Source organism: Hemiscyllium ocellatum, chromosome X (assembly GCF_020745735.1).
Source record: "Hemiscyllium ocellatum isolate sHemOce1 chromosome X, sHemOce1.pat.X.cur, whole genome shotgun sequence".
Classification (NCBI taxonomy): Eukaryota; Metazoa; Chordata; class Chondrichthyes; order Orectolobiformes; family Hemiscylliidae; genus Hemiscyllium; species Hemiscyllium ocellatum.
Genome location: NC_083453.1, coordinates 17,079,932 through 17,152,020, shown reverse-complemented (window position 1 = coordinate 17,152,020; position 72,089 = coordinate 17,079,932). Strand labels below are relative to the sequence as shown.

At 49.7% G+C, this 72,089-nt stretch overlaps 1 protein-coding gene across 1 annotated transcript; it reads right to left on the bottom strand.

The window, feature by feature from the left end:
• Positions 1-29,023: 29,023 nt before the first annotated feature.
• LOC132805821 (peripherin-like) lies at positions 29,024-60,364 on the bottom strand. The gene is made up of 9 exons (XM_060821111.1): positions 59,871-60,364; positions 43,021-43,081; positions 40,811-40,906; positions 39,891-40,052; positions 38,433-38,558; positions 35,393-35,613; positions 31,835-31,878; positions 31,650-31,723; positions 29,024-30,754 (listed from the first exon to the last, which is right to left on the bottom strand). Exons 1-9 carry the CDS (start codon positions 60,356-60,358, stop codon positions 30,707-30,709), a joined length of 1,320 nt encoding a protein of 439 aa, XP_060677094.1. The 5' UTR covers positions 60,359-60,364; the 3' UTR covers positions 29,024-30,706.
• Between the last annotated feature and the right edge of the window lie 11,725 nt (positions 60,365-72,089).

Below are 72,089 nucleotides of genomic sequence, written 5' to 3'. Positions count from 1 at the left end.
GATTCTCCTGCTCCTCGGATGCTGCCTGACCTGCTGTGCTTTTCCAGCACCACACTCTCGACTCTGACTTTATGGGCGGCACGGTGGCACAGTGGTTAGCACTGCTGCCTCACAGCGCCTGTAGACCCGGGTTCAATTCCCGCCTCAGGCGACTGACTGTGTGGAGTTTGCACGTTCTCCCCGTGTCTGCGTGGGTTTCCTCCGGGTGCTCCGGTTTCCTCCCACAGTCACAAAGATGTGCGGGTCAGGTGAATTGGCCAAGCTAAATTGCCCGTAGTGTTAGGTAAGGGATAAATGTAGGGGTATGGGTGGGTTGCGCTTCGGCGGGTCGGTGTGGACTTGTTGGGCCGAAGGGCCTGTTTCCACACTGTAAGTCTAATCTAATCTGATCTCCAGCATCTGCAGCCCTCACTTTCTCCTGAGAAACCTATCAGCGATGATTGAATGGCGGAGCAGACACGATGGGCTGAATGGCCTAATTTCTGCTCTGATGTCTTATGGCCTTATTAAAAAAAAGCCCTTTTAAAAGAAAATGATGGGGAGATTTGCGTTGTGAGTCTGCATGGCAATGTTGAGAAACAAGGGATAAAGTCGTGTCAACAGGGGGCGAGAGTGAGACTGCCTTCTGCTTGTCCATCACTCGGGTTGGCTGCGTGGCTGTTCCCGAGCACAGGATAGCCCTTAACTGGATAAATGGGGAGCCAGCCTGCCATTGGTTCAGACAGTAAATGGACGTAGGCGCTATATCCAGGCAGTGCAGTCCAAACAAAAGCTCATTGTGTAACGTCAGTTTGGGATTTCCCCGTGAAATCTTCCATTTGCTACCACTCACTGAGCAGGCAACTGAATGGCACAAGGTGCGGAGCTGGATTTGGACACACTATTAGGAACACAAGGGAACGATCAACTGACCAAGAGTTAACCCAACTCCATTTCCACAGGTGGACTGAGTGGCGACATCTGCACAGAGTTACAGCTCTCTCTCCAGGTCACTGACAAAACACAAGCAGCCAGAGGGACATGGGCAGCCAAGCGTCTTGTAGGAGACTCTGGGTGAGGGGAGAGTCCCCCAGTCACCAGTGACATGGTGAATCCAGTGAAATGCAAGGAATATCCATCAAAGGATGTTGGTTAGGCTACTTCGAGAATACTGCGTTCAGTTCTGGTCTCCCTGCTATAGGAAGAATGTTGATAAACACGAAAGGGTCCAACACGTCCATGCTGACCAGATATCCCAACCTAATCTAGTCCCATTTGCTAGCACTTAGTCCATATCCCTCCAAACCCTCCCTATTCATATACCCATCCAGATGCCTTTTAAATGCTGTAATTGTACCAGCCTCCACCACTTCCTCTGGCAGCTCATTCCATACACGCACCACCCTCTGCGTGAAAACGTTGTCACTTAGGTCCCTTTGATATCTTTCCCCTCTCACCCTAAACCTGTGCCCTCTAGTTCTGGTCTCCCCGACTCCAGGGAAAAGACTTTGGCTATTCACCCTATTCCACGCCCCTCATAATTTTGTAAACCTCTATAAGGACACCCCTCAGCCTCCGACACTCCAGGGAAAACAGCCCCAGCCTGTTCAGCCTCTCCCTGTAGCTCAGATCCTCCAACCCTGGCAACATCCTTGTAAATCTTTTCGGAACCCTTTCAAGTTTCACAACATCTTTCCCAGTGCTCCATCAGACTGGGGGCTGCTGGTTATGTCTGAGTGACCGGGCCCAGTGCTCCATCAGACTGGGGGCTGCTGGTTATGTCTGAGTGACCGGGCCCAGTGCTCCATCAGACTGGGGGCTGCTGGTTATGTCTGAGTGACCGGGCCCAGTGCTCCATCAGACTGGGGGCTGCTGGTTATGTCTGAGTGACCGGGCCCAGTGCTCCATCAGACTGGGGGCTGCTGGTTATGTCTGAGTGACCGGGCTCAGTGCTCCATCAGACTGGGGGCTGCTGGTTATGTCTGAGTAACCGGGCCCAGAAACTATGTCGAGATTGGAAAGGTCTTTCTCCAGGAAATTGATTCCGTCTGAACGAATGGAGTCACTCACGACTCAAGCAAAGACTAGCTAACGAATCTGTGTTTGGGGAGTCCTTTTTCACTTAAAAATGTGTTTGATGATGTGATGTGCTGCTGCTCTGAAGGATATATTTTCAAACTTTACCTTCAGTACCTGGGAGGGCACAGAGGGGGCAGCACGAACAGATGGACATGGACCTCCAGCAGCAGGTGGTGATGGTGAGGGAGGTCAATGAGCAGGACTGAGTGAGCAGATGTATGGGGGCCTCCAGCAGTAGATGGTGATGGTTAGGGAGGGCAATGAGCAGGACTGAGTGAGAACATGTGTGGGCACCTCCAGCAGCAGATGGTGATGGTGAGGGAGGGCAGCAAGCAGGGCAGTGTAAGCAAATGCGCGAGCAGTTGGACAGGGACCTCTGGCAGCGGTTGGCGCTGGTGAGGGAGGGCAGCGAGCAGGGCAGTGCGAGCAGTTGTGCAGGGACCTCCAGCAGCAGGTGGCAATGGTGAGGGAGGGGCAGCGGTTGGCGCTGGTGAGGGAGGGCTGCGAGCTGGAACAGTTGAATAGACCCTCTCTGGTGGATAGCCATGGGGAGAAGAATCAGAGAAACAATTTCCTGAACCAGATGTAAACCAAAGACCTAATTCCAGGTAAATACTGTGTCTTCCTAGTTTTACTTTAATTCCCCCTCACTTTTGCATAACCCCCTGCAGCTGGAATAAAGAATCCCTCCTCCATGATCTTTGGACCATCCGTGTGTTCAGATCTCACCTGGCCCAACATCCTCAGTGTTAACATTGGGTTTGACGATCACTCCTTTGATTGTTTCATGCTGTCAAAGGTACTGTATCAATGCAAGCTGTTGTTTTGTTGACAGCTTGCTGGAGGTGGGTGGCACAGTTGGTCACCCTCTAGTGTCTCATTTCAACAGCCGTTATTCGCGGGTATGCTCAGCATGGACTGTACCAGGCCGTGCAGCTGATTCCGTCTATGACTGGCGTTTGTGCCCACAGCGGGCATCTCCCAAACGGTGATCAATAAGGTCCCCTGGCTCTGAAGCCCATCCTGCCACCCCAGCTGCCCTCAGCCAGGATTGGCAGCCAGGGAATCAGGTTGGCACTGGGGACTGAAGTGCCTTTGGCCAATGGATTCACAGCCCTGCTTGAGATGGTTGTCATTAACACACAAAAAAAATGCAAAATAGAGATGAAAATGTTGGGGGGAATGTTACGCAGGTTTGCAGATGACAGCAAGATTGATAGAGTGGTTAATGTTGAAGGAGATGGTGGTAGGTTACAGGAAAATTTGAATGGGTTGGTCAGATGGTATTGAACCCTGATAAGAGCGAGGTGATGCACTTTGGAAGAAGAAACAAGATGAGAGAGTATTTAATGAACACTGGGTAGCTTAGAGGAAAAGAGGGATCTTGGGGTAATTATTCCCAGGTCCTTGAAGTCGGCAGAGCACATGAATAGGATAGTTAAGGCATATGGGACTCTTGCTTTCATCAGTCACAGCATGGAGTATAGCGGCAAGGAGGTCATGTTGGAGTTGTACAGGTCAGGCCCCAGCTGGAGTACTGTGTGCAGTTCTGGTCACCTCACTCCAGGAAGGATGTGATAACATGGGAGGGGGTCCAGAGGAGGTTCGCCAGGATGTTGCCTGGGATGGAGAAATTGAGCGATAAGGAGAGACTAGATAGGCTTGGATTGTTTTCTTTAGTGCAGAGGAGACTGAGGTGGGGACATGATTGAGGTGTACAAGATTATGAGGGGTACAGACAGGGTGAATAGAGAGCAGCTGTTCCCCTTGGTTGAGAGGTCAATCATTGGAGGGCATAATTTTTGGGTAAGGGGCAGGAGATTCTGAGGGGATCTGGGGGAAAAGAAACCTTTTCACTCAGTGGGTGGTGGGAATCTGGAATGCACTGCCTGGGGAGGTAGTGGAGGCTGGAAACCTTACAACCTGGAAAAAAAATTTGGGTGAGCACTTCAAAAATAACATGCAAGCATATGGGACAAGTGCAGGAAACTGGGATTAGTGCACTTTTAGTGGGAGCTATCTTGGTGCAAGACTCAATGGGCCTTTCCTATGCTGTATGCCTACCGTAGATTCTGAAATCCGAAACAAACACTGCGAATGCTGGAGAAACTCAGCCGATCTGACAGCATCTGTAAAGAGAGAGAGAAAAAAACACAGTTAATGTTTCAAGGCTGGCAGACTCTTCTTTGGGACTGAAAGCTGTTCCGAAAAAAGATTTTGTTTAAGAATAGAAGATCACAGAATCCCTACAGTGTGGAAACAGGCCATTTGGCCCAACCAGCTCTTTGAAGAGTAACCCATCCAGTCCCATAATACATTTACCCCTTACCTACACATCCCTGAACACTATGGGCAATTTATCATGGCCAATTCACCTAACCTAACCTAACCTTTGGACTGTGGGAGGAAACCGGAGCACCCAGAGGAAACCCACGCAGACACGGGGAGAATGTGCAAACTCCATGATTTGGAGATGCCGGTGTTGCACTGGGGTGTACAAAGTTAAAAATCACACAACACCAGATTATAGCCCAACAGGTTTAATTGGAAGCACTAGCTTTCAGAGTGTCACTCCTTCACCTGATGAAGAGAACCACCTGATGAAGGAGCGTCGCTCCGAAAGCTAATGCTTCCAATTAAACCTGCTGGACTATAAACCTGGTGTTATGGGATTTTTAACTGTGCAAACTCCACACAGACAGTCGCCCGAGGCTGGAATGAAACCTGGGTCCCTGGCACCGTGAGACTGCACCGCTAACCACTGAGCCACTGTGACACCCCTACTTTTTGAGAGAGGCAGGGGCTCTGTACAAAAGACAATTGATAAGAGATGGCAAAAAGGGTGTAAACTGTGGTGTGAGAGGGAGAGAATTGGTTCTTTCTACTTAAGTGAAAAAGATGACATAAACAGACCAGGCAGTGGGCTGTCGGGGAGGCGGTGGGAGGGAATGTAAGAAACATGGGCAACAGATACAATGACATTTCTGGAATTCAATACTAATGCCCCGTCACTGACTGGCTGACCAGGTGAGAAGGCTGTTGAAGGCTGAAGGGAAAGATAAAGTCATCGCACATGTTTTTATGAACGTTAAGTTCGACTCTGGCAACTTCAGCAGCCGAGAACAGGCACTGGAAACAGTTAGGGAACAATCCTTGGAGTGATTCGGATCGGGAGCACATGATCAGTCCGCAAATCCTGCAGGGCAGAGTGCAACGTGAAGAGATTAATGTGAATAATCATTGGCTTTAATCATCCTAACGACGGACGTAAAAGCCTTTTGGCCAGTAATAGGCAGGTTCAGGATAAAGAAAAGGATCACCATCATTCACGGTTCTTTTTTTTCATGGTTTCAGCCCTTATGTGATTAGCACTGCTGCCTCACAGCGCCAGGGACCCGGGTTCGATTCCCGCCTCTGGTGACTGGCTGTGTGGAGTTTGCACATTCTCCCCATGTCTGCGTGGGTTTCCTCCGGGTGCTCCGGTTTCCTCCCACAGTCCAAAGATGTGCAGGCCAGGTGAATTAGCCATGCTAAATTGTGCATAGTGTTAGGTGCATTAGTCAGGGGTAAATATAGGGGAATGGGTCTGGGTGGGTCACTCTTCGGAGGGTCGGTGTGGACTGGTTGGGCTGAAGGGCCTGTTTCCATACTGTAGGGAATCTAATCCAATCATGAAACTGGAGACACCAGGACTGTCCTAGGGGGAGAGGTTGGGTCTGGGATTCACTCGAGTTTAGTACGAGGAGAGAGGATCTGATTGAAATGTGTAAAATTCGAACAGTCTGGACACACTACACGCAGGGAGGATGTTACCACTGGTTCAGGAGAACCTGACCACCTGCAAGTTCCACTCACCATTCCGAATTGGAAACCTATCGCCATTTCTTCGGTGTCGCTGGGTCAGAATCCTGGAATTCCCTCCCTCAGGGCATTGTGGGCCAGGTGGACTGCGGTGGTTCAAGATGGCAGCACACCCCCACCACCTTCTTAAGCGGCAACTAAGGACGGGGGCAATAAATACTGGGCCCAGCCAGCGACATCCATGTCCCACGAGTGAATACAAAAAACCTCAGTGGTCACTGTCTCAGGATGTGGGAGTGAGATGAGGAAACATTTCTTCACTCAGTCACTCAGTGGAGTTCTCTCCCACGGGTGGCTGTGGAGACCAGGTCACTGAATGTATTCAAGAAAGAAACAGATACATTTTTAGATGTTAAAAGCAATAAAGGGAGATGGGTAGAAACTGAGACTGTGGTATTGAGAGGGGGAATTAACTGTGATCATACTGAATGACAGAAAAGACTAACCTTCCTTGTTACTTGACCTCACTTATCCGTTTACCCTTATCAAACCACTGTTTTCCCCCACACCCACATCAATTTTCGATCTTTCTAAACAAAACCAGTTCAGGCAGGTTATGACACAACTCTGCAGTAGGTGGGCCTTGTTCCTGCAGCCTCCTGGTTTAGAGGTAGGGACACTAGCACTACAACATGAGAGACCGCTACTCTTCATTTTGTGTATTTTTAATATGTAGATCTAGGTGGCACGGTGGCTCAGTGGTTAGCGCTGCTGCCTCACGGTGCCAAGCACCTGGATTTGATTAGATTAGATTACTTACAGTGTGGAAACAGGCCCTTCGGCCCAAAAAGTCCACACTGACCCGCCGAAGCGCAACCCACCCATACCCCTACATTTACCCCTTATCTAACACTACGGGCAATTTAGCATGGCCAATTCACCTGACTCGCACATCTTTGTGACTGTGGGAGGAAACCGGAGCACCCGGAGGAAACCCACGCAGACACGGGGAGAACGTGCAAACTCCATACAGAGAGTCGCCTGAGGCGGGAATTGAACCCGGGTCTCAGGCGCTGTGAGGCAGCAGTGCTAACCACTGTGCCATCATGCCGCAAACACCCTCGGTGGAGTTTGCACATTGTCCCCTGTGTCTGCATGGGTTTCCTCCCACAGTCCAAAGCTCCGCAGGTTAGGGTGGATTGGCTGTGCTAAATTGCCCCATAGTGCCCAGGGATGTGCAGGTTAGGGTGGAGTGGCCATGCTGAATTGTCCCATAGTGCCCAGGGATGTGCAGGTTAGGGTGGATTGGCCATGCTAAATTGTCCCATAGTGCCCAGGGATGTGCAGGTTAGGGTGGATCGGCCATGCTAAATTACCCATAGTGCCCAGGGATGTGCAGGTTAGGGTGGATTGGCCGTGCTAAATTACCCATAGTGCCCAGGGATGTGCAGGTTAGGGTGGATTGGCCATGCTAAATTGCCCATAGTGTTCAGGGATGTGCAGGCTGTGTGGGTTAGCCATGGGAAATGCAGGGTTCCAGGGATAGCGCGGGGGTGGGTCTGGGTGGGATGCTCTTCGGAGGGTTGGTGTGGACTCGATGGGCCAGTTCCTGCACTGTCGGGTTTCTAAGACATCCAGAAGTGCTCTTCCATGCGGCTCCCTGCCAGTTTCTCATTTTCTCCGTGTTCGGGTGCAGACTTGTCTCAAAGTCAGAGAGCGTAACAACAGAGGATTGTATTTACCTCGGGCCTTTTGTCACCATTGGTGCACCTGTGAGGGAAGCAACGTGGCAGTTGATGTGTGCTTTTGCAAACAGCAGTGTGAAAAGGCCTGGATAATCTGATGCTGATCATGGTGTCACTTACCAGGACATCGAAGGAGAACAAAATAGCTCTTGTTCAAAATGGCAGGAAGAGTGTCTCACTGAGGAAGGGAGACACAGCTTTGCTTGGAAGTGCAGCGGTGAAATCGCAGCCTCCAGTTGCTGTTGTGGAAATCCTGCAGCAGACCCTGAATCCAGGCCTGCCGAACTCCAGCCATTCCTGTTTGCTGTCCAGTTACGTTCGGCGTTGCATTTGGAAGGTGCCTGTCACATCCTCAGGCTGTCCTTCTCGTGCGCACAGATGCAAAAGGCTGTGGATCCTGACACGAATGCAGAAGAGCTGGAGAAACTCAGCAGGTCTGGCAGCATCTGCACAGAGAGAGAAACTGAGTCGACACTTTTGAAAAGGGGTGCTTCAGGGGGGACGTGACAATGCAAGGATGGGAGGGAAGCCGACCAAGGGCAGGCAGAATTTGTTTAATTTGTCATTCTGTTCAGCACAATGTGATGGGCCAAAGGGTCTGCTCTTGTCATGTATTGATCTCGAAGTCTGATCCATAGCCACTGTTCTCTGAGCCAGGAGGTGGGTGCTCAAGTCCCACCGAGTCCAGAGGGTGTGTCAGAACACTCCCGAGCAGGCTGATCAAAACATTTTCAAATTTAAACCTTGCACTTTCAACAGACTGAGTGATGAGGAAAGTGCCTTGCCAATGTGGTGTATTGACAAGGATGGTGCCAGGGTTGGAGAGTTTGAGCAGTAGGGAGAGGCTGAACAGGCTGTGGCTGTTTTCCTTGGAGTGTTGGAGGCTGAGGGGTGACGTTATAGAGGTTTATAAAATCATGAGGGGAATATAAGCACTTAGCGTGTTTTGAGAAGATTTGTAGCTCAGGTTGAGGTTCTGGACGTAGGTTTGCTCGCTGAGCTGGAAGGTTCATTTCCAGACGTTTCGTTACCCTACTAGGTAACATCTTCAGTGGGCCTCAGGCGAAGCAATGCTGAAAATTCCTGCTTTCTATTTGTATGTTTGGGTTTCTTTGGGTTGGTGATGTCACTTTCTGTGGTGATGTTATTTCCTGTGGTGAAGTCATGTCCTGTTCCTTTTCTCAGGGGCTGGTAGATGGGGGTCTAACTCAATGTCTTTGTTGATCAAGTTCCGGTTGGAATGCCATGTTTCTAGGAATTCTCGTGCGAGTCTCTGTTTGGCTTGTCCTAGGATGGATGTGGAGAAAGTGAGGACTGCAGATGCTGGAGATCAGAGCTGAAAAATGTGTTGCTGTCCCAGTCGAAGTGGTGTCCTTCCTCATCTGTATGTAAGGATACTAGTGAGAAAGAGTCATGTCTTTCTGTGGCTAGTTGATGTTCATGTATCCTGGTGGCTAGTTTTCTGCCTGTTTGTCCAATGTAGTGTTTGTTACAGTCCTTGTATGGTATTTTGTAAATGACATTAGTTTTGCTTGTTGTCTGTATAGGGTCTTTCAAGTTCATTAGCTGCTGTTTTGGTGGGTTTGTGGGCTACCATGATGCCAAGGGGTCTGAGTAGTCTGGCAGTCATTTCCGAGATGTCTTTGATATAGGGGAGAGTGGCTAGGGTTTCTGGACGTGTTTTGTCTGCTTGTTTGGGTTTGTTGTTGAGAAATCGGCAGACTGTGTTCATTGGGTACCTGTTCTTTTTGAATACACGGTATAGGTGATTTTCCTCTGCTCTGTGTAGTTCCTCGGTGCTGCAGTGTGTGTGTTGGCTCATTGAAATAATGTTCTGATGCAGCTTAATTTGTGGGTATTGGGATGATTGCTTCTGTAGTTCAGTATTTGGTCTGGATGTGTTGTTTTCCTGTAGACGCTCGTTTGAAGTTCCCCATTGGCTGTTCGCTCTACTGTGACATCTCGGAATGGCAGTTTGTTGTTGTTTTCCTCCTCTTTAGTGAAGTTTATGCCAGTAAGGGTATTATTGGTGGTCTTGAAGGTTTCCTTTAACTTGTTTTGTTTAGTGATGACAAAGGTATCATCCACATAGTGGACCCAGAGTTTGGGTTGGATGGTTGGCAGAGCTGTTTGTTCGAGTCTCTGCATTACTGCCTCTGCTAACAACCCTGATGTTTGAGATCCCATGGACCTTCCTTTGGTCTGTGTGTAGGCTTTGTTGTTGAAGGTGAAGTGGGTGGTAAGGCATAGGTCCACTAGCTTGACGATACTGTCCTTGCTGATGAAGTTGGTGTGTTTGGTGTGTGTCTATGGGTCTTCTAATAATGTAGTCAGTGTTTCCTTGGCCAGGTTAATGCTGATTGATGTAAACAGGGCTGTTACATCAAAGGAGACCATTATTTCATCCTCTTCTATCTTAGTGTCTTTGGTCTTCAGGAATTCTTGGGTGAAGTGGATGGAGTCTTCTACTAAGTGTTTTAGTCTTTGGTATAGCAGCTTGGCCAATCTGTAAGTTGGTAGCGAGACTATGGGTCTGAGTGGGGGGGCTCCTGGCTTGTGAATTTTGGGGAATCCGTAGAAACGTGGTGTGTTGGATCCGTCTGGTTTCATTTTTTGGAAGTCAGTCTTATTTCTGAAGCTTTTTTGAGTAGGGCTATGATTCGGTTATATAAAGAAATGGGGCATAGTTTTACATGGAAGTCTTTCATAGTTTAAGCAAAGATGCCACAGGAAAACAAAGGATCAGCATTTTATCCCGAAGCATTGCCAGACTGGGAGCAGGCACGAGGTGATGGCTGAACAGAACTTGTCACGGTGGCTGCCTCAAAGCACCAGGGACCCAGGTTTGATTCCAGCCGTGGGTGATTGTCTGTGGGGAGTTTGCACAGCCCTTGCCTTGGGATTCCTCCGATGCTCCGGTTTCCTCCCACACTCCGAAGCTATGCAGGTTAAGAGGATTGGCCGTGGGAAATGTAGGGGTTACAGGGATTGAGGGTCAGGGTGGACCCAATACACTGAATGGCCTGCTTCCACACTGTCAGGATTCTCTGAATATGAACAGTGAAGCTGGAGCCAAACAGAGACACACACGAGAATTCCTAGAAGCATGGCACTCCAACCGGAACTCTATCAACAAACACATCGACTTGGACCCCATTACCACCCTCTGAGAAAAAGAACAGGAAATGATGTCACCACAGGAAATGACATTACCAACTCAAACATATAAATAGAAAGCGGGCTACACCACCAGCGCTTCACCCAGAGGCTCACTGATTATGTTACCTAGTAGGGTGATCAAACATCTGAAAACAAACCTTCCAGCTCAGCGAGCAAACCTACATCCAGAACCTCAACCTGAGCTACAACTCTTCTCAAAACTCACTATGAACAGTGGAAGTTTGGAGGTGCCAGGGTGTGCCAACAGGTAAATGTGCCAGAGTCTGGTGCCAGGGTGTACCAACAGGTAAACGTGTCAGAGTCCAGTGCCAGGGTTACTGTCCAAGGCTGAGTGACTGTTCCATATGGAGGAGGTGTCGCTGCTGGTTGTTCCTATTACAGGAGAGGCTTCAGAGACTAGCCCCCATCCCACCATTCACCCCCCCCCCCATTCTCTCCACGTCCACCTCCCAGCAGAGGGCACTTTGCGGAGACCAGGTCTCCAGCTTTCACCCCAGTGAGTCCTGATGTTTTCTCACCAACGGTGCCATCCTCAGCTCAGTGTAGATTGAACGTGTGCACAGATGGATTTCCGGGACACCCTGCCAAATTCAAGGTCGCTTTGAGAGAGTGAGCCTTCATTGTTTGAACCCTTGCACGCTTCCCCTCCATCTTCACTTCTCCAAGAAAGAAGGGAAAGGCTTGCATTATGATAGCGCCATTCCCCATCCTCATGGCATCTTTATAGCAAATGAGGCATTTTCTGAAGTGTTGGAATGGAGAAACCAGCTTCCACCCGTAGCGATGTGATCGTTTGCTTTTCCTGGTCAAGGGATAAATGTCATCCGGTGCCCTTCTTCGGAATAGTGCCCAGGAGCCTTTAACGTCCGTGATAAGGACTCAATTTCCCACCGTGTCTGAGAGACCAGCCTTCCAACGCTCATCCAGAGAGCTCCATGTTGATGGTTGGGTTCAAGCCCCAGAGTGGGAGTTGAACCCTGGACCTTGGGAGCTCGCAGTGGCTGGCATGGTACCAGCCAAACCAAGCCTTTGCTCGTCTGCCACTTACTCTTACCCTCTTAAAATTACTGGGTGAAGCAGTTGACGGGTGCCTCACCGGGCACCAATCCCTGGGCACAGTCGTGGTGCCAAGATCACACTGGGGTACTTTTTAAATTGAGGGCATCGTTGGCTAGGCCCAGCATTTATTGCCCATCCCTAAATTCCCAGGGGGCAGTTAGGAGTCAACCCCATGTCGCTGTGGGTCTGGAGTCACATGTAGGCCAGACCAGGTAAGGATGGCAGTTTCCTTCCTAAAAGGGCACTTGTGAGCCAAATGGGGTTTTCCCAACAGTGGATCCACAGAATTAGACTCTTAATTCCAGAAATTTTTTCTTATTGAATTCATGGCAGGATTCCAATCTGGATCCCCAGGGCATTACCTGGGTCTCTGGATTAACAATCCACCAGGCCATCACGCATCCCTCCCCCCCACCAAGCCTGCCTTGGTGGGCAGCAAACAGAAAATACTGGTCCCATTCCTCTCAGCCCAGGGACACTCTGCCATCCTTTGGGAATGCCAGATACTCTGCTCTGTATTGGCTCACTGTGAAATGGTTATCAATGGAACAGAGGGAGGGAATGCTGGGTGTTTTACTGTGGAGGCTTGGCCTGAGAAGGCAGGAGAGAGCCAAGTCACTCCTAAAGGAACCAGTGCATTCAATGGTAGGACATGAAGGGACGGCTAATTTAAACAAAGGAAAGGAATCCAAACCACAGGTCAGGAGAGACACTGAGATTTAAAGCTGGTTGAGATGGAGTTTGTGCAGACGCAGCAGGAAGGAGTTGCGGAAATCCAACAGTGGAATGGTTTCATTCTCCTTCCCCATTGGAATGTGCACAGCAGCTTAAAATGTGGAGCAGGTTCATTGTTCCAGCTGGAACAGAAACAAGGCCTGGCTCCCTGGTGGTTTTCCTGTGACACTGTCCCTGCTGAGACCCCACACACAAATCTTATTATCAACAGACTGCAACAGGTATATACACACCGCCCCACAAACCGACTGACACGCAAAAACACACACACACACGCACACAGGCAGAGGCACACACATACACAGGCAGAGGCACAGACACAGACAGAGGCACACACAGGCGCACACACTGACACAGGCAGAGGCACACAGACACAGGCAGAGACACACACACACAGGCAGAGGCACAGCCAGACGCACACAGGCACACACATGCACAGACACACACACACACACACACACACACAGGCAGAGGCACACAGGTGCACACACAGAAACAGGCAGAGGCACACACACACAGGCAGAGGCACACAGACACAGGCACGTGCGCGCACACAGACACAGGCAGAGGCACACAGGCACATGCGCGTGCACACACACACAGGCAGAGGCACACAGGCGCATGAATACACACACACACACACACACAGGCAGAGGCACACACACAGGCAGAGGCACACAGGCGCAGGCAGAGGCAGACACTGAGGCACAGGTACACCGGCAGAGGCACACACACACACAGGCAGGCGCGCACACACACACAGGCAGAGGCGTGCACACACAGACACACAGATACAGACACGTGTGCACACACACACAGGCAGAGACACACACACACACACAGGCAGAGGCACACAGGCAGAGACGCGCACACACAGGCACACTGATACAGGCACGTGTGCACACATACACAGACACAGGCGCGCACACACACACAGGCGCGCACACACTCACAGGCACGCACACACACACACACAGGCAGAGGCACACACACACACACACACAGGCAGGCACACACACACACCGGCAGAGGTACACACACGGCGCGCGCACACACACAGGCGCACATGCACACACAGGCACACGCGCGCACACAGGCGCACACGCACACACAGGCACACGCACACAGTCAGACACATATGCGGAGAGAAACACACACACAGAAAGAGGCACACACACATGCAGGCAGACAGGCGTACACACACATTCACACCCCCTACACACACACATACACACCTTTCACATAAACTACACACACACACACACTGAAACATAGACACATACATACACACACACACCCCCCCTTCACACACAGACAGACCCACGCACAGACACTAATGTAGCAGTCCTGTGTCGATGATTTATCACTGATTCCTGGTCTCGTTTCCCCAGGTCGCAGAGCTGAAAAATGCAGTCGGTTTCTGGCTGGCCTTTGAGGTTCGTGCTGGAGCAGGTCGGGCCTAACTTCCTTCCAGACGGTTTTCTTTGAGCTCCTGAGGGATTCAGCAGGATAGCAGCTGGAGGGGCTGTACCAGGGGCCCCCTGTTCACTCCACGGTGGGGAATAGATGGCTCAGCTCGTGGGTTCTGGGTATGGAACTGTACTCGTAATCCAGAGATTGCAGTTCACCTCAAGGTAATTGGGGAATTTCAAATCAGCTAGTTAATCAATAAGAAAAATGCTAGTATAGCTCATCTGGTTCAGTAATGTGAAGGAAATCTGGTCTGGTCTATATGTGAGGCCCACCCACGGTTGACTCTGAAGTGGCCCAGAAAGCTCCTCAATTATAATCAAGAAGACAATTCACCATAACCTTCGGAAGGGCATTGGGGATGGGCAAGAAATGGGTGATATTGTCATCCTGTGAACGAATTGAAGAAAATCCGGTTTCCTTTTGATATCCATCAGCTGGCGTTTATGCCTCTGCCCATGACACCTGTGGGCAAATTACTTAGCCAGGTTGGCATTGAGATGAAATATTCTGCAATGTAGCTCAGTGACGCACCCAAAGTGTGGCCAATTTGCTCACACGCCTGAACCCAATGAGCACAATTGGTGACCCATGTGTGCCAACCTGTTGGCAGCCTCAGAATGCAGTCACCGCCCTGGTGGTGGAAGTGCCAGGCCCATGATGCACCAGGTACAAACACTGTGGTTATGAATGAAAGAACGCCGAGGCAGGAGGAAGCTGTTCAGCCCCTTAAGCCTGCTCCGCCATTTCATATGATCTCAACTCGGCCTAAACTCCACCCTCCTGCCCACTCTCCATAACTCTCCAACAGGAGGTGGGGGTGTGGTGTTGGATGGGGGCAGGAAGAGGGCGGGGGGGGAGGTATTGGATGGTTGAGGGGCAGGGGGGTGGGGGACTGTGTTGGGGTTTGGGGGATGGGGGGTCAGTGTTGGATGGGGTTGGGGGGGTGGGTTTTGGGGACAGGGGGCAGTGTTGGATGGGGTTGGGGGCGGGTTTGGGGGACAGGGGGCAGTGTTGGATGGGGTTGTGGGGGCGGGTTTGGGGGACGGGGGGCAGTGTTGGATGGGGTTGTGGGGGCGGGTTTGGGGGACGGGGGGCAGTATTGGATGGGGTTGGGAGGGCGGGTTTGGGGACTGGGGGGCAGTGTTGGATGGGGTTGGGAGGGCGGGTTTGGGGGATGGAGGGACAGTGTTGGATGGAGTTGGGGGGACGGGTTTGGGGGATGGAGGGACAGTGTTGGATGGGGTTGGGGGGCGGGTTTGGGGGATGGGGGACAGTGTTGGATGGGGTTGGGGGGACGGGTTTGGTGGATGGGGGGACAGTGTTGGATGGGGTTGGGGGGACGGGTTTGGTGGATGGGGGGACAGTGTTGGATGGGGTTGGGGGGACGGGTTTGGTGGATGGGGGGACAGTGTTGGATGGGGTTGGGGGGACGGGTTTGGTGGATGGGGGGACAGTGTTGGATGGGGTTGAGGGGGTAGGTTTGGTGGATGGGGGGACAGTGTTGGATGGGGTTGAGGGGAGCGGGTTTGGGGACTGGGGAGCAGTGTTGGATGGGTTTGGGGGGGCGGGTTCGGTGGATGGGGGGCAGTGTTGGATGGGGTTGGTTGGGGTGGGCGGGTTTGGGGGACAGGGACGGTGTTAGGATTTGAGGGCGGGGTGTGGGGTTGGACGACGGGGGGAGGTGCGGGGTCTCACTGTGTGCTGCTGCTAGTCTGCTGGACGGGGAGCAGACTTTAAAAACGCCGAGTCCCAGAGAAAAGGCAATTAATCGATTAACCGAATAATCGATTATCGGAACGAAATAGTGCCCGCCCATCCCGTTCAGGTAGTCGACGTTCCCCTGTATATCTTCTCTGTCAATCCCCTTTCACATCTTATATCCCTCAATTAGATCTCATCTCATTGCTCTGAACTCCAGGCCTAAACTGCTCAACCTCTCTTCATGAGACAGACCTCTCAGCTCTGGAGTCAATTGAGTGAAGCCTCTTCAACGTAGCTGCATCCCTGCTCAAGTCCAGGGTTTGTAAGTGTATGCAGTTCTCCCAAGTGCGGTCTCTCGCATGCCTGGTACAGTTACAGCACCACTTCCCCACTCTAACACAATTCCGTCAGTGACAGATGCCAATATTCCATTTGCCTTCCTTCCTTGTTGAAACACAAACACCACACTGCCCTTTATTGAAAGGTGACCGTGAAAGACAATGTACAATGACAAACGCCTGCATCGGACGCAGATAAAGCCTAGTTTCCAGAATGACTCCAAAGAACCGGATGTGCGGCTGGAACGTATATCAAAAGGTTTTCCTTGGATTCAGCCCAGGATGGAACAGATAAAGGAGGACCCGGACTGGATCTGATTTTCTCTGTCTTTGTTAAATATTATTTACCGCACATGGTGTAGAACTGAGCTCTGCGTTTCAGATTAACCACCCACTGCCTGGGCCTCAGAGACACTGAAGAGTTTGAGCTCCATTTCCTGGCCAACACACCCTGATTTCATGGAGACAAAGAGCCTTCAATTCAGTTCAGTGTTTTAACTCCAGTGCTTTTGTCCTCTTTCAGAGTTCATTGCTGTATTGCACAGATCCACGCCATAAATACGTGGCTTCTATGGGCATGGCATAAGCCTTTCAACGGCAAGGGGAAGAGGAACATGGTGACAAATCTCTCATCCTGCACTCATCAGGACAAATGCAAGAATGTCCCATTTCCAACCATCATAACAATTTGTACTGTAGGCAAAAAGCATGGTGACCGCCAGGTTAACACTAGCCAGCGGAAAACAGAATGGGGGAGCCATGGGCTGGATCATTCCAAAACATTGCAAGGCACAGAACAGGTACCTGCAGGTGAAATGTGTGTCACCTCCAGCAATTGTAAATGACCCACACTACGGACTCAACTGATTGCCTTGAAGATACTTACACACACATGCACACTCACACACACGCACGCTCACACACATACGCACACTCACTCTCTTACACACACACAGACACACCCATTCACTCACAGACACATGCACACAGACATACACATGCACACACACACAGAAACACACACAGACACAGACACTGTCACACAGACACATTCAAACACACTCATTCACTCACACAGACACATGCAGACAGACATACACATGCACACACACACAGACACTGTCACACAGACACATTCAAACACACACTCATTCACTCACACAGACACATGCAGACAGATGCACACACACAGAAACACACACAGACATAGACACTCTCACACAGACACATTCAAACACACACTCATTCACTTACACAGACACACACTCACTCACTCACACACAGACACATACTCCCACTCTCTCACATACACACACTCTCTCTCACAGTCACTCTTTCTCTCTCACACTCAAACACACACTCTCTCTCTTACACACACATTCTCTCACACACTCACTCACACACACTTTCACACACACACACACATAGACACACACACACACACACACACACATGAATGTGTTACATGAATTTTTAAAAATCAGGCAATGGATCCAAAAGCCCTTGAGTTTTCTCTATGTTGCAATGAGGAGGCCTGGAGAGATGGGCTCACTGGCCTTGCTCAATCCAGGAATAAAGAGAGGGGAAGGAGCACATTTGAGACAATGTCATTTAAAGATATGATTGAGCCAAGGTTCATAAATACAGAAAATCCTAACAGTGGAATCCTGTGGAATTTTACAAATATTGACACTAACCAATACGGTCGTTTAAAAGAACAAAAACCCTCACAAAAATGTGCTCCTCTTGTCGGTGTGGAAGTTTCCCTCATGATCACAGTCCCCCTCCTCCCCTTTTCCTGATTCACTTTTCATGCTCCCCTCCACTTGTGCATTGATCGCTCTCCCATCTCATTTGTCATGTTCGGCTGGCCTCTCTGTGTTCCCTTTCTTACCAACAGATGTGCTGCTTCTGGCCTACCAGGGCCATCCAACCATCCATTCCCCGCCTGCCCTTTCAGCCCAGGGTGGTGTGGGATAGTTTGTGTCAGTTTATTAACTAACTCAGTCTTCAAACTCCTCCCACACTTCAGTCCCACCCGCTCCACCTACCCAGTCAATGAAGTGGAATAAACTGTCAGATTCATATTTTGGACATCCATTCCTCGGCAAATAAAACCCGGCCAGTTTGTAAACTAAAATGGATGGGATTTTCTAAAGCTGCATGAAATAAAGGGAGGTAGGAGGCTTCTGCTCAGAATGAGAGATGCGTTTAAACAGGGTATTATAGTCAGGATGGTTCCATTGACGTTGAGGATTCAATCAGAGAGCAATTTGACACAATGATGATGACCAGCTTCCAAAGCACAGTTGGTATTCATACAAGGCTGGCATTCAAGGCCTTCGGTGGTGTGGTGGCAATGTCAATGCCTCTGGCCTTGGAAGCTCTCGGTTCATATTCCACCTGCTCTGTCAGTGTGTCGAACATATTCAGGAAGGTTAACCTTCAGCCCAGCTAAGGGGGATACCTGGGAATAAAGTCCATTAACACTCCTCCTGATGATTCCGAAACGGCCAGACTGTTGCAAGTCTCAACAACCAGGGGCCAAAGCAATATTATAACGGTCTGGTGAATGGCTCATAGCTTGACCTATGAACTCTTGCCCTCTCTCCTCAGATGTGGCCTGACTGACTCATTTTTGTTTTCTGTGTTTGTGTTAAAAGTGCCTGAGATTTGCTTGGGCTCTCAAGACACCTAGTGGAATATCTACGTCGTTGCGTCACGTTTGTTCAACATCCATTTGGAACCTTCCATCAGATCTGAAAAAATAGGGGCCAGTATAGGCCACTTGATCTGCTCAACCCCTCCATGTGGATCATGCCAACATCACCTTTCCTCATAATCTCTCAATTCACTTAGTACCCAAAGATCTAACCATCTCTACTTAAATATCTTCAATTTCCGAGCCTCCATGTGCCCTCCGGGGTAGAGAATTCCAAAGATTCACCACCCTCTGAGGGAAGAAATCCCTCCTCACCTCTGTCCAAAATGGCCGCCCCCGATTTGGTCACCATGTCCTGTGTTCTACAGTCCCCAGGGGAGATATCCTCTTGATACCGTGACGCCCCTTCAGAAATGTAATTGTTTCAATTTGGTCATTTCACATTCTTCTAAACTCCAGGAAATGGAGACTAAGTCAGGACAATCCCATCATTCCCAGGAACTGGTCTTAGCCAACCTTCGGGCAAATCCTTCCTTATCTTCCAGAAGTGGATGAAATCTAATCTTTCCTGACCAAAATAAATGGATCATGTTAAAATATCACATCAACATGCCAAGGGCCGTTGATTGACAAAACTTTGTCTTTTCCATTTGTTGACGCTATTGTGATGGTGTAATTAAACTAGAAAAAAAACCATCGCCTCACACGTTTGTACCATGCTCTTACAACACACACAGTTCTTGGAATGCTGACAGCTCCCCTGCTAATGTTTGATCTGATAATATTATCTGTTTATTGTCAAATCCAGCTCCATGCCATCTCTGAGGCCCATTCTGTACAGATTGAGGGCATAACCCTGCTGTTTGTTGGTAGGACTGCTGAAGGATCATGCTGATGGGGCCACAGGAAGGATAAACAAAGAACGCTGAAGATTCAAAACAACAACAGGAATGGTTGGATGAAGACGTTTCACGTGGAGAATAAACACTAGGTGGGCCGAATGGCCTGTTTCTGTTGCGACATGGGGGGTGTAATTGACCTCAGCGTCACTGGTCTTTGGGAGGGGCTGTTCGCTCAGGGCTCCTTTGACACTGCCCGACAACTCCAGTCTCTGGCAAAGTTAGCTCCTATTCACAGGACATGGGTGTCAAAAAAACAGCCAACATTTGTTGCCCTTGAGAAGGTGGTGGTGACTGTTGCTGAGGGGAAGTTGGGAGTTCACTATGTTGCTGTGACTCCGGAGCCAGATGTAGGCCAGAATGGGTCCGGACAGGAGAAAGGGAGGAAAAAGACATTTTTTTGAAGGAAACATGCTGTTTTCTTCAATGGGTCACTTTTGGGGTGGGGGTGGGAGCAACTCTGAAGTGAAGCCTGTGGCCTAACACACCAGAACGGAAAAGCTGCTGGCTATTTCCAACTCATTTAAAATCCTGACAAGCTTATTGCCACCTGGCAACTTGTGGTGTGTTTGAAGCACTGGCCTCTTTTTTTTTCTTGTTGTCTAATTATCCTGAAAAGCAATTTTTTAAAAAAAAACAAGTGCAACAAGGAGTTGTCCTTGGCAAATATTCCGGATTTATTTTGGCAGTGGTTTCCTGGAATGGGATGTGGAAAGATGGGATGCAAGGGAGTAAATATTTTTAATAGAGGTGTTCCCCCTGCTCCCCCCACCCAAGTGTTGCCAGGCAACCAGGAGGTGGTCACACTGTGACGTGAGAGGAGAAAAGTGGCAAAGACAAAATATAAGATAAAAACCGAAAGGACTGCAAATGCTGTAAATCAGAAACAAAGACAGAACTTGCTGGAAAAGCTTAGCACGTCTGGCAGCATCTGACGAAGAGACATTAGAGTTAACGTCTCGGCTCCTCAGAAACACATGACATAACATCCTCACCTCAGCAGAGAGACAGAAACAGCTGGAGACACTCAGCAGGCCGATGCAACATCTGTACAACGAAAACAGTTAATGTGTCGACATTAATGACCCTTCCTCAGAACTGATGGGAGATTGCTTGAGGTGGTACCTGTGCTGATGACAGCCAGTGGAGGGGCAAATAGGCCGATAGCTGCAGATGGAGCCCAGAGAGAGAGAGTGTGACAGTTACGGACCCAAAAGGACGGATAATGGCAAGCCAGGGAAGGAGAAAAGCTGATCAAGAAGCCCCAACCAGCAATTGGAGGCAGTGGTGGCAGGAGACTTTTCAAGATGGCAGCACGGGCAAGGCAACATCTCGGAGGAGGGCCGCCGCAACGGGACTCTCGGCAAAAAGGCAGTGCTGTCTTGGTCTGGCAGTTGGGCAGGGACTCCTGGCTGCAGTGGACCTGGAGCAGGGGACACCTGGTTACAGTAGGCCTGGAGCAGGGGAGTCCTGGCTGCAGTGGGCTCGGAGCGGGGGAGTCCGCTGCAGTGGACCCAGAGCAGGGAACTCCTGGCTGCAGTGGAGCTGGAGCAGGGGACACCTGGTTACAGTAGGCCTGGAGCAGGGGACTCCTGGCTGCAGTGGACCCAAAGCAGGGGACTCCTGGCTGCAGTGGGCCCGGAGCGGGGGACTCCTAGTTATAGTAGGCCTGGAGCAGGGGAGTTCTGGCTGCAGTGGACCCGGAGCAGGGGACTCCTGGCTGCAGTGGGCCCGGAGTGGGGGGAGTCCACTGCAGTGGACCCAGAGCGGGGGACTCCTGGCTGCAGTGGGCCCTGAGCGGGGGACTCCTAGTTATAGTAGGCCCGGAGCAGGGGAGTCCTGGCTGCAGTGGGCCCGGAGCGGGGGACTCCTAGTTATAGTAGGCCCGGAGCAGGGGAGACCTGACTGCAGTGGACCCGGAGCAGGGGACTCCTGGCTGCAGTGGGCCCGGAGCTGGGGACTCCTGGCTGCAGTGGGCCCGGAGCTGGGGATTCCTGGCTGCAGTGGGCCCGGAGCGGGGGACTCCTAGTTATAGTAGGCCCGGAGCAGGGGAGACCTGACTGCAGTGGACCCGGAGCAGGGGACTCCTGGCTGCAGTGGGCCCGGAGCTGGGGACTCCTGGCTGCAGTGGGCCCGGAGCTGGGGATTCCTGGCTGCAGTGGGCCCGGAGCGGGGGGAGTCTGCTGCAGTGGACCCAGAGCAGGGGACTCCTGGCTGCAGTGGGCCCGGAGCTGGGGACTCCTGGCTGCAGTGGGCCCGGAGCAGGGGAGTCCTGGCTGCAGTGGGCCCGGAGCGGGGGAGTCCGCTGCAGTGGACCCAGAGCAGGGGAGTCCTGGCTGCAGTGGACGCAGAGCAGGGGACTCCTGGCTGCAGTGGACCTGGAGCAGGGGACACCTGGTTACAGTAGGCCTGGAGCAGGGGAGTCCTGGCTGCAGTGGGCCCGGAGCAGGGGACTCCTGGCTGCAGTGGGCCCGGAGCAGGGGACTCCTGGCTGCAGTGGGCCTAGAGCAGGGGACTCCTGGCTGCAGTGGACCTAGAGCAGGGGACTCCTGGTTACATTGGGCCCGGAGCGGGGCATTCCTGGCTGCAGTGGGCCCAGAGTGGGGGACCCCTGATTACAGTGGACCCAGAGCAGGGGACTCCTGGTTACAGTGGGCCTGGATCAGAGGACTCCTGGCTGCAGTAGGCACAGAGTGGGGGACTCCTGGTTACAGTGGGCTCAGAGCAGGGGACTTCTGGTTACAATTGCTCCGGAGTGGGGGACTCCTAGTTACAGTAGGCCCGGAGCAGGGGAGTGTTGGCTGCAGTGGGCCCGGAGCGGGGGACACCTGGTTACAGTAGGCCCGGAGCAGGGGACTCCTGGCTGCAGTGGGCCCGGAGCAGGGGACTCCTGGCTGCAGTGGGCCCGGAGCAGGGGACTCCTGGCTGCAGTGGGCCCGGAGCAGGGGACTCCTGGCTGCAGTGGGCCTGGAGCAGGGGACTCCTGGCTGCAGTGGACCTAGAGCAGGGGACTCCTGGTTACATTGGGCCCGGAGCGGGGCATTCCTGGCTGCAGTGGGCCCAGAGTGGGGGACCCCTGATTACAGTGGACCTAGAGCAGGGGACTCCTGGTTACAGTGGGCCTGGATCAGAGGACTCCTGGCTGCAGTAGGCACAGAGTGGGGGACTCCTGGTTACAGTGGGCTCAGAGCAGGGGACTTCTGGTTACAATTGCTCCGGAGCGGGGGACTCCTAGTTACAGTGGGCCCGGAGCGGGAGACTCCTGGTTATAGTAGGCCTGGAGCAGGGGAGTCCTGATTACAGTGGGCCCGGAGCGGGGCACTCCTATGTTGGACCTGGCGTAGGTGATGGCAAGGTGACGGAGGAAGGTGTCGTTGGTGAGCTGGCTCAGGGCTCTCCTTCAGTTTTGTCTGTTATCGTTTGTATTCTTAAACTATTCGAAATGGTGCTGGATTGTGGTGACACCTGAAGCTTTTTGCTGTATTCTTACTGTTTGGTTCACTTAAAAGTGCAAGTCACAATAAATAAATAATTCGTTCATTTATTCAACCTGTGAAAATGGCCTGTGTGTGCGTGTGTCTTTCTCTCTCACACACACACACACATCAGAGAGCCTGCAATTAGCCAGAATGTCAGTGGTTATTTTGAAAAAGCACCATTTCCAGCCAATGTGAAGTTTCAAACTGTGCAGGTGCCCCATGAATTAAAGAAAACTTTTTTTTTGCAGACAACGAGGGAATTGATGAAAGTATAATAAAGGTGCTTTGCAGGAGTGCGATCAAATGGAGCCACAAACTGAGGTAAGGAGACAGGGATTAACAGCTTGGTTAAAGAGGGTGCTTGGAAAGGAGAGAGCGAGCTGGAGAGTTCAAGCCTAAAGTGCTCCACCTGCTGGTTGCTGTGCCTCTCCTGCACCTCCCTTTTACCTCACCAATGTTGCAATATTGTTACTTGTAATACAAGTCGCATTGTGTGGTCTTAATTTTAAATCGCCCCCTTGAGTGCATCCTGTGCAGGGTTCGAATGGGGGCCTTGTTGTAAAGGCGGTGTTCAGAAAGCACACACAGATTGGTTCAAATCAGAAAGAAACAACTTGCTCTTCGATAGAGGCTGGCCCAACTTCACAAAGTGTGTGTTACACTCTGCTCAAAGTGGTCACTGTCGCCAATGTCGAAACTGTGGCACTAGTTTGCACACAGAAAGCTCCCATGCACATCAATATGGTCATGATCAGATAAACTGTTTAAATGATGTTGACACAGATGAAGTTTGACCAGGATGCTGGCATAATTCCTCTGCTCTTCTTCCAACGATTTGATTTGCTCACAGGATGTGGGCTTCATGGGATAGACCAGAATTTATTGGCCATCTCTAAATGACGACTAGGAAGTTGAACGCCTGCATCGACCCATGATGCTCTTGGGGAGGGAAGTGACAGATCTTGATTCAGCGACACACTGAAGGAACAGCGATCTATTTCCAGGTCAGGATGGTGAGGGGCTCTGAGGGGAACTTGCAAGTGGTGGTGTTCCCACATATCTGCTGCCCTTGTCCCTTTAGATGGTCGTGGCCATGGGTTTGGAAGGTGCTGTTGAAGGAGCCTGGGTGAATTTCAAGTTGAAAGTATTGGTGGTGGAGGGAGAGGATGTTGAAGGAGATGGATGTGTTGTCAGTCAAGCGGGGGCTGCTTTGTCCTGGAAGATGTCAAGCTTCTTGAGTGTTGTTGGAGCTGCCCCCATTCATACAAGTGGGGAGTGTTACATCACACTCCTGACTTCTGCCTTGTAGATGGTGTACAGGCTTCAGGGAGTCAGGAGGTGAGTTACTCACTGCAGGATTCTTAGCCTCTGACCTGCTCTTGGAGCCACTGTGTTTATGTGGCTACTCCGGTTGAATTTCAGCTGGTCAATAGTAACCCCCAGGATGTTCATAGTGGGGAATTCAATAACGGTCATACCATTGAATGCCAAAAGATGATGGTTGGATTCTATCGGTTGGTGATGGTCATAGCCTGGCATTTGTGTGGTATGAATGTTACTTGCTACTTGTCAGCCCTAGCTTGGATATTGTCCAGTTCTTGCTGCATTTGAACATGGACTGCTTCAGTATCTGAGGAGCCGCGAATGATGCTGAACGTTGTGCAATCATTGGCGAACATCCCCACATCTGACCTTGTGATGGAGGGAAGATCATTACTGAAGCAGCTGAAGATGGATGGGCCTTGAACAGCAGTGACTCTGAAAAACATTAACATTCTCTGAAGAGGGCAGACAAAGCTGCCATTTCACCTCACATTTTGAAGCCTAATTTGAGAACACGAACAACCAATTCTAAATGTCCTTAACCTTTGAAAGTGAAGCCATATTGAAACAGGCCTGCAGCCACCGAATGAAGATTGAATTTTGTTTTGTTTAGGAATGAAATAATTCAAAATGAAATTTTGGGCGACCTCCTTTTCAAACAGGAGCAAGTCCCAGAAGGAGTGAGGCTACACGTTTTCCGTTGCTCGCTGTGAACAGGTGGACTCCTGGGTTTGGCGCCATTATTTTTGCGTGGAGATTTGGGTAGGCTACAACATACCTCACCACAAAGATCCTGAGGCCAGAGAACCTGAAGGTGCCAACATTGATAGGTGCCTCTACTCCAGGCTCTGAAAAGCCATTTTTTTGGGGGTAGTGTGGACAAGGGTGTACCTGGAGCATTACCAAGCTCAGGGAATGTGATGTGATGTGATTCCCTCTGGTGGAAGGGGGGGGGTTGATGGCCAAGTGTTATTATCATGGGGCTGTTAATCCAGAGACCCAGTTAACAACCCAGTTCAAATCCCACCATGGTAGATGGTGGAATTTTAATTACTTATTTAAAAATTTGAAATTAAGAGTCGAAGGTGATCAAGAATCTATTGTCGATTGTTGGAAGAAAAACCCCATCTGGTTCACTAATATCCTTTTGGGAAGGAAATTGTCATCCTTACCCGGTCTGGCCTATATGTGACTCTAGACCCATGGCAATGGGCTTGACTCTTAAATGGCCCCTGGGCAATAAATGCTACCCTTGGACAGTGACACCCTCATCTCATGAATAAAGAGAAAAAAAAACTGACCTTGCACTTTTTTTCTCACGGAAGAATTCCTGTCAAAAGTGCTGGGAGAAGAAGAGCTCAATATTTCACTGAAAATTCCAGACATCACGGGGGCATGATACACCTCCCCCATCCCCCATCAATCCCTCTGAGAATATGCTGTGCTAAAATCCCTCACCTGGAGAATTTCGGTGCAAATTGCTACCACCTACCTCACTCAGATTCGAAACAGCAATCCTGAACAAATGGAACAGGCCACTCATGGAGCAATAGTTGCTTGCTTTATTTCAGAAACGTTCACACTGCAGCAGAACTGACCATGTCACCATGGACAGGGAGATCCGCCAAGACCAAATCCTGGAGCGTCGGAGGCGGAGGGGTGACCTTATGGAGGTTTATAAAATTATGAGGGGTATGGGTAGGATAAGCAGACTGGGTCTTTTCTCTGGGATGGGGGGAGTCCAGAACTAGAGGGCCTAGGTTTAGGGTGAGAGGGGAAAGATATAAAAGAGACCTAAGGGGCAATTTATTCACACAGAGGGTGGTACGTGTATGGAATGAGCTGCCAGAGGAAGTGGTGGAGGCTGGTACAATTGCAACATTTATAAGGCATCGGGATGGGTATATGAATAGGAAGGGTTTGGAGGAATATGGGCCAAGTGGGACTAGATTGGGTTGGGATATCTGGTCAGCATGGGGGAGTTGGATCGAAGGGTCTGTTTCTGTGCTGTACAGCTCTAATGTCTGCGATCCATCGGAGGCAAGTGTTCCCCAATGTTGCTTCACGGCTCTCTAAAACCTGCTCTTGCTCTCGCCGCTCCGATTTTCCAACGTGCTAACTAGAATAACCCGAGATTCGTTTGATTCGTACTCAACTGTTGTGCTCGCTACCGATAGAGAACAGAAGTGTGCCGGGAGCTGTAGTACCTCGGAACTATGTTGTGGCCAGTGGTTAGAAATGTCGCCTCCACAGGCCAGTCGAAATACTGAGACTGGGCTTTCGGTGAATTCACAATGTGATGTGCCCGAAGCTTTCCCCATTGCTGCAACAAAGCAAGGAGATAAAAGGACTGGGACTGAATGGCGAGTCAAGTCTATCGCTGTGTACGCATTGTGTCATGCCAGAAACAGATGTCAAACATTTACAAAACAACTCTCTCATGTCAATCAGATCTTCAGGTGCCTTGTACAGTATTTTGATATTTAAAAACGTATGTTCGCTCACATCAGAGCAATAAACCCCTCGAACTGTCCTCTATCTGTGTGACTTAATCTAAACGAAGCAAAGAAGGATTCAGTGGGTGGTGTTCTCTACCTGCTTTAGATCTCCATGTGCATCAGAGGCTTCCGTCTCTGCACCCAAACCTTCCAACAGACATTGGAACAGACTTGAGGGGCTGAATGGCCTACTTCTGTTGCTGTGTTCCACCGATCAGAGAGCTCGTGGCTGATCTGTGGCCTAATTCTGTGCACTCTTCCACATCAGTGTCTATCCCCCATGTGAACAGCATGCCTTATCCTCGACCCCTTTACTCAACCATTCGGAAAGTCGAGAATGCTGGAGAATCTCAGCAGGTCTCAGTGTGGAAAGAAACAGAGACAATGTTTCAAGTCCAGTCCAACTTGTCTTCAGCAACGTTCACCCTGTTTCTCTCTGCTGCCACACGTGCTGAGTTTCTCCAGTGCTTTCTCTGCATTTATTTCAGATTCCCAGCCTCCACCTATTTTTCCTTCAGTCAACCATAATGAAATATTAAGAACAAAAGACAAGAACAGCACACGAACAGGCCCTTCGGCCCTCCAGGCCTGTGCTGATCATCACGCCCTAACTAAACTAAGCAACAAACCGTCTGCCTTTATTCTGTCCGTATCCCTCTATTCCCTCCATGTTCATGTAACCATCCAGATGCCTCTTCAATGTTGCCCATGTAACTGCTTCCATCATCTCTCCTGGTAATGCGTTCCAGGCTCCTATCACTCTCTGCATGGAAAACCTCCTTTGCACATATCCCTTCAACTTGCCCCCTCTCACCTTGAACCTGTACCCTCTTGTAATTCAAAACTCAACCTTGGGGGGAAAAGCCTATCCATGCCTCTCATCATTTTGGAGACCTCTATCAGGTCTCCTCTCAGCCGCTCTCTTTCCCAGTCTTTCGAGCCTCCCCTCACAGCCAAAGCCCTCGAGACCAGGCAACATCCTAATGAACCTTCTCTGCACTCCCTGTGCCAAAGCTTCCACGCCCTGCTGGTAGTGTGGCTCCTGACACTGCACACAATACTCTGAATGCGGCCTAATGAGGGTCTTAGATCACTGCTACGTGGTCTGGCGACATGGTGGCTCAGTGGTTAGCACTGATACCTCATAGTGCCAGGTTCAATTCCAGCCTTGGGTGACTGTCTGTGTGGAGTTTGCATATTCTCCCCATGTCTGCATGGGTTTCCTCCCGCAGGCCAGGTGGATTGGCCATGCTAAATTGTCTATAGTGTTAGGTGGATTAGGCAGGGGGGAAATGGGTCTGGGTGGGTTACTCTTTGGAGGGTTGGTATGGACTTGTTTGGCTGAAGGGCCTGTTTCCACACTGTAGGGAATCTAACCTACTCCATGCCCCAGCCAATGAAGGCGAGCATGCCATGTGCCTTGTGTTGCCACTTTTCAGGAACTATGGACCTGTACATCAGTCTGTACGTTAACATTCCAAAGGGTTCTGCTGTTTACAGTAGAACTCACCTCTCCTTTGACCACACACTCCAGCTCTGGGCAATAACTGTCATTTTGTCCTGCTCTCTGTCCAGACTCACTAATGTTTAAAATCCCTTCCGATCTAAGATTAGAGTGATGCTGGAAAAGCACAGCAGGTCAGGCGGCATCTGAGGAGCAGAAAAATCAACGTTTCAGGCAAAATCCTTCCTATCCAGCAGACTGGAGACCCACTCGTCGCAGTTTGCTCTCTCAAAACCTTCACCCTTCCCCCCCACCCCAGCAAAATTCTCAGGAAAACAGCTCTAACTTCCTTTATGCCTACCTTTGTATCTCCCTGCAACAGGCTGAGTGTAACCAGCATTTACTGTGTCACCTCACTGGGTAAGGGAACTCTGTCTTCAGCCACTCAGAGGGGACAGCTACAGGCCGCAGGCTGCAAGATCTACCAACAGAAAAGAAGCCAAAAGAGCTGCCGATGCTGTCAATCAGAAACGACAACTGAAGCTGCTGGAAAAGCTCAGCAGATCTGGCAGCATGGGTGGACAGGAATCAGAGTTAACGTTTTGGATCGTTAACTCGGATTTCTCTCCACAGGGGCTGCCAGACTTGCTGAGCTTTTCCAGCAAGATCTATTAAAGTTTTGGATCATCGGGCGGGTGCAGGGTATGGAATCTCTGCATGGGAAAACCTTCTCCCTTACTTACCCTCCTCCTGCTGCTCTTTTCCAGATAGAGCCGGATATTAGGAAGTTGGAAAGGGTTCAGAAGAGATTTATCAGGATGTTGCTGGGTATGGAAGGTTTGAGTTATAAAGAAAAGTTGGATAGGTTGGGACATTTTTCACTGGAGCGTCAGAGGTTGAGAAGTGACCTTTATAGAAGTTTATAAAATAATGAGGGGTATAGATAGGGTTCATGGTAGCTGTCTCTTTCCTAGGATGGGGGATTTCAAGACCAGGGAGCACATTGTTAAGGTGAGAGGAGAAAAATTTTAAAAAGACATGAGGTAAAGTTTTCACACAGAGTGGAGTTTGTGTATGGATTAAACTTCCTGAGGAAGTGGTGGATGTGGGAACAATCAAAAGACACTGAGATAAGATCATGAATAGGGAAGGTTTGGAGGGTCACACACTCTTGTCAGGATGGCACCGAAGTCAGGTTGGAAATCCCACAGTGTGGAAACAGACCATTCGGCCCATTAAGTCCCTCACTGACCCTTCGGAGAGCATCTCACCTTCTCCATCCCTGTAACCCCGCATTGCCCATGGCTAACCTACCTAGGCTACATAGTTCCAGCAAACTCAGACTTGACTGAAATCCCTCTCAGTGCTGTTTCAGTGGCTCAACAACACTCTCCTTTATTTGAAAAGTTCCACCATCTCCCCTAAAACAGCAGTAAGTTCCCCCAGGCAAACCTCCTAAGTGACTTGTCCGACAAACAAGTTCATCCTGAAGGCACCACAGATGTTCAGGTGATCGTGATGCCTGGATCGGAGGTGGGCTCAGCTCAGGGCTAGTGAGGAAGAGGCCATTCAGCCCCTCGAGCCTGGATCAGCAAGATCATGTCCATTCCAGTGGAGTTCCCGTTCTCGCCAGCCCCTGGCATTCCAAGTTTGATAAAGTTGACAGGATGATGGCAAAGCACAGGAGCTGCGATGGAGACCAGCCGTGATCTAATTGGAGAACGGAAACAGGCCCAGGCAGGAGGGGTGGGGGCTGATTGGCCTCCTGCCCTCTGTCCATTCTGTGGAAGGTGCAAACTGAGCAGCCCATCAGAGGCGAGGGGAGGAACATACGGTCATTGTCAAACGTGTCGGAATCAGAACGAGGCCAGTCCAGTGGCCCTCATAGAATCTGAGTTCCCTGATTGGGGTTGTTAACCTGGTTCAATCAGGGAGCCCTGGCTGACAGATAGAAACAGGAGGGTCAGAGGTTCTGTTCACTCAGAGCTGGCTCGGAGGGAGCTGGATCAGTGTCAGGGACTCTATGTAAATAAAGGGTGACTCAGTGACAGGATACCAGCCCCGGTGAGTTATATCCAACCAGGGTTTGAATAAGGAAATGAGGCAGTGTTTGAATTGAAAGAGAGCGTATCAGGCGTTCGATTCGCTCGCTGCAATTGAGTGCGACTCCTGGGGTTACAGGACAAGGAACTGATTTGGAACTTTCGACCTCTGAACAGAAAGGGAGTGGGAAATGGAAAACTTCGGGCAAACGGAAAATCAGAACTCTCTTCCGCTTCCAAATGCAAACCGTCTCCAGGCTGCCCCGGATTCAATGCTCCTGCTCGTTCTGTCGCTCCTTCCTGGATTCATTTATGACCTGCAGAGACAAAACAAAAAGAGGAAAGTTTTCTACAAAGCGGGCAACGAGTGAAAGAGCTTTAAAAATGTGCAGTGGAGTGCAGAATTCTTCATTTCTTTCACTGGGTGTTTCTGCATAACAGTGTGATTTAATTTAAACTGACATCCCCAGTGTTAAGACTCTGGAGTCAACAAATGTGAGGCTGGAAGAGCACAGCAGGTCAGACAGCATCTGAGGAGCAGGAAGGTCCTTACGAAGGGTTTTGGACCAAATCATTGATTTTCCTGCTTCTCGGATGCTCTTCCAGCTCCACACCTATTGACTCTGTCTTCCAGCATCTGCAGTCCTCACTGTCTTTAAGATTCTGGGTTTGGTTTGAGCTGGTTCTATAACATAGAACGTTCCGGCACAGTACAGGCCCTTCGGCCCCTCGATGTTGCGCCGACCTGTGGAACCAATCTGAAGCTCATCTAACCCATACTATTCCATTCTCGTCCATATATTTATCCAGTGACCATTTAAATGCCCTTAAAGTTGGCAAGTCTACTCCTGTTGCAGGCTGGGTGTTCCACGCCTCTACTACTCCGAGAACCTACCTCTGACATCTGTCCTCTATCTACCATCCCTCAATTTAAAGCTATGTCCCCTTGTGCTAGCCATCGCAATCTGAGGAAAAAGGTTCTCACTGTCCACCCGATCTAACCCTGATTATCTTACATGTCTCAATTAAGTCACCTCTCATCCTTCTTCTCTCTAACGAAAACAGCCTCGAGTCCCTCAGCCTTTCCTCATCTTGTTGGGGAAAGGACCTGACTTACTGACGTCCCACAAAACCAACTTCCCTTTTTAAGCAATCTTTTTTAAATCCCCCTCTCCAAAATACAGCTGCTCTCGAAATCAGTAAGATCCTCACCTCTCCGTCCCGTGTCTCAATGGTTTTGATTAACACGGTCTTCCTGCTCAGAATCTCCGAACTGAGATCGTAATCTAAAGCATGACAGCCAAAACACAAAAGAAAGAATTACCCAGCCACCTCCGTCGCAAAATACAACAATCTCAAAACAGTTTAGAGTGCTCACCAATGTTTATAGGACTCACCTCTGAGGCTCAGGGAAGTAAAGGATTGAACTGGGACTGCAATCCTATTGAGGGAACAAGATATACAGTCACTGCAAATTCCAGAATATCTTCTTTTACACAAATCTAGCTTGAAAGGAATGTCACAAAGCAGTGGTGGGAATCTGGGAACATTTTGGACACTTGCGATGCTATTAGAGTATGTCAGAACCAACGCTGCGAGCTGAATTCAGACAGGTCCGACCATTCAGTCCGTCAGTGGTTACAGACCCTTACTCCCTATTCTCATCTCAAATGCGCAAATATCTGAGCTGAGGCTTGGCTTCACTGTTCAGGGGGTATGGTGTCGCTAGGGATGCCACCAGTGAGGTGGGGTGCCAGGTTCTTGGAATCTCATATCCCAATCAAACATTCCTCCTCCCCCTGGCTATCCGACATGCTTATGGGATCTCACCTTGTGCAAGTGTTTGTTTCCAACATGAACTGTGGTCAGAGAGTCACAGAGCTATACAGCACAGAAAGAACCCCTCGGTCCAACTCATCCATGCTGACCAGATATCCTAACCTAATCTAGTTCCATTTGCCAGCACTTTGCCCATATCCCTCGAAATCCTTCCTATTCATGAACCCATCCAGATGCCTCCACCACATCCTCTGGCAGCTCAGTCTGTACACGTACTACCCTCTGCATGAAAGTGTTGCCCCTTAGGTCTCTTTTATATCTTTCTCCCCTCACTCTAAACCTATGTCCTCTAGTTCTGGACTGCCCACCCCAGTGAAGAGACTTTGCCTATTTACCCCCTCCATGCCCCTCTTGATTTTATAAACCTCTCTGAGGTCACCCCTCAGACGCTGCAGGGAAACCCGCCCCAGCCTATTCAACCTCTCCCTATAGCTCAAACCCTCCAGCCCTGGCAACATCCTTATAAGCCTGTTCTGAACCCTTTCAAAAAAGTTTCGCAACATCCTTCCTAGAGGAGGGAGACCAGAATTGTACGCAATATTCGGTTGCGGGGTGGGTAGTTTGTGAGCTTTGGCAGAGGGAGAGGGAACTGCTGCTGGAGTACAAGTTCTTCTGTTTCTATTATGTCTCCCTGGGCGAACCCATCACGTTTGGCTGTGCCACAGGAAAGCCTCCCAGCTTCAGAGCTGAAGTACGAATCCATGGTGAGACAGAGAAACACAGAACAATCACAGGAAGGGTAGGCCCTTCGAGCCTCCTGCATCCCCCCCCCGCCCTCCCTGATTCAATAGGATCATGGCTGATCATCCAACTCAGCCCCCTGCTCCCAATTTCTCCCCCATACCCTTTGATCCTTTTAGCCTGAAAAAAAAACTATCAAAATGGAGGCAGCACAGGGAGATATCCTTGGAAATGAGGGAATACCAGCTCCTGGTTTTGAATATCTTGTCACTCGGTACTGCAGCTCTAAAAACAAAAAAGAGCTCGCACTCCAGTGTGTTTGCTGAAATAGGCGTCAAAATGATGGGAATAAAACTCTAAATACAAGCACACAGGGTTTCTTTCGCCAGCCCCTTGGTCTTATCCTCAGCAACGACAAAAAATCTTCAGTGGGCCTCCGGACGAAGCACTACTGATAATCACCACAGGAAACGGCATAACCAACTGAAAGAAACCCAAACATGTAAATAGAAAGCAGCAGTGCTTCGCCCGGAGGCCCACCGAAGATGTTACCTAGCAGGATGACGAAACGTCTGGAAGTGAACCTTCCCGCTCAGCGGGCAAACCTACATCCAGAACCTCAACCTGAGCTATAAATCTTCTCAAAACTTGCTACAACAACCAAAAAAAATCCCCATTTATGTGTGAATTTACAGCTCGAGTATTCATGTCTTTGAGAGGCTGCTTCCTCGTTCAATCAGACGGCAAGGTGCTGTCGGTTGGCAGTGCCGTGTCAAAGGTCAAGGCCAGTCTTGCAAATGAGGAAAACCACGTCAAAACGTCAAAGGCCTGACTAGTTTCAGTTAGCTTTTTCATTTATTCCTGGTAAAAGGAAGAAGTTTGGTCTTGAAATGGTTTTCTAAGTGGAGATTGTAGGCCAAAGCTGAGCGGCCTGGTCAGAACAGCTCAAACGCAATGCTCCCAAACACGTGGCCACTCCCAACATCAGAAAAAGGAAGCAGCAATTATTTAAACAGTTTTGCTGTCAATGTCTTTTCTGATGAACAGGCAAATTTTGAGTGCTTTTGGACAAGAGCTATTTTTACTGGGTTTGAGTCTCACTGACTGGGCCACCACTTATTGCCCGTCCCTAGTTGTCCCTTGAGAAGGTGACGGTGGGCTGCCTTCCTGAACCACGGCAGTCCATTTGGTGTCGGGTTAGTCAGGATAAGGAGGGATGCTGTTCCCGGATTTTGACCCAGCGACATTGAAGTAACAGTGCTATCGTTCTGAGGCAGGATGGTGACTGGAAGTGACATTCATAGAATCATCGAATCCCCTACAGTGCAGCAAGAGGCCATTTGGCCCATCGAATCGGCACAGACTGTCGAAAGAGCATCCTACCCAGACCCAAAATCCCTATCCCCATCCCCATAGCCCTCCGAGGCCAATCCACCTAGCCTGCACACCCCTGGACACTATGGGCAATTTAGCATGGCCGATCCACCTCACTTGCACATCTTTGCACTGTGGGAGGAAACCAGAGCACCCGGAGGAAACCCACGCAGACACGGGGGAAGAACATGCAAACTCCACACAGACAGTCGCCCGAGGCTGGAATCGAACCCACGTCCCTGGCACTGTGAGGCAGCAGTGCTAACCACGTTGTATCAGAAGTCACATGACACCAGGTTACAGTCAAAAAGTGTGGCGCTGGAAGAGCACAGCCGCTCAGGCAGCATCCAAGGGACAGGAGAGTCGATGTTCGAACATAAGCTCCTCATCAGGAATGTGTGTGTGTGTGTGTGGGGGGGGGAAGAGAGGTGCCAAGGGGGTGGTGAGATAAATGGGAGAGGAGTGGGGCTGGGGGGGGGGGGGGGGGGGGGGGGGGGTGGAAAAAGGGAGCTGGGAAGGCGATAAGTAGATGCAGGTGGGGGAGTGATGGTGATAGGTTGGAGTGGAGGGTGGAGCAGATAGGTGGAAAGGAAGATGGACAAGTAGGACAAGTCATGAGAACAGTGCTGAGTTGGAGGGTTGGATCTGGGATGAGATGGGGGGGGGGGGGGGAGGGGAGATGAGGAAACTGGTGAAATCCATTTTGATCCAGTGTGGTTGGAGTAAACCTGTTGGACTGTAACCTGGCGTCATGTGACTTTTGTCTTTGTCCACCCCAGTCCAACACCATCACCGCCATATCATGGCCACCATATTGTGGGCAGCTTTAAACCAGATCCACGTTAGAAGCTTAATATTCATTCCCAAACAGAAACCGTCCACCTCTCAACACCAAAAGGAGACAGGATTTCCCTCCCCACAGTAAGTCAGCCATTGGTACATATCACCCTGGCAGAGAATGGCCTCTGAGGTGGGATGCTGAAGTGGCCTTCCCCATAGCAACAGGAGCCTGAAGCCTCTGATGCCTTTGGCTCGATGGGGCCAATCCCCGTTCAGCTCACCTGCTCTCTTCCCCTTCCAGAAGTTTCCTGTAGGTGGCGATTTCGATATCCAGTGCCATCTTGACATTGAGCAGGTCCTGGTACTCTCTCAGGTGTCTCGCCATCTCATCCTTCATGTGATGAATCTCTTGCTCCAGCCGGGCAATGGTATCCTGGTAACCAGACGCTTCAACGGAGAACTGCTCCTCCAATTCTTGGAGCTGCCTCAGCAGGGAGTCATTCTGCAGGCAAATACTCAATAAATGTGACAGAGAGCCCAGACCCACCCGTATACAGACAGCACTCTCTAAGGGATACACCACCTAACCCTGAGGGAGCGAACACACTGAGAAGCATGACAAACCCCTCATGAACTGGATATTTTTACTGTTAACTGAGCTGATCGATGCTATCTCAAACAGGAACAACTAACACGGTCAGAAAAAAGTTAGCATCAAACTACGTTTCTAAATATGCCTCTCAATTTAAACAACCAGCAAACGGCATCACTTTTCCTCCCCCTGATGTTTTGAAAAAAATTGAGAGAGAGATGCGTAATCCGCAGCAACAGTTTACGTTTATGTAGCCCCTTTAATGCAGCAGAATGCACCCCCCACCCCCCCAAGGTGCTTCATGAAAACACTGTCCATCTGACGTTGACATCAAACCGCAGAAGGGGATATTTCGATAAGTGACAAAACGTTTGGCCAAGGAGGTAGATTTCAAGAACATAATTGAAACACAGAAATTAGAAGCAAGCGTAAGCCATTCAGTCCCTAGAATCCCTACAGTGGGGTAGCAGGCCATTCGGCCCACTGAATCCACAGCAACCCTCCGAAAAGCATTCCACTCAATCCCTGTAACCCCACATTTCCCCATGGCTAACCCTCCCAACCTGCATATCCGTGGGCACTATGGGGCAATTTAGCATGGCCAATCCACCCTAATCTGTACATCCCTGGGCACTGTGGGAAGAAACCGGCGCACCTGGAGGAAACCCACGCAGACAAGGGAAGAATGTACAAACTCCACAGACAGTCACTCAAGGGTGGAATCGAACCTGGGATCCCTGGCATAGTGAGGCATCAATGTTAACCACTGAGCCTTGTCTGTCATTCAACAAGATCATGGCTGATCATCCAACTCAGTCCCCTGTTCTCCCTTACACCCCATACCCTTTCATCCCTTTAACCCGAAGGACTATATCTAACTCCTTCTTAAAAACATTCAATGCTTTGGCCTCAACCACTTTCTGTGACGGAGAATTCCACAGGCTCCCCCACTCTCTGGGTGAAGACATTTCTCCTCATCTCAGTCCAGAATGGCCTACCCCGTATCCTTACAATGTGACCCCTTGTTCTGGGCTCTGGTCATCAGGAATATCCTTCCTGTCTAGTCCTGTTCAAATTTTACAGGTTTCTATGAGATTCCCTCTTCATTCTTCTAAACTCCAGAGAATATAATCCTAACCGATCCAGTGTTTCTTCATACATCAACCCTGCCATCCCAGGAATCACTCTGGTAAACCTTTTTTTTTACAGGCGTGGTCTCACCAAGGCCCTGCACAATTGCAGCAAGACACCCCTACTCCTGTCCATGAATCTGTTCACTATGAAGGCCAACATACACTTGCCATCTTCACCACCTGTTGTACTTACAAGTTTACCTTCAGTGACTGGCGTACAAGGATATTCAGGTCTTGATGCACCTCCCCCTTTCCCAATCTATCACCATTTGGATAATAATCTGCCTTCCTGATTTTGCGACCAATGTGGATAACCTCACATTTATCCACATTATACTTCATCTACCTTGCATTTACCCACTCAACTTGTCCAAGTCACACTGAAGCATCTCTGCATCCTCCTCACAGCTCACCCTCCCACTCAACTTTGTGTCATCTGCAAACTTGCAGACACTACATTTAGTTCCCTCATCTAAATCATTAATATATTTTGTGAATAGCTGGGGTCCAAGTACTGATCCTTGCGGTACTTACTACTCACTGCCTGCCACTTGGAAAAAGACATGTTTATTTCTATTCGGTTTGCTGTCTGCTGCTAGCTCTCTATCCATGTCAGTACACTACTCCCATTCCCATGTGCTTATATTTTACACGCTAATCTCTGATGTGGGACATCATTGAAAGTGTTCTGAAATTCCAAGTAAACCACATCCACTGGCTCCCCCTGATCAACTCTAGACACATTTTTGAAACATTCCAGAAGATGCTTCAAGCATGATTTCCCTTTTGTAAATCCATGCTGACTGTCTAATCCTGTCACTGTTTTCCAAGTGCTCTACTATTAAATCTTTTACAATGAACTCCAGCATTTTCCTCACTACCAATATCAGAGCAACCAATCTATAACTGTTTTCTCTCCACCTCCTTTTTGAAATAGTGAGTGTTCATGAACTACCCTCCAATCATACAAACTAATTCTGAGTCTATAGAATCTTGAGAGGTGACCACCAATACATTCATTATTTCTAGAGTCTTTCAGTACTCTGGGATGTAAATTATTGAATCTTGTGAATTCATCAGCCTTTAATCCCATTGATTTCCTCAACACCATTTCCCAACTAATATTGATTTCCTTCACTTCCTATCTCACTAGACCCTGTGTTCCCCAACACTTTTTAGGATGTTATTTGTGTCTTCCTTTGTGAAGACGGAGCCAAATTATGTATTTAATTAGTCTGCTATCCCTTTGTTCTCCACTATAAACCTTCCCCTGTTTCTGACTGTAAGGGACCTATATTTGCCTTCACGAGTCTTTTTCTTTCCACATGCCCATCTTAAAAGGAGGAAAGAGAGCCAGAGGTTTAAGGAGGGAATTTCAAACGCACAGAGGAATGCAGCAGGCCTGGACATACATGTGGAGAGAGAAAGAGAGTTAACCTTTCGAGGCTGGTGTGGCTCTTCCCCAGAACTGAAGGCATTCTGACATTTTTGTCCCAAACTGTACAGCCAGCGTGGGAGTGTTGAACCCTGCTCTTCCCCGGCCGTCATCACTGATTGGTCAGTGCTTTCAAAAACCGGACTTTCTTTCGCACTTACGGTTCCTCTCAGGGCATCCAGGTCACAGGTCAGGGTCTGGATTTGACGCCGCGACTCATTCAGGTCCTGCTTTGTCTGCCTCAGGGTTTCATTGTGTCGGTTGGCGGCTTCGGTCAGGTCAGTGAACTGCCGAACGGAACAAGGACAGAGGTAGGTTACAGTACATAGAATCCCTACAGTGTGGAAACAGGCCCTTCGGCCCACAATGACCCTCTGAAAAGCATCCCACCCAAACCCATTACTCTACATTTCCCCCTGACTAACGCAGCTAACCTACACATCCCTGAACGCAATGGGGTAATTTAGCATGGTCAATTCACCCTGAGCTGCACATCTTTGGACTGTGGGAGGAAACTGGAGCAAACCCGCAGAGACACGGAGAGAATGTGCAAACTCCATACAGACAGTCCCCCGAGACTGGAATCGAACCTGGGTCGCTGGTGCTGTGAGGCAGCAGTGCTAACCACTGAGCCACCGTGCAGAAGACAGTGGGGATAGCACAGTGTAAACACACTGAGAAGAAGGAGCTAACCACTGCCCCCTGCCTTTCTCTTCCCTCCACCATCCGGCCTGGAAACTCTGCCCCATGGAGAGACGGCTGGGTTTGGCTCTGTTCAAATCGAGAGAGGGAGACCAAGGCAGGGGGACCTGGAACCCAACATGAATGCCCATTAGCCGAAGTGGGGAAAAGGGAAAATCTAGTGGAAACTAAAGACCGAGACTCGGATGACACTTGGGGGCTGGTATCAGATGGAAAGGATGACTGATGCAGCTTGCTGGATTGCTGTAAATAGCTCAAAGAAAGCTCCAGGCCTTCAGGCAACATCAGTCCCACTCTACATTGGCCACTCTTAAAGGTATCGGGCTAATGGAGGACGGGCAAGCAATGTTAACCATGCCAGTGTCACCCACATCTCAAAACAGATGAGCAGAAATATTCATTTTAAACAGGGCCCTTTGTGAAGGATCTGTGTCAAACTGTTTCACATAGAGGTTTATAAAATCAAGAGGGGCATGGATAGGGGGAAATAGACAAAGTCTTTTCCCTGAGGCGGGGGAGTCCAGAACTAGAGGGCATAGGTTTAGGGTGAGAGGGGAAAGATATAAACGGGACCTAAGGGGCAAAATTTTCACACAGAGGGTGGTGTGTGTGTGGATTGAGCTGCCAGAGGAAGTGGTGGAGGCTGGTACAATTACAACATTTAAAAGGCATCTGGATGGGTACATGAATAGGAAGGGTTTAGAGGGATATGGCCAAATGCTGGCAAATGGGACTAGATTAGGTTAGGGATATCTGGTCAACGTGGACAAGTTGGACTGAAGGGTCTGTTTCCGTGCTGTACAAGAGAGACAACACGGAGTTTTATTGTTGCCGTTGGACACCAGAGGCCTATAGTGAAAAAGCTTCACAATGGGACTCATCACTGGGAGCTCTGGGTAGCTGTGCTGAGTTATTACCTTAGACTTGTACCACTCTTCAGCTTCCTGCACGTTCTTGGTGGCAATGGTTTCGTACTGGGTGCGGATCTCTTTCAGAGCTGCAGTCAGGTCAGGCTTTACCACTTCCATCTCGAGCTGTAGCTGTGAAGCCTGCATGTTTGCCTGCAGGTCCCTCAGCTCCTGGGATGACAACAGGGAAAACGTAACTCCCCCATCCGTCATGTTTACACCCACCACAAAAAACCCACTATTGACCATCCAGTTCCCCCTTTGCAACGCTCTTTAAAGAGAAAAACACCAGAAATAGATGACCTGACAGAAGTTAATTAAAATCATGAGGGGTATAGATAGAGTTAATGGCAGTTGCCTTTTCCCCTAGGATGGGGGTTTCAGAACTGGGGCGGGGGAGGCATTTTTAAGGTGAGAAGAGAGAGATTTAAAATAGACATGAGGGGCAAGGTTTTTTTTTTACACAGAGGGTGGTTCGCCCGAGAAATGAGGAATTGGTGGATGTGGATACAGTTACAACATTTAAAAGACATTTGGATAAGGATATGAAGGGGAAAGGTTTGGAGGGATATGGGCCAGGAGCAGGCAGGCGGGACTAGGTTAGTTGAGGACGATGGTCAGCATGGACTGGTTGGGCCGAAGGATCTGTTTCCATGCTGTATGACTCTAGAATTCTGTAAAAGGACTGATCATCATTCCAAAACTGGACCCACAATCTGACAGAGGCAAAAGCAAACTGAACCACTCAAAATGCTGACAATTCAATCAAAGCATGGAAGTGAACGATTCCAAGATGGAGAGCTCTGACCGGCATCTGGGCCCAGCCGAGAATGCAGAATGTGGACACAGGAAAAGGCTTTCATTTCCCACAACCGAGGCCCCTTGAGGGAGGCAAGGAACAACCCCGAACCCACAATGGCCCAGCTCACCTCATTGTGTATCTTCTTGAGAAACTCGATCTCATCTAGCAGAGATTCTACCTTTCTCTCCAGTTCCAGCCGAGTCAAAGTCGCATCATCCACATCCTGTGGGGGTTCACGTTCAGGGATGAGGGGGGGGGGGCGGGGGGAGGTGCAGGGAGTAAGCCAGAGAGGGAACATGCAAAGGGCATTCAGGGGGAAGGGATAAGGGGCCAAAGAACGGAAGACATTTTAAATTTCTGTCTTCGAGCTGGTTGTTACCGTTGTCAGAGCAATGCTCAGTTTCAATGGCTGACTCGAATTCAGTTTGAGAGATTATTTTGCTAAAGATTGTCGCTTTGATGTTCAAGTTTAGGGCAAAATGTCCCACTTTAAATCTCCATGGCAGCTGAGGCTTTGTTGCTTGCTGTGATACACTTGCACTGTCTCAAAAGCAAGGTTCACAAACCTTCCTCTGAAGGCACGACACACTGGACTCAAAACCATAACTCTGTTCCTCACTCTACACTTGCTGCCAGACCTGCTGAGTTTCTGTTTTTTATTTCACTTTGTGTTGTGCAAATTGTGACATCGTTTCCAGCACAAATATTTCTTCCACCTTCTAATATCTTGGAATGGATGTGCCGGTGGCCCAGTGGTTAGTACTGCTGCCTCACAGCACCAGGAACCCGGGTTTGATCCCACCCTTGGGCAACTGCCTGTGTGGGGAGTTTGTACATCGTCTCCGTGCCTGTGTGGGTTTGCTCCGGTTTCCCCCCACAGTCCAAAGATGTGCAGGTTAGGGTGGATTGGCAGGGCTACAGTGACAGGTTGGGCAGGTGGTGGGTCTGGATGGGATGCTTTTCAGAGGGTCAGTGTGGACTTGATGGGCCGAACGGCCTGCTCCTACACTGGAGGGATTCCATGATAATATCTGCTGCAAATCTGGTGAGCCCCACTCCTCAGGGGCAGCTGAGAGAAAGCAGACAGATTTAACAAGCCATGGCCCCTCTGACAGTGCAGCCTCCCACCAGCTCTGCGCTGATCGATCAGGCACAATTTATTTGGTCAATCTTCCGATCTGAATCAGAGGGAAGTGTGTTACAACTTAAACTGCAGCGGTTCAAGAAGGCAACTCACTACCAACTCCTCCAGGGCAACTGGGGACGGGCAATAAATGCTGGACCCAGCCACAATCCACAACCACATATTAAAGACAGAGCCACACCAAGAGCCCAGGCAAGTGCAGAGAACAAGACTGCGAGATTTTTATTCTTTGTGATGGCACACACCCTCCCATCAAATCACAATTTAACCCCTTAAATTCCAGGAAATTCAACCTTTTCTTTCGTAATTTAAGCCCTGGGAGTCTAGCTATTAGTTTGGTGTATCTGTGCTGTGCTCCCTCCAAGGTGTGACAAACAGAACTGCTCTTGGTTACTCTAGGTGTGGTCTAACCAGGGCTTTGTATAGGAAGGATGTTGTGAAACTTGAAAGGGCTCAAAAAAGATGTAGCCAGGGTTGGAGGATTTGAGCTATAGGGAAAGGTTGAACAGGCTGGGGCTGTTTTCCCTGGAGCGTCAGAGGCTGAAGGATGACCTTATAGAGGTTTATAAAATCATGAGGGATATGGATAGGGTAAATAGACAAGGTCTTTTCTCTGGGGTCGGGGAGTCCAGAACTAGAGGGATAAAGGAGCAGTACTCTGAAAGCTTGCGATTTCAAATAAACCTGTTGGACTATAACCTGGTGTCATGTGACTTCTAACCCTGTTTGGAATGAGAGTGAAATGTGTAAATTACAGACACCTTTTTTTTGTCAATGTCTCTACTTCCCAACCAATACTGGGTGTACTGTAACCATTTTCAGTAGAATGCAGAATTATTTAGATAGGGTCCAGCAGAAAACCTCAATCACTGGGACAGTGCCACACCAGCTCCATTCCCAGAGATGCAACACTTTCTCGGTCACAAAGTGCATTCTGCAACATTTCTTTTCCCTTGCTAGCAGCTTGTGCTAGCTCTGTGTTGTGAGTTCTAGAATGGTTTGGTGCAGATATCTGCTGTTCAGGATTTGAAAAACACCTCTTGTATATTCTACCATGCCGAGCATTTGGCTCTCCCAATATGTGCCAGCTTTTCAGTGTTTATCTTCGGAGAAGCGGTTGCAGACGGGAAAGCGATAAGTAATGGCAGACGGTGGTATTACCCGTGGCGAGCAGTCAGGACCAGTTTACTCACCTTCCTGAACAGTAACAGATTACTCTCAGCATCCTCCCTCTTCTGAGCTTCCTCTTCCAACCTGCAGCACAAGTACACATGAGCATTACTGATCTCCCGGCCTGACCGCAAAACCGTCACCACCCCATGCTGCAGCAGTGACCTGTGGCATTGCTGGACCTCTCCTTTAAGTGGTGCATGTTGAAGTACCAACACAACTGGTATGCATTTTAACAACACCACCTCCCATCTCGTCCATCAGCCACTCTGGAACACAGCTGTATTTTTCTTTTGTTTGTTTGCTTTCCCCACACATAGCATACAATCCTGACAGGCCCTTTGGCCCAACATGTCCACACTAACCTTCCAAAGATTATCCCACTCAGAGCCTTATCCTACATTTACCCCAGACTAATACATCTAATTTACACATCCCTGGACACTACAGGACAATTTCACATGGCCAATCCACCCTAACCTGCACGTCCCTGGGCACTATGGGATAATTTAGCATGGCCAATCCACCCTAACCTGCACATCCCTGGACACTACAGGACAATTTCACATGGCCAATCCACCCTAACCTGCACGTCCCTGGGCACTATGGGATAATTTAGCATGGCCAATCCACCCTAACCTGCACATCCCTGGGCACTATAGGACAGTTTAGCACGGCCAATCCACCCTAACCTGCACATCCCTGGGCACTAGGGGACAATTTAGCATGGCCAATCCATCCTAACCTGCACATCCCTGGGCACTATGGGACAATTTAGCACGGCCAATCCACCCTAACCTGTACATCCCTGGGCACTATAGGACAATTTAGCATGGCCAATCCACCCTAACCTGCACATCCCTGGGCACTATAGGACAATTTAGCATGGCCAATCCACCCTAACCTGTACATCCCTGGGCACTTTAGGACAATTTAGCATGGCCAATCCACCCTAACCTGCAAATCTTTGGACTGTGGCAGGAAACCTGAGCACCAAGTGGAAACCCAAGCCACTGTACCACCCATCCCACTAAACAAGCTGCAAAGTGAGTGAGGTGTTTTATGGCAACTTGGGGGGGGGGGGGCGGGGTGGTGGTTGGCAAGGACACCAGGCGAACCCCCACCCCCACTCTTGTGGGAACATTTACAGCCCCGAGTTGACGAGAGGCGGCACTTCCCTTCCCCCTCCACCCTTAGGACCCTTCCCCCACCCCCTTCGGCGCTTTAGCACCCGCCGAGATGATCAAGCGTTCTCCTGGAGCTAAATGTAACCTTGTCTCTGGCCATCTCACTCAGGGAGTACCCAGTGAAGGACAGGTTGGTGCAGGGAAAGCTCGCGCGCGCGCGCTCTCTCTCTGCGCGCGGGAGAGGGCGAATGTCAGGATTACCTCAGCTGTCCGCCACTAACCACCAGGGGCCTCTGCTGGCCATCTGTTTCGGAAGATGGTTGCGAAGAATTCGGATTTCTAACAAAGCCATGTGCCCCCCTCCCACTTCTCCCGCGGGCATTGTATGGGTGGCAGCTGCCATCTAGTATCCCAGCAACCCTGGCTCCTTTCAGCCCTCGCTGGTCCAGGTCCTGGGGAATTGATTCCAAGGTTCGGTCAAAGCGGCGCTTCCTGAAACCTGCAGCCTCCCTGCTCTGCGTCGTGTCATTAAACCCTCGAGGAACCGATTAATAATAGGGACACACACCAGTGATTGAGGCCTTTAGTTTGCACCCAGAGGCTTGCGAACTCGATGCCTGAAAGGGCGGGAGGGGGTGTTTCAAAAGAAAGGAGCTGGCCATGTGAAAGACCACAGCATCCAGGGCTACAGGACACAATGGGCCGAAGGGCCTCTCTCTCTGTGGTGTGACGCAGGGTCAGGCCTGTGGGGATGATGTTCGGCAAAGTGCGCAGTGATGGAAGACACCTACCGTTTAGAACTCTGCTGTGACAAAAGGAGCTCGACTTCAACAAGGAATCCCACAGAACATCATGTGGAACAGATTTGCAAGAGGATATAAACCTTGAGCTCAGAGGTAGTGTCCCTACCTATGAGCAAGGAGACCTGGGTTCAAGTCCCACCTACTCCCAAGGTGTGCCATTACAGGGTGGCACGGTGGCACAGTGGTTAGCACTGCTGCCTCACAGCACCAGGGTTCCAGGTTCGATTCCAGCCTCTGGCGACTGACTGTGTGGAGTTTGCACGTTCTCCCCGTGTCTGCGTGGGTTTCCTCCGGGTGCTCCGGTTTCCTCCCACAGTCCAAAGATGTGCAAGTTAGGTGAATTGACCATGCTAAATTGCCCATAGTGTTAGGTGCATTAGTCAGAGGGGGGGGTGGGTTACTCTTCGGAGGGTCAGTGTGGACTTATTGGGTCGAAGGGCCTGTTTCCACACTGTAGGGAATCTAATCTAATCTCTGAATAGCCTGATGCGAAATTATTGAGGAAATCTTGTCCGACATTAGTGAGGGGCCCAGCAAATAGGATTCACCTCCAACTGACCTTATTGGAGGGAAATCATTCGACCCAAACTCCCCCCCAGACATGTTTGATCTGTCAGATTCAGCAAACTGAAGAATATTGAAGAAGGAGAAGTCCTGATCATTTACAAATGTGCTTCTACTATTTTTATGAGCCTTGACTGCATAAAACGTGGTCCCACATGCAGGGGTAAATAGACAAAGTCCTTTCCCTGGGCTGGGAAGTCCAGAACTAAACAGCATAGATTCAGGGTGAGAGGGGAAGATATAAAAAGGACCTAAGGGGCAATTTTTTCACACAGAGGGTGGTACATGTATGCAACAAGCTGCCAGAGAAAGTGATGGAGGCTGGTACAATTACAGCACTTAAAAGGCATCTGGATGGGTATAGAATAGGAAGGGTTTGGAGGGATATGGACTAAGTACTGGCAAGTGGAACTAGATTAGGTTAGGATATCTGGTCAGCATGGAAGAGTTGGACTGAAGGGTCTGTTTCCATGTCTGTATGTCTCTATGACTCTATCAAGGACAAGAATTTTCAAATGAGTGCCATGCTTCACCAGTGTAGGTCAGAGAGCATAGGGCTGGTACATGAACCCAGGATGTGGTGGGAGTCAGGTCATGGGGTAGCAGAGGTTCGGGCGAGTTGAGGTTGATGGAGAGTAGAATGTGGGGGAACCAGCTGAGAGTGTGCTGAAATAACTTTGAGGGAACAGAGGTTTGAGGGAGGGTTGAGTGATGTTGCAGCGACGTGGTGATTCGTGCCCATAAGAAATGGAGTGAAGGTACAAACAGAATATCTCCCCAGTGTGAACCGAGACGCTGTCTGGCCAAGTGGCAGACAGATGCCACGGAGAGGAATGGAGTTGTTTTGCAGTCAGGGACTGAAGGCAGTTGCCTCGGTCTTCAGACTGTTGACCAGATCATCCCCAGCACTAAATCAACGATGAGCTGCTCTGGATGATTTCTCTCACCTCCCACCACTCCCCACACCCCAGGCCACTTGCCTGCATCAAAGTGGCTCCAACACCCCCATTGTGTTGAGCGACTGGAAGAAGGATTCAATCTGAGGCCGTATGGTGTCCACTTGAGGTGTCTGGAATTGAGTGTGTCTCAGTGACTCAGGAAGAAAATCAAGATGGCACCTTCTGCCTTCTGATAGAAACAGTGTGGCTCAGTGGTTAGCATTGCTGCCTCACAGCACCAAGAACACCGGTTCGATTCCAGCCTTGGGTAACTGTATGGAGTTTGCTCCCCGTGTCAGCGTGGGTTTCCTCCCACAGTCCAAAGATGGACAGGTTAGGAGGATTGGCCATGCTAAATTGCCCATAGTGCCTATGGATGTGCAGGCTAGGTTGGTTAGCTTTGGGAATGCTGGGATAGGGTGGGATGCCCTTTGGAGGGTTGGTGTCAGCTGAATGGCGTCTATCTGCACCTTCGGGGATTCTCGGTGTACACCCTCGGCAGGACAAGCTGCTATCATGTAGCACAGGGTTGTAGGGGGAAAACTGGAATTCCTCAGCACTCAGTCGAGCTGCCATTGGACAGTTGACAATTTGTACTCCTATGGACGAACAAGGAGCCAAATACTTGGTATCATTTCTGACCAACGGCAATAACTGGTTAATAACTGCCCTCATCCTGACTGAAGGATTTCAGTGATCTCAGGTTAGAGAGGAGAGGAAAATAATCTGTGAATCCTTGCTGCAGCACTCCCAGGGCTGCTGCATCACTGTGTGCAAATTATAGAGTCCTTGAATCTGGAAAGTTCTGCCTTAGAAGGCCAGAGTCATGCCAACCATTGCATATCCTATCCTTTGATTGTTGTGGGACAGTGTTTCACCTAAGTTTCAGAGGGAGAAAGCAGCAAATTCCATCATCCAACATCAACCTTCCTGCTCCCCATCACCTGGAATATTCCCTGCATTGGTTCTACAGCATTCAGAACCTGACAGATAAAATCAAAGAGTTTATGAAGCAATGCTTGCTCCTGTATTATTGAATAGATCAGAAGGCTAAACTACGAGAGAGGTTGACATTGAATGGTTATTGATAGCAGAGGTCAGTTAGCTGAGGGCCAGTAATGATGGAATAGGAACTTGGCTCAGTTCGGAACCAGAAGATCCAGGGGAGACGTTGCAAGCCAAGGAGAGTGAAAGGTTATCAAGGGAAGACGGGAATGTGAGTAGTTAGATCAGCCCTGATCGTATTGAATGCAGAGAAGGCTCAAGGGGTTAATTAACCTATTCCTGTCATATATTCATATTGAAGGATTTGGGCTTGTTTCAAGACTAAAAATGGCTATAGAATCATACAGCATGGAAACAGACCCTTTGGTCCAACTCATCTACGCTGATCAGATATCCCAATCTGACCTAGTCCCATTTGCCAGCACCTGGCCCATATCCCTCCAAACCCTTCCTATTCATATACCCATCTAGATGCCTTTTAAATGTTGCAATTGTACCAGTCTCCACCACTTCCTCTGGCAGCTCATTCCATACACATACCACCCTCTGTGGAAAAAGTTACCCCTTAGGTCGTTCTTAAGTCTTTCCCCTCTCACCCTAAACCTATGCCCTCTAGTTCTGGATGCCCCCCCCCCCCCAAACCCAGGGACAAGACCTTGTCTATTTACCCTATCCATGCCCCTCATGATTTTATAAACCTCTATAAGGTCACCCCTCAGCCCCCGATGCTCCAGCGAAAACAGCCCCAGCCTGTTCAGCCTCTCCCTATCGCTCAAACCCTCCAACCCAGCAACATCCTTGACAATCTTTTCTGCACCCTCTCATGTTTAACAACACCTTTCCCATAGCAGGGAGACCAGAGTTGCACGCAATATTCCAAAAGTGGCCCAACCAACATCCCGTACAGCTACACAATGACATTCCCATTCCTAACATCTCCAAGGGAAACCACTATAAATGCCGAAGGAAATATCACAGAAGCGCTTCACAGGAGACTCCCAAGCACTGAGGATGTCACCTTGACAGGTGACAAAACGTCTGCAACACAAATTCCCAGCTTGGCTAACAGAACCACAACAACGAGCACCTGAGCTACAAATCTTCTCACACACTTTGAAATGATCCTGTCAGCTGGAGTACCACCCATCTCCTCTACCTGGGGGTCTACCTCAGCCCGACCGAGGAATCCTGGCCGGCCAACTGGCAGGAGCTGGAGACCAAAGTCTCGGCTCGCCTAGGCCGCTGGACAGGACTGCTCCGAGTGCTATCTTACAGGAGCCGAGTGCTGGTCATAAACCAGCTGGTGGCCGCCATGCTGTGGTACCGGCTGGTCACTTTGGTCCCTCCTCCTGGCTTTGTCGCTGACATCCAGAGAACGTTGGTAGACTTCTTCTGGGACAAAAAGATGCACTGGGTCGCTGCGCAGGTTCTGAGTCTCCCCATTGAGGAGGGCGGTCAGTTGCTGGTGTGCGTCCGCACCCAGGTCGCGACCTTCCGCCTTCAGACCTTGCAGCGATACCTTTACGTCGAGCCTCCTCCTAGGTGGTGCGCCCTGGCGACGTATTTTTTCCGCCAGGTGCGTAACCTCAACTACGACACGCAGCTCCTGTTCGTCGACCGTGACGGTTTGGAGGTCGCCCTCAAGGTGCTGCCTGTCTTTTACCAGGACCTGATCACTGTCTGGAGCATGGTCGAATCGCGTCGCGCCTACCCTCCGGCAGGAGTAGCGGCTGTCGTCAGGGAGCCGTTGCTCAGGAATCCGCACCTCCGTGCTCGCGGGTTCGAGTGGCTGTCGGAGGGGAGGGCCGTGGCGGCGAGGGTGACCAGGGTCGGGGACGTGCTGGGTGCCGGGGGCCTGGGCTGGACGTTGCCGCAAGACATAGCGAGCAGGGCAGCGGTAGACGTCCGGTACGTGGTCACCGGCATCCGACGCCTTAAAACGGCGGTGCTCGGACCCGACGTAGTGTACCAGTTGGAGGACGCTCAGGTGTGCGGTGGGATCCCGTCCGCGCTCACCCCTGCCCGGACGGAATTTCACATTGGCCCCAAGGTCCCGTACTTCCCGCGGGAGCCTGTGCCCCACAACCTGAGCCGCCTCCGAAATTTTAACTTTGTCCCGTTCAAGGACGTTAAAAGGTGTGTCCTATATCGACTGCTGCTGCACACCGTCCACCTCTTCTCCCTCATCCACCGCCCGGACACGCCCTGGCGTGCCCATTTGCCACCGGGCGGTGGGGATCCCCAGTGGAGGGCCCTCTACGCAGGAGTCCTCCCCCTTTCTCTCGGGGATCTGGGGTGGAGGGTGTTGCACGCAGCAGTCCCCTGCAACCGCAGATTGCGGTGGTTCACGGACTCCCAGCCCAACTGCTTGTTCTGTGGCGCTGTGGAGTCCGTGGACCATGTGTATGTTGGGTGTGGGCGTTTGCACTCCCTTTTTGATTTTCTGAAAAGCCTTCTCTGCTTTTGGTTGCACTTCAGTCCCACGCTCCTGATCTTCGGGCACCCAGTGCGGAGGAGGGAGGGCAGGTCTGAAGACCTCCTCGTGGGTCTGCTCCTGGGCCTGGCCAAACTGGCCATAAACAGGTCCAGGCAGCGGGCCGTGGAGGGGGTCGTTAGGGCCGACTGCCTGCCCCTCTTCCGCGGTTACGTTAGGGCCCGGGTGTCCTTGGAGAAGGAGCACGCGGTGTCCACCAACACCCTGGAGTTGTTCAGGGAGAGGTGGGCGCCGCAGGGAGTGGAGTGCATCATTTCCCCCTCCAACTCTATTTTGATTTAGTCCCTGCCCTCCCCTTCACTGTTTTGATCACACAGCATTGCCCTTTGACGTGAAGGGCACTGCTTGTCACAGACCACTTGGGTGTTTTCCTACTTTTCCTGGTGGTGGATATTGAATAAAGATTTGAGAAAAAAAAAATGAAATGATCCTGTAGTGATTGTAACAGGGTCAGGTAGGTCGACTTCATAGAATATGAGTTCCCTAATTGGGGCTGTTAACTTGGTCCAATCAGGGAGCCCTGGCTGACAGGTAACCACAGGAGGGTCAGAGGTTCTGTTCACGCTGAGCTGGGTCTGAGAGAGCTGGATCGGTGTCAAGGACTCTCCACGTGTAAATAAAGGGGGAACTTTGTGACTGGATACCGGCCTCTGGGGAGTTATTTCAGTGGCAACGAGTGTAAAGCACGTTCCTGAAATAACTCGCTTGCAAAAGTTCTCTTTAGATTGGGGTGAGCATCATGGTGTTATTTGGGAAGCTTGTTCTGACACCTCTTATGGCCCTGAGCGGAGAGACCCAGGGAACTGCAGGCCAAGGATACACAGGCTAGATAACAACCAAGAGTGAAGAATGACTGAAGCAGCACATCTAACAACAATTGACTGAATTCATCTAGCCCCATCAACAATGTGAAACTGACAGGTTGGAATTCAGTCACAGTAAGAAGCTAGGTCACTTGGTTCAGGCCTGTGACCAGTGGAGTGCCACAAGGGTTGTTGCTGGGTCCACTGCTCTTCGTCATTTATATAAGTAATTTGAATGTGAGCATAACAGGTACAGTAAGTAAGTTTGCAGATGACACCAAAATTGAAAATGTAGTGGACAGCAAAGAGGGTTACCTCAGATTACAACGTGATCTTGATCAGATGGGCCAGTGGGCCGAGGAGTGGCAGATGGAGTTTAATTTAGATAAATGTGAGGTGCTGCATTTTGGGAAAGGCAAATCAGGGTAGGATTTATACACTTAATGCTAAAGTCCTGGGGAGTACTGCTGAACAAAGAGACCTTGGAGTGCAGGTTCATAGTTTCTTGAAAGTAGAGTTGCAGGTAGATAGGGTTGGGGGATTTGAGCTATAGGGAGAGGCTGAATAGGCTGGGGCTGTTTTCCCTGGAGCATTGGAGGCTGAGGGCTGACTTCAGAGGGCTATAAAATCATGAGGGACATAGATAGGATAAACAGACAAGGTCTTTTCCCCAGAGTAGGGGAGTCCAAAACTAGAGGGCATAGGTTTAGGGTGAGAGATGAAAGATTTAAAAGCTTAGTACTGAACAGGACAGTGTACAATTTTTCACTCAAATTCAGTGAAACCCCATGCTGTTTAAAACCACTGAAGAAGGTTTCACTCATTTCCCAGATGCTGACCCAGTCACTGTGACAATGCAAGAAACATCCAGAAGATAGTTTGCTTCTTTGATTCAACTCATGTTTTTTTCTCATTTCAAATGATTTCTGCTTAGAAAGCACAGGAAACTGCACCATGCAATGCCTGGTGTGAGTCAAGTATTTTGCCTCAGAGGTGATTTCTGACAATATTTGAGTTAGTCAGATCACAGTTCCGACCTGACCTGACAGATATGGAAGGCTGGTGTGCAGGATGGACTTTAAAATAGTCAACATCCACCTTGCTTTCACTTTGTTTCTGGATGTTTGCACAGATCTAGCTTCCAGTAGGGACCATCTGAGGAAGACCATGCAGAATGGACAACTGGGCAAAAGAAGCTAATTTAAACTAGTCACCATTTCACGGATAGAATAAAGAAAATGGTGTGTGGAGAAATGATGCATCCAAGCAGGAGATCACAGCTCACACAGGGCTTAGGGTTAATGGCTCATGGAAAGTACTTGCTCAATACAGAATCCTTCAGTCAGGATGAAAGACAACTCGAGGCCAATCCACAAAACAGGAAATCTAGATAAATATATATATAGAGCCATAGAACCACACACACACACACACACACAGAGTCTGGATCTCTTCATGCCTGGCCAGTTAGATTGAGGAAGTCAAGAGTGTAGTACTGCAAAAGCACAGCTGGTCAGTCTGCATCAGAGGACCAGGAGAATCGACATTTTGGGCAAAAGCCCTTCATCAGGAATGAGGCTTGTGAGCCGAGGGGGTGGAGAGATGATTGGAGAGGGGTGGGGCTGGGGGAAGGTAGCTGCCTTGTAGAGAGGAGAACTTCAAGGTAGGCATCCTTGCAAGAGGATTCACAGTAGGGTTAAAATCAAATAGGAGAAAGTGAGGACTGTGTGGTGCTGGAAAAGCTCCTTTCCCCCCAGCCCCAACCCCCCTCCCATTTATCTCTCCACCCCCTTGGCTCACCAGCCTCATTCCTGATGAAGGGCTTTTGCCCAAAATGTCGATTCTCCTGCTCCTCGGATGCTGCCTGACCTGCTGTGCTTTTCCAGCGCCACACTCTCGACTCTAATCTCCAGCATCTGCAGTCCTCACTTTCTCCTGAGAAAGTCTGTAGAGCACGTTTATGACTGATGGTATCGTGTTGCTATCTTTGGCCATCAGATACCTAACAGTATTGGCCATGATGGGGGCTGAAGAATTCACAGCAATTGGTTTAAGTCTTTGTCAATGTGGCTTCCCTTGTTTCCAAACTGCAGGGCCAGCAGAACCTGACCGTGGCCTGCAAAATGCCAAGGAAATCATTTCAACATCTCCACTGGACAAGGTCCTAGTAGGTCAACTCTCCTCAGACAGCACCTTCCAAACCCACAAACACTTCCATCTAGAAGGACAAGGGCAGCAGATACACAGGAACACCACCCCCTGCAAGTTCCCCTCCCCTCACCATCCTGACTTGGAAATATATCGCCGTTCCTTCACTGTCACTGGGTCAAAATGCTGGAATATCCGCCCAAGGGGCATTGTGGGTGTCAGTACACCAGTAGTTCAAGGAGGCAGCTCACTACTGCTTTCTCAAGGGGTAACTGGGGACAGGCAATAAACGCTGGGCCCAGCCAGTGATGCCCATGTCCCATGAGTGAATAAAAGTCCTCCTCAGTTCTTGACAAACACAGAACACAGTCAAATAATCAGTGTTCACTACTGGATTGATGTTTGCATGGGGCAGTCAACTTAGATCATAGAGTTCTAGAGGTAGACAGCACAGAAACAGACCTTTCGGTCCAACCAGTGCATGCCAAACGTAATCCCAAACCAACCTAGTCCCACCTGCCTGCTCCTGGCCCATATCCCTCCAAACCTTTCCTGTTCATGTCCTTATCCAAATGTTTTTCAAACATTGTAACTGTACCCACATCCACCACTTCCTCAGGAGTTCAGAAAAGATTTAAGGACGTTGCCAGGGTTGGAGGATTTGAGCTATCGGGAGAGGCTGAATAGACTGGGGCTGTTTTCCCTGGAGCGTCAGAGACTGAGGGGTGACCTTATAGAGGTTTATAAAATCATGAGGGGCATGGATAGGATAAATAGGCAGAGTCTTGTCCCTGGGCTGGGGGCATCCAGAACTAGAGGACATAGGTTTAGGGTGAGAGGGGAAGATATAAAAAGAGACCGAAGGGCCACTTTTTGGGTGGTACGTGTATGGAATGAGCTGCCAGAGAAAGTGGTGGAGGCTGGTACTATTGCACATTTGAAAGGCATCTGGATGGGAATATGAATAGGAAGATTTAGAGGGATATGGGCCAAGTGCTGGCAAATGGGACAATATTAGGTTGAGATGGCTGGTCGGTATGGACGCTTTGGACTGAAGGGTACATCTCAATGACTAAGTCCTTTCCACACATGAACCACCCTCTAAAATATTTGCCTCTCATGTCTTTTTTTTTAAAAACTCTCTCTCCTCTCACCTTAAAAGTGTGTCCCCAGTCTTGAAATCCCCCATCCTAGAGCAAAGACAGCTACCATAAACTATCTATACCCCTCATGATTTTATAACTTTCTATAAAGGTCACCTCTCCACCTCCTATGCTCCAGTGGAAAAAGCCTTTGAACCACCCAGTCTATATGTCACGCAAACTTCAAAATGGGCGTAACTCCCAGAGGTGGGACTTGAACCACAGCCTTCTCAATGGAAGACCAACAAAGCCAAGCCTATGCTTTGAGCATCTCACTGAGGAACATAACGGAACCATGTGCAGCCATGTTGGAGAGTGACACTTCAAAACCCGCTCTGAGCAGCGGGGGGAAAAAGAATGAAATGATAGAATGAGGGAAGGAGTGCACTTTATGCTGAAAATAAAAGAAACCAAGTGGCCCAGATATGGTGAATTGATACCACAATGCGTCTGCATATTCGGACTAAAACAATGGCCCCATCAAAAATCTTCCACAACCAGCAAAGACTTTCAATTTAAATGATACACAGACGAAAGCCGAAGCCAATCTTTCTTTTAGCTTCGTGGACTGAGTTCCAGCCTTCAATAATTCGCTTTTGCAGCACTTTGGCTTTGAAATGTTTCGGTTTAAAAGGGTCGCGATGAAATGGAATAGCTCAGATTTTGTGGTCTTGGGTGAAAGACAGGTGCCAGTTGGTCAGTACAACTTAAACTTAACCCCCCAGGCTTTTTCCAGAGAACCTGGCAAGAATAAAAGAAGACTTGCATTTCTGTTGCGCTTTTCACAAGCACCAGGCATTTCAAAGTGCTCTGCAGCCAAATAACTACTATTGTAACATCAGTGCTAATGTCTGTTCAGCAAAACCCCCCACCAATAGCAATATATAGGCAGCATGGTGGTTAGCACTGCTGCCTGACGGCGCCAGGGTCCTGGGTTCAGTTCCAGCCTCAAGCGACTGTCTGTGTGGAGTTCTCCGGTGCTCCAGTTTCCTCCCAGTCCAAAGATATGCAGGTTAGGATGGATTGGCAATGTTAAATTGCCCCATAGTGTCCAGGGAATTGCAGGGATAGGGAGGTGGGTCTTCGGAGGTTCAGTGTTGACTTGATGGACCAAATGGCTGGCTTCCACACTGTAGGGGTCTTGTCTGAACCATTGATTCTCCTGCTCCTCGGATGTTGCCTGACCTGCTGTGCTTTTCCAGCCCTACTCTCATCTTAGTTCTGTGATCATGACCAGTCAAATTATTTCTTGTGGGATGTTGATTAAGGGACGAACATTGATCTAGACACTGGACTCAATTTTCTGCCTCTACTTTGAAACAATGCAGTGGGACCTTGTACGTTCACCCGACAGCTGGGATCGGAGTTGAACAGTTCGTTCACACGACAGCACAATGCTCCTCAGGACTGCAATGGAATAAAAGCCTCAAATTTTGCATTGAAAGTCCAAGAGAGAGACCTGAACCCAGAAACAAGTGGTGCAACCACTTGAATCATGAACTGACATGATCTTAGCAGAGCGGAATTGAAATCAATATCTGCATGCTGTCTTCTGCAGGATATAGAACACAGAACAATACAGCACAGTACAGGCCCTTTGGCCCACGACGTTGTGCCGAGCATTTATCTTAATCTAAGATCAACCTAACCTGCACACCCCTCAATTTACTACCATCCATGTGCTTGTCCAGCAGTCACTTTAATGTCCCAATGTCTCTGACTCTATTACCATCGCTGGCATCCCATGCACCCATCACTCCTACATAAAGAACTTATCTCTGACATTTCCCTGATACCTTCCTCCAATCACCTTAAAATTATGACCCCTTGTGACAGCCACTTCTGCCCTTAGGAAAAGTCTCTCACTATCTACTCTATCTATGCCTCTTATTACCTTGTACACCTCTACCAAGTCACCCCTCTTCTTCCTTCTCTCCAGGGTGAAAAGCCCTAGCTCACTCAACCTCTCTTCATAAGACATGCCCTCCAATCCAGGCAGCATGCTGGTAAATCTCCTCAACCCTCTCTAAAGCATCTACATCCTTCCTATCATGAAGCGACCAGAACTGAACACAATATTCCAAGTGTGGTCTAACCAGGGCTCTATAGAGTTACAACATAACCTCCAGCTCTTAAACTCAATCCCCCTGTTAATGAAAGCCAACACACCATACACCTTCTTAACAACCCTATCAACTTGGAACTTGTGTGAACAGGGGAAGCAATAATGTGCCTTCTCAACCAACCAAGCAGAGAGAGCCTGAGTCAGAGAGTATTATGCCAAATCCAATGCAGAATGCAACACAAAGAATTACATCATGAATGTGTTAAGAAAAAAAGGACTAAAAAAACTGAAAGAAAAAAAGTTTATTTCAATAAATCTCCAGTAATAATTAAAGTCTGAAGGACCGTGAATCTGCACTTGGACAAATTCATTTTCACTTCCAGCGAGTGGTCTGCTGTTAATTGTGCTGGTAGCCTCACTGTTCATGTTAATCACAAAATCTGAGCCAATGTACTGAGGAGTTGACTGAAGCCACAAAGTCACCTCATCTAGAAGACAGACAGCATGCATCTCTTCAGCATTAGGCAGCATGGTGGCTCAGTGGTTAGCACTGCTGCCTCAGTGCTAGGGACCCGGGTTCAATTCCAGCCTCAGGTGGCCGTCTGCGTGGAGTTTGCATGTTTTCCCTGTGTCTGGGTGGGTTTCCTCTGGATGCCCTGGTTTCCTCTCAGTCCAAAGATGTGCTAGTTGGGTGAATTGGCCAAGTTAAATTGCTCGTAGCATTCAGGGATGTGCAGGTTAGGTGCATTAGTCAGGGTTAAGTGTAGGGTGATGGGTCTGGTGAGTTATTCTTCAGAGGGTCAGTGTGGACTTGTAGGGCTGAATGGTCTGTCTCCACACTGTAGAGATTCTATGATTAAATTGATTGATCATAGTCTGATGACGGGCTTTTGCCCGAAACGTTGATTCTCCTGCTCCTCGGACGCTGCCTGACCTGCTGTGCTTTTCCAGCACCACGCCCTCAACTCTGACTCTCCAGCATCTGCAGTCCTCACTTTCTCCCGATCCTAGACCTTTCAAGTGAGCTTATTCTAGCCCACTAAAGGGGTGCAGTGGTAGTGCCCTCACCTCTGAGCCAGGAGGCCCAGTTTCTAGTCCCACTTGCTCCAGCAGTGAGTAATAAATCTCTGGACTGGTTGATTTCCAATTTCCCCTCCCAATGGGAAAGCATTAGGTTGCCTCAGTTCACCCTTATCCCACCGCCCCACCCGAACGCACCACCCCCTCCCCCCACTTCATCATTCCCAGTCTCTTTCCTGAATTTCTGTGGGGATTCCTGTCCCATAGGCAGCATGGCTGAGAACACACCAAGCAGGGAAGCACTACCACACCTTCACACCTTCCTGCTCCGCGGTGCAAGGGTGGGTGAACAGATTCCATTTGCATCGGTGTTACCATGCCTGCGCCAAGCAACAAATCTGCCTGTTGTCAACCGGGTTCAGAATTTGACTCTTTAACAACAGAATAAGGTCACTTGTCCTCTTCACAGTGATTGACCCAGCCAGCTCCCTCGAGTTCCTCTTCAAAACTCACACACAGAAATCAAATTTACAAGGGAAATAGATGGTGACATCTTGCAAAATGTCTAGATTACAGAGGAGGAAGTGCTGGATGCCTTGAAACGGTTAAAGGTGGATAAATCCCCAGGATCTGATCAGGTGTACCTGAGAACTCTGTGGGAAGCTAGAGAAGTGATTGCTGGGCCTCTTGCTGAGGTATTTGTATCATCGATAGTCACAGGTGAGGTGCTGGAACACTGGAGGTTGGCAAACGTGGTGCCACTGTTTAAGAAAGGTGGTAAGGTCAAGCCAGGGAACTATAGACCGGTGAGCCTGACCGCTGTGGTGGGCAAGTTGTTGGAGGGAATCCTGAGGGACAGGATGTACATGTATTTGGAAAGGCAAGGACTGATTCGGGATAGTCGACATGGCTTTGTGTGTGGGAAATCATGTCTCACAAACTTGATTGAGTTTTTGAAGAAGTAACAATGAAGATTGAGGAGGGCAGAGCAGTAGATGTGATCTATATGGACTTCAGTAAGGCGTTCGACAAGGTTCCCCATGGGAGACTGATTAGCAAGGTTAGCTCTCATGGAATACAGGGAGAACTAGCCATTTGGATACAGAACTGGCTCAAAGGTAGAAGACAGAGGGTGGTGGTGGAGGATTGTTTTTCAGACTGGAGGCCTGTGACCCGTGGAGTGCCACAAGGATCGGTGCTGGGTCCTCTACTTTTTGTCATTTACATGAATGATTTGGATGCGAGCATAAGAGGTACAGTTAGTAAGTTTGCGGATGACATCAAAATTGGAGGTGTAGTGGACAGCGAAGAGGGTTACCTCAGATTACAACAGGATCTGAACCAGATGGGCCAATGGGCTGAGAAGTGGCAGATGAAGTTTAATTCAGATAAATGCGAGGTGCTGCATTTTGGGAAAGCAAATCTTAGCAGGACTTATTCACTTAATGGTAATGTCCTGGGGAGTGTTGCTGAACAAAGAGACCTTGGAGTGCAGCTTCATAGCTCCTTGAAAGTGGAGTCGCAGGTAGATAGGATAGTGAAGAAGGCGTTTGGTATGCTTTCCTTTATTGGTCAGATTATTGAGTACAGGAGTTGAGAGGTCATGTTGCGGCTGTACAGGACATTGGTTAGGCCACTTGGAATATTGTGTGCAATTCTGGTCTCCTTCCTATCGACAAGATGTTGTGAAACTTGAAAGGGTTCAGAAAAGATTTACAAGGATGTTGCCAGGGTTGGAGGATCTGAGCTACAGGGAGAGGCTGAACAGGCTGGGGCTGTTTTCCCTGGAGCGTCAGAGGCTGAGGGGTGACCTTATAGAGGTTTACAAAATTATGAGGGGCATGGATAGGGTAAATAGACAAAGTCTTTTCCCTGGGGTTGGGGAGTCCAGAACTAGAGGGCATAGGTTTAAAGGTGAGAGGGGAAAGATTTAAAAGAGACCTAAGGGGCAACTTTTTCACGCAGAGGGTGGTACATGTATGGAATGAGCTGCCCGAGGATGTGGTGGAGGCTGGTACAATTGCAACATTTAAGAGGCATTTGGATGGGTATATGAATAGGAAGGGTTTGGAGGGATATGGGCCGGGTGCTGGCAGGTGGACTAGATGGAGTTGGGATATCTGGTTAGTATGGACGGGTTGGACATCTCTCTGACTGTATGACTTTAATTCCTGATGAAGGGCTTACGCCGGAAACATTGAGTCTCCTGCTCCTCAGATGCTGCCCGATCGGCTGTGCTTTTCCAGCACCACAGTCTAACTTCGATCACCAGCATCTGTAGAGTGATAGAACATGCCGAGTTGAGATGGGAGTGCTGGAAAAGCACTGCAGATCAGGCAGCATCCGAGCAGCAGCATGTTTCAAACATCAAGAATCTGGCATGGATCAAACATTCGAGGTTAGACTGAGAAGAATGACCTTTCACCCCTGCTTTATGCAGAGTTCCCCCATCCCTCCAATGTGGCTTTTCCCCACTCTGTCCACCTTGCAACTTTGTCCATCTCCCCTCCCTCTCCCCCCCTTTCCATCCATCTCCCTGTTTGCTTCGCCCATGTCTCCCTGCATTGTGCAACTTTTCTACCTGAGTTGCACCCGCCCCGTTACAAGGAGGAGTACAAACTCTCCAACCCTGCAGTAAATGATGCAAGTTGACCATTGGATCGGGCTGGGAGCAGAAACAAATCAGCATTGGAAAACGAGCAATTACAGAGTTTGTGCTCTCTCTCGTTGGAAACAACAGGGGCTAGTGTAAAACTTCTCTTACCGTTGTCTGCAGCTCTGGAGATCATCCAGCAAGTTGTCTTTCTCCACCTGGATTCGGTCCTTGTCCTTGACTACCAGCTCCAGCTGTCTCTTCAGCTCCCTGATCTCCTGCAAATAGACCTCCCCGGCTCGGCTCGGCTCCTTCGCTCGGAGCTGCCTCAGCTCAGCCAGGAGCACCGCGTTCTGCTGCTCCAAGCCCCTCACTTTGTCGATGAAATTGGCGAAGCGGTCGTTCAGTTCCTGCAGCTCCACCTTCTCGTTGGTCCGAGTGGCCAGGAACTCCTGGTTGAGGGCATCGGCGACTGAGAAGTCCGCCCTGTCCAGGTACCTCCTGGCGGCTGGGGTGCTGGACCGGGGCCGGTAGGAGCCGGTGCTGGTCCTCAGGAAAGCTGCAGGCGAGCTGGCCAGCCGGGAGCCGATGATAGGGGAGATGGAGGCTCCCCCGAAGCTCCTCCTGGAAGAGGCGGTGCTCACACGATAGGAAGACATGCTGTTGCTTAAGGCGAGCCCACTGCAGGGATGGAGCTGTTCAGGTTCCTTATATAGGGAGCCCTGCCTGGCCACGCCTGAAACTCACGGTTCAATCCCAGCCCATGGCACACCGCCCCCTGGTCAGTAGGGAGAGGGGGTCTGAACTGAAATCATATTGAAGATGCTCGTGCATCCCCACATCTATTTTCAAAAAGTTTGCAGATTTCTTTCTCAACCCCCTCCCCACCAACTGGTATTACATTCCAAAACAGAGGATGTGTGTCTGTATGAAGAGAAAGTGAGGTCTGCAGATGCTGGAGATCAGAGCTGAAAATGTGTTGCTGGAAAAGCGCAGCAGGTCAGGCAGCATCCAAGGAACAGGAGAATCGACGTTTCGGGCTTAAGCCCTTCTTCCTGAAGAAGGGCCCATGCCCAAAACGTCGAATCTCCTGTTCCTTGGATGCTGCCTGACCTGCTGCGCTTTTCCAGCAACACATTTTCAGCAATGTGTGTGTATGGAATGAGCTGCCATAGGATGTGGTGGAGGCTGGTACAATTGCAATATTTAAAATGGCATCTGGGTGGGTAAATGAATAGGAAGGGTTTAGAGGGATAGAGGCCAAATGCTGGCAAATGGGACAAGATTGGGGTTGGGATATCTGGTCGGCATGGACGGGTTGGTTCTGGAGTCCATGACTCCAGAGGTGAATGGGACTCAGTGAGGCTCCAATAGGGACACAGCGTCCAATCCCTCCACACGTTCAGTGAGCTCAACTCAACTGTAAAGGGAGCATAGGCTCCTGGGGACACAGAATCTTCTTCTGAACAGAAACAAAAGACAAAAGCACCTGCTATTCAGAGTGGTCCTGGGTCCTTTTCCCATTCCTGTACACTGTGTAAAACCCAGGCTCCTGTATACTGTGTAAAACCCAGGCTCCTGTACACTGTGTAAAACCCAGGCTCCTGTACACTGTGTAAAACCCAGGCTCCTGTACACCGTGTAAAACCCAGGCTCCTGTACACCGTGTAAAACCCAGGCACGTGTACACTATGTAAAACCCAGGCTCCTGTACACTGTGTAAAATCCAGGCTCCTGTACACCGTGTAAGACACAGGCTCCTGTACACCGTGTAAAGCCCAGGCTCCTGTATACTGTGTAAAACCCAGGCTCCTGTATACTGTGTAAAACCCAGGCACCTGTATACTGTGTAAAACCCGGGCTCCTGTACACCGTGTAAAACCCAGGCTCCTGTATACTGTGTAAAACCCGGGCTCCTGGACACCGTGTAAAACCCAGGCACCTGTACACTGTGTAAAACACAGGCTCCTGTACACTGTGTAAAACCCAGGCTCCTGTACACTGTATAAAACCCAATCTCCTGTACACTGTGTAAAACCCAGGCTCCTGTACACTATGTAAAACCCAGGCTCCTGTATACTGTGTAAAACGCAGGCTCCTGTACACTGTGTAAAACCCAGGCTCCTGTACACTATGTAAAACCCAGGCTCCTGTATACTGTGTAAAACCCAGGCCCCTGTATACTGTGTAAAACCCAGTCTCCTGTATACTGTGTAAAACCCAGGCTCCTGTATACTGTGTAAAACCCAAGCTCCTGTACACCGTGTAAAACCCGGACTCCTGTACACCGTGTAAAACCCAGGATACTGTACACCGTGTAAAACCCAGGCTCCTGTACACCGTGTAAAACCCGGGATCCTGTACACCGTGTAAAACCCGGGCTCCTGTACACCGTGTAAAACCCAGGCACCTGTACACTGTGTAAAGCCCAGGCTCCTGTATACTGTGTAAAACCCAGGCTCCTGTACAGCGTGTAAAACCCAGGCTCCTGTACACTGTGTAAAGCCCAGGCTCCTGTATACTGTGTAAAACCCAGGCTCCTGTACAGCGTGTAAAACCTAGGCTCCTGTATACTGTGTAAAACCCATGCTCCTGTGCACGGTGTAAAACCCAGGCTCCTGTACACTGTGTAAAGCCCAGGCTCCTGTACACCGTGTAAAAGCCAGGCTCCTGTATACTGTGTAAAACCCAGGCTCCTGTACACCGTGTAAAACCGAGGCTCCTGTACACCGTGTAAAACCCAGGCTCCTGTACACTGTGTAAAACCCAGGCTCCTGTACACCGTGTAAAACCCAGGCTCCTGAACACCATGGAAAACCCAGGCTCCTGTACACCATGTAAAACCATGGATCCTGTACACTGTGTAAAACCCAAGCTCCTGTACACCGTGTAAAACCCAGGCTCCTGCACGCCATGTAAAACCATGGATCCTGTATACTGTGTAAAACCCAGGCTCCTGTACACTGTGTAAAACCCAGAATCCTTTATACTGTGTAAAACACAGGCTCCTGTACACTGTGTAAAACCCAGTCTCCTGTATACTGTGTAAAACCCAGGCTCCTGTGCACGGTGTAAAACCCAGGCTCCTGTACACTGTGTAAAGCCCAGGCTCCTGTACACCGTGTAAAACCCAGGCTCCTGTACACCGTGTAAAACCGAGGCTCCTGTACACCGTGTAAAACCCAGGCTCCTGCACACTGTAAAACCCAGGCTCCTGTACACCGTGTAAAACCCAGGCTCCTGAACACCATGGAAAACCCAGGCTCCTGTACACCATGTAAAACCATGGATCCTGTACACTGTGTAAAACCCAAGCTCCTGTACACCGTGTAAAACCCAGGCTCCTGCACATCATGTAAAACCATGGATCCTGTACACCATGTAAAACCCAGGCTCCTGTACACTGTGTAAAACCCAGGCTCCTGTACACTGTGTAAAACCCAGTCTCCTGTACACTGTGTAAAACCCAGGCTCCTGTGCACCATGTAAAACCCAGGCTCCTGTACACCGTGTAAAACCCAGGCTCCTGTATACTGTGTAAAACCCAGGCTCCTGTACACTATGTAAAACCCAGGCTCCTGTACACTGTGTAAATTCCCAATCTCCTGTACACTGTGTAAAACCCAGGCTCCCGTAAACTGTGTAAAACGCAGGCTCATGTATACTGTGTAAAACCCAGGCTCCTGTACACTGTGTAAAACCCAGGCTCATGTATACTGTGTAAAACCCAGGCTCCTGTACACTATGTAAAACCCCTGCTCCTGTATACTGTGTCAAACGCAGGTTCCTGTACCCTGTGTAAAACCCAGGCTCCTGTATACTGTGTAAAACCCAGGCTCCTGTACACTGTGTAAAACCCAGACTCCTGTACACCGTGTAAAACCCAAGCTCCTGTGCACCGTGTAAAACACAGGCTCCTGTACACTGTGTAAAACCCAGGCTCCTGTACACCATGTAAATCCCCGGCTCCTGTACACTATGTAAAACCCGGACTCCTGTACACTGTGTAAAACCCAGGCTCCTGTACACCGTGTAAAACCCAGGCTCCTGTACACCGTGTAAAACCCAGGCTCCTGTACACTGTGTAAAACCCAGGCTCCTGTATACTGTGTAAAACCCAGGTTCCTGTACTCCGTGTAAAACCCAGGCTCCTGTACACCGTGTAAAACCCAGGCTCCTGGACACTTTGTAAAACCCAGGCTCCTTTATACTGTGTAAAACACAGGCTCCTGTACACCGTGTAAAAGCCAGGGTCCTGTATACTGTGTAAAACACAGGCTCCTGTACACCATGTAAAACCCAGGCTCCTGTACACCGTGTAAAACCCAGGCTCCTGTACACCGTGTAAAAGCCAGGCTCCTATACACTGTGTAAAACCCAGGTTCCTTTATACTGTGTAAAACCCAGGCTCCTGTACACCGTGTAAAAGCCAGGCTCCTGTACTCCGTGTAAAACACCGGCTCCTGTATACTGTGTAAAACACAGGCTCCTGTACACCGTGTAAAAGCCAGGCTCCTGTATACTGTGTAAAACACAGGCTCCTGTACACCATGTAAAACCCAGGCTCCTGTACACCGTGTAAAACCCAGGCTCCTGTACACCGTGTAAAAGCCAGGCTCCTGTACACTGTGTAAAACACAGGCTCCTGTACCCCGTGTAAAAGCCAGGCTCCTGTACACTGTGTAAAACCCAGGTTCCTGTACCCCGTGTAAAACCCAGGCTCCTGTATACTGTGTAAAACCCAGACACCTGTACAATGTGTAAAACCCAAGCTCCTGTATACTGTGTAAAACCCAGGCTCCTGTACACCGTGTAAAACCCAGGCTCCTGTACAGTGTGTAAAACCCAGGCTCCTGTATACTGTGTAAAACCCAGGCTCCTGTATACTGTGTAAAACCCAGGCTCCTGTACAGTGTGTAAAACCCAAGCTCCTGTATACTGTGTAAAACCCAGGCTCCTGTACACCGTGTAAAACCCAGGCTCCTGTATACTGTGTAAAACCCAGGCTCCTGTACAGTGTGTAAAACCCAGGCTCCTGTACACCGTGTAAAACCCAGGCTCCTGTATAGTGTGTAAAACCCAGGCTCCTGTAGACCGTGTGAAACCCAGGCTTCTGTACACAGTGTAAAATCCAGGCTCCTGTACACCGTGTAAAACCCAGGCTCCTGTATACTGTGTAAAACCCAGGCTCCTGTACACTGTGTAAAACGCGGGCTCCTGTACACTGTGTAAAACCCGGGCTCCTGTACACCGTGTAAAACCCAATCTCCTGTATACTGTGTAAAACCCAGACTCCTGTATACTGTGTAAAACACAGGCTCCTGTATACTGTGTAAAACCCAGGCTCCTGTATAACGTGTAAAACCCAGGCTCCTGTACACTGTGTAAAACCCGGGCTCCTGTCCACTGTGTAAAACCCAGACTCCTGTATACTGTGTAAAACACAGGCTCCTGTATACTGTGTAAAACCCAGGCTCCTGTACACGGTGTAAAACCCAGGCTCCTGTATACTGTGTAAAACCCAGGCTCCTGTACACTCTGTAAAACCCAGGCTCCTGTACACTGTGTAAAGCCCCGGCTGCTGTCCAGCGTGTAAAACCCAGACTCCTGTATACTGTGTAAAACACAGGCTCCTGTATACTGTGTAAAACCCAGGCTCCTGTACACCGTGTAAAACACAGGCTCCTGTATACTGTGTAAAACCCAGGATCCTGTATACTGTGTAAAACCCAGGCTCCTGTACACCGTGTGAAACCCAGGCTCCTGTACACTGTGTAAAACCCAGGCTCCTGTACACTGTGTAAAACCCAGGCTCCTGTGCACTGTGTAAAACCCAAGCTCCTGTACACCGTGTAAACCCCAGGCTCCTGTACACTGTGTAAAACCCAGGCTCCTGTATGCTGTGTAAAACCCAGGCTCCTGTGCACTGTGTGAAACCCAAGCTCCTGTACACCGTGTAAAACCTAGGCTCCTGTACACTGTGTAAAACCCAGGCTCCTGGACACTGTGTAAAACCCAGGCTCCTGTATACTGTGTAAAACCCAGGCTCCTGTACACCGTGTAAAACCTAGTCTCCTGTACACTATGTAACACCCAGACTCCTGTACACTTTGTAAAACCCAGGCTCCTGGACACTGTGTCAAACCCAATCTCCTGTATACTGTGCAAAACCCAGGCTCCTGTATACTGTGTAAAACCCAGGCTCCTGTACACCGTGTAAAACCGAGGCTCCTGTACACCGTGTAAAAGCCAGGCTCCTGTGTACTGTGTAAAACCCAGGCTCCTGTACACCGTGTAAAACCCAGGCTCCTGTACACTGTGTAAAACCCAGGCTCCTGTACACCGTGTGAAACCCAGGCTCCTGTACACTGTGTAAATCCCAGGCTCCTGTACACCGTGTAAAACCCAGGCTACTGAACACCATGTAAAACCCAGGCTCCTGTACACCATGTAAAACCATGGATCCTGTACACTGTGTAAAACCCAAGCTCCTGTACACCGTGTAAAACCCAGGTTCCTGTACACCGTGTAAAACCCAGGCTCCTGTACACCATGTAAAACCCCTGCTCCTGGAAACTGTGTCAAACGCAAGCTCCTGTACCCTGTGTAAAACCCAGGCTCCTGTACACCGTGTAAAAGCCAGGCTCCTGTACACTGTGTAAAACCCGGACTCCTGCACACCGTGTAAAACCCAAGCTCCTGTACACCGTGTAAAACACAGGCTCCTGTACACTGTGTAAAACCCAAGCTCCTGTACACCGTGTAAGACACAGGCTCCTGTACACTATGTAAAACCCAGGCTCCTGCACACTGTGTAAAACCCAGGCTCCTGTACACCGTGTAAAACCCAGGCTCCTGTATACTGTGTAAAACCCAGGCTCCTGTACACCGTGTAAAACCCAGGCTCCTGTACACTGTGTAAAACCCAAGCTCCTGTACACCGTGTAAAACCCAGGTTCCTGTACACCGTGTAAAGCCCAGGCTCCTGTACACCATGTAAAACCATGGATCCTGTATACTGTGTAAAACCCAGGCTCCTGTACACTGTGTAAAACCCAGGCTCCTGTACACCGTGTAAAACCCAGGCTCCTGTATACTGTGTAAAATCCAGGCTCCTGTACACCGTGTAAAACCCAGGCTCCTGTATACTGTGTAAAACCCAGGCTCCTGTATAACGTGTAAAACCCGGGCTCCTGTACACCGTGTAAAACCCAGGCTCCTGTACACCGTGTAAAACCCAGGCTCCTGTATACTGTGTAAAACCCAGGCTGCTGTATATCGTGTAAAACCCAGGCTCCTGTACACCGTGTAAAACCCAGGCTCCTGTATACTGTGTAAAATCCAGGCTCCTGTACACCGTGTAAAACCCAGGCTCCTGTACACCGTGTAAAACCCAGGCTCCTGTACACCGTGTAAAACCCAGGCACGTGTACACTATGTAAAACCCAGGCTCCTGTACACTGTGTAAAATCCAGGCTCCTGTACACCGTGTAAGACACAGGCTCCTGTACACCGTGTAAAGCCCAGGCTCCTGTATACTGTGTAAAACCCAGGCTCCTTAATACTGTGTAAAACCCAGGCACCTGTATACTGTGTAAAACCCGGGCTCCTGTACACCGTGTAAAACCCAGGCTCCTGTATACTGTGTAAAACCCGGGCTCCTGGACACCGTGTAAAACCCAGGCACCTGTACACTGTGTAAAACACAGGCTCCTGTACACTGTGTAAAACCCAGGCTCCTGTACACTGTATAAAACCCAATCTCCTGTACACTGTGTAAAACCCAGGCTCCTGTACACTATGTAAAACCCAGGCTCCTGTATACTGTGTAAAACGCAGGCTCCTGTACACTGTGTAAAACCCAGGCTCCTGTACACTATGTAAAACCCAGGCTCCTGTATACTGTGTAAAACCCAGGCCCCTGTATACTGTGTAAAACCCAGTCTCCTGTATACTGTGTAAAACCCAGGCTCCTGTATACTGTGTAAAACCCAAGCTCCTGTACACCGTGTAAAACCCGGACTCCTGTACACCGTGTAAAACCCAGGATACTGTACACCGTGTAAAACCCAGGCTCCTGTACACCGTGTAAAACCCGGGCTCCTGTACACCGTGTAAAACCCGGGCTCCTGTACACCGTGTAAAACCCAGGCACCTGTACGCCATGTAAAACCCAGGCTCCTGGACACTGTGTAAAACCCAGGCTCCTGTACACTATGTAAAACCCGTGCTCCTGTACACCGTGTAAAACCCAGGCTCCTGTACACTGTGTAAAGCCCAGGCTCCTGTATACTGTGTAAAACCCAGGCTCCTGTACAGCGTGTAAAACCTAGGCTCCTGTATACTGTGTAAAACCCATGCTCCTGTGCACGGTGTAAAACCCAGGCTCCTGTACACTGTGTAAAGCCCAGGCTCCTGTACACCGTGTAAAAGCCAGGCTCCTGTATACTGTGTAAAACCCAGGCTCCTGTACACCGTGTAAAACCGAGGCTCCTGTACACCGTGTAAAACCCAGGCTCCTGTACACTGTGTAAAACCCAGGCTCCTGTACACCGTGTAAAACCCAGGCTCCTGAACACCATGGAAAACCCAGGCTCCTGTACACCATGTAAAACCATGGATCCTGTACACTGTGTAAAACCCAAGCTCCTGTACACCGTGTAAAACCCAGGCTCCTGCACGCCATGTAAAACCATGGATCCTGTATACTGTGTAAAACCCAGGCTCCTGTACACTGTGTAAAACCCAGGCTCCTGTACACTGTGTAAAACCCAGAATCCTTTATACTGTGTAAAACACAGGCTCCTGTACACTGTGTAAAACCCAGTCTCCTGTATACTGTGTAAAACCCAGGCTCCTGTGCACGGTGTAAAACCCAGGCTCCTGTACACTGTGTAAAGCCCAGGCTCCTGTACACCGTGTAAAACCCAGGCTCCTGTACACCGTGTAAAACCGAGGCTCCTGTACACCGTGTAAAACCCAGGCTCCTGCACACTGTAAAACCCAGGCTCCTGTACACCGTGTAAAACCCAGGCTCCTGAACACCATGGAAAACCCAGGCTCCTGTACACCATGTAAAACCATGGATCCTGTACACTGTGTAAAACCCAAGCTCCTGTACACCGTGTAAAACCCAGGCTCCTGCACATCAGGTAAAACCATGGATCCTGTACACCATGTAAAACCCAGGCTCCTGTACACTGTGTAAAACCCAGGCTCCTGTACACTGTGTAAAACCCAGTCTCCTGCACACTGTGTAAAACCCAGGCTCCTGTGCACCATGTAAAACCCAGGCTCCTGTACACCGTGTAAAACCCAGGCTCCTGTATACTGTGTAAAACCCAGGCTCCTGTACACTATGTAAAACCCAGGCTCCTGTACACTGTGTAAATTCCCAATCTCCTGTACACTGTGTAAAACCCAGGCTCCCGTAAACTGTGTAAAACGCAGGCTCATGTATACTGTGTAAAACCCAGGCTCCTGTACACTGTGTAAAACCCAGGCTCATGTATACTGTGTAAAACCCAGGCTCCTGTACACTATGTAAAACCCCTGCTCCTGTATACTGTGTCAAACGCAGGTTCCTGTACCCTGTGTAAAACCCAGGCTCCTGTATACTGTGTAAAACCCAGGCTCCTGTACACTGTGTAAAACCCAGACTCCTGTACACCGTGTAAAACCCAAGCTCCTGTGCACCGTGTAAAACACAGGCTCCTGTACACTGTGTAAAACCCAGGCTCCTGTACACCATGTAAATCCCCGGCTCCTGTACACTATGTAAAACCCGGACTCCTGTACACTGTGTAAAACCCAGGCTCCTGTACACCGTGTAAAACCCAGGCTCCTGTACACCGTGTAAAACCCAGGCTCCTGTACACTGTGTAAAACCCAGGCTCCTGTATACTGTGTAAAACCCAGGTTCCTGTACTCCGTGTAAAACCCAGGCTCCTGTACACCGTGTAAAACCCAGGCTCCTGGACACTTTGTAAAACCCAGGCTCCTTTATACTGTGTAAAACACAGGCTCCTGTACACCGTGTAAAAGCCAGGGTCCTGTATACTGTGTAAAACACAGGCTCCTGTACACCATGTAAAACCCAGGCTCCTGTACACCGTGTAAAACCCAGGCTCCTGTACACCGTGTAAAAGCCAGGCTCCTATACACTGTGTAAAACCCAGGTTCCTTTATACTGTGTAAAACCCAGGCTCCTGTACACCGTGTAAAAGCCAGGCTCCTGTACTCCGTGTAAAACACCGGCTCCTGTATACTGTGTAAAACACAGGCTCCTGTACACCGTGTAAAAGCCAGGCTCCTGTATACTGTGTAAAACACAGGCTCCTGTACACCATGTAAAACCCAGGCTCCTGTACACCGTGTAAAACCCAGGCTCCTGTACACCGTGTAAAAGCCAGGCTCCTGTACACTGTGTAAAACACAGGCTCCTGTACCCCGTGTAAAAGCCAGGCTCCTGTACACTGTGTAAAACCCAGGTTCCTGTACCCCGTGTAAAACCCAGGCTCCTGTATACTGTGTAAAACCCGGACACCTGTACAATGTGTAAAACCCAAGCTCCTGTATACTGTGTAAAACCCAGGCTCCTGTACACCGTGTAAAACCCAGGCTCCTGTACAGTGTGTAAAACCCAGGCTCCTGTATACTGTGTAAAACCCAGGCTCCTGTATACTGTGTAAAACCCAGGCTCCTGTACAGTGTGTAAAACCCAAGCTCCTGTATACTGTGTAAAACCCAGGCTCCTGTACACCGTGTAAAACCCAGGCTCCTGTATACTGTGTAAAACCCAGGCTCCTGTACAGTGTGTAAAACCCAGGCTCCTGTACACCGTGTAAAACCCAGGCTCCTGTATAGTGTGTAAAACCCAGGCTCCTGTAGACCGTGTGAAACCCAGGCTTCTGTACACAGTGTAAAATCCAGGCTCCTGTACACCGTGTAAAACCCAGGCTCCTGTATACTGTGTAAAACCCAGGCTCCTGTACACTGTGTAAAACGCGGGCTCCTGTACACTGTGTAAAACCCGGGCTCCTGTACACCGTGTAAAACCCAATCTCCTGTATACTGTGTAAAACCCAGACTCCTGTATACTGTGTAAAACACAGGCTCCTGTATACTGTGTAAAACCCAGGCTCCTGTATAACGTGTAAAACCCAGGCTCCTGTACACTGTGTAAAACCCGGGCTCCTGTCCACTGTGTAAAACCCAGACTCCTGTATACTGTGTAAAACACAGGCTCCTGTATACTGTGTAAAACCCAGGCTCCTGTACACGGTGTAAAACCCAGGCTCCTGTATACTGTGTAAAACCCAGGCTCCTGTACACTCTGTAAAACCCAGGCTCCTGTACACTGTGTAAAACCCCGGCTGCTGTCCAGCGTGTAAAACCCAGACTCCTGTATACTGTGTAAAACACAGGCTCCTGTATACTGTGTAAAACCCAGGCTCCTGTACACCGTGTAAAACACAGGCTCCTGTATACTGTGTAAAACCCAGGATCCTGTATACTGTGTAAAACCCAGGCTCCTGTACACCGTGTGAAACCCAGGCTCCTGTACACTGTGTAAAACCCAGGCTCCTGTACACTGTGTAAAACCCAGGCTCCTGTGCACTGTGTAAAACCCAAGCTCCTGTACACCGTGTAAACCCCAGGCTCCTGTACACTGTGTAAAACCCAGGCTCCTGTATGCTGTGTAAAACCCAGGCTCCTGTGCACTGTGTGAAACCCAAGCTCCTGTACACCGTGTAAAACCGAGGCTCCTGTACACCGTGTAAAAGCCAGGCTCCTGTGTACTGTGTAAAACCCAGGCTCCTGTACACCGTGTAAAACCCAGGCTCCTGTACACTGTGTAAAACCCAGGCTCCTGTACACCGTGTGAAACCCAGGCTCCTGTACACTGTGTAAATCCCAGGCTCCTGTACACCGTGTAAAACCCAGGCTACTGAACACCATGTAAAACCCAGGCTCCTGTACACCATGTAAAACCATGGATCCTGTACACTGTGTAAAACCCAAGCTCCTGTACACCGTGTAAAACCCAGGTTCCTGTACACCGTGTAAAACCCAGGCTCCTGTACACCATGTAAAACCCCTGCTCCTGGAAACTGTGTCAAACGCAAGCTCCTGTACCCTGTGTAAAACCCAGGCTCCTGTACACCGTGTAAAAGCCAGGCTCCTGTACACTGTGTAAAACCCGGACTCCTGCACACCGTGTAAAACCCAAGCTCCTGTACACCGTGTAAAACACAGGCTCCTGTACACTGTGTAAAACCCAAGCTCCTGTACACCGTGTAAGACACAGGCTCCTGTACACTATGTAAAACCCAGGCTCCTGCACACTGTGTAAAACCCAGGCTCCTGTACACCGTGTAAAACCCAGGC

Bases quoted from the DNA above. Each gene is read 5' to 3' on its own strand.
- LOC132805821 (XM_060821111.1), bottom strand. From the start codon at position 60,358: ATGTCTTCCTATCGTGTGAGCACCGCCTCTTCCAGGAGGAGCTTCGGG. The intron at 40,907-43,020 runs GTGAGTAAACTG...GAACCCCCACAG, and splicing joins ATCTGTTACTGTTCAGGAAG to GATGTGGATGATGCGACTTT. The intron at 35,614-38,432 runs GTAAGTGCGAAA...ATTTGCCTGCAG, and splicing joins TGGATGCCCTGAGAGGAACC to AATGACTCCCTGCTGAGGCA.